General features: G+C 43.0%; 9 protein-coding genes and 1 long non-coding RNA gene across 13 annotated transcripts in view; 8 read left to right on the forward strand and 2 right to left on the reverse strand.

Annotated features, from left to right (window-relative positions):
• The window catches only part of rgs18 (regulator of G protein signaling 18), a gene marked incomplete at both ends in the record, with an annotated part of 3,486 nt that extends 3,415 nt beyond the window's left edge, over positions 1-71 (forward strand). Inside the window, one exon of the mRNA XM_084458266.1 lies at positions 1-71. This exon is cut by the window's left edge and continues 187 nt beyond it. Coding sequence (XP_084314392.1) covers positions 1-71 — 71 coding nt within the window.
• A 3,259-nt stretch (positions 72-3,330) lies between these two features.
• LOC311325115 (regulator of G-protein signaling 21-like) lies at positions 3,331-4,940 on the forward strand (the record flags this gene model as incomplete). The annotated part of the gene is made up of 4 exons (XM_084457773.1): positions 3,331-3,363; positions 3,674-3,758; positions 3,907-4,073; positions 4,764-4,940. 4 exons carry the CDS (start codon positions 3,331-3,333, stop codon positions 4,938-4,940), a joined length of 462 nt encoding a protein of 153 aa, XP_084313899.1.
• Positions 4,941-7,673: 2,733 nt separating this feature from the next.
• LOC311325550 (regulator of G-protein signaling 13-like) lies at positions 7,674-8,745 on the forward strand (the record flags this gene model as incomplete). Its single annotated transcript, XM_084458267.1, has 4 exons — positions 7,674-7,750; positions 8,070-8,131; positions 8,237-8,403; positions 8,560-8,745. The coding sequence occupies 4 exons, from the start codon at positions 7,674-7,676 to the stop codon at positions 8,743-8,745; spliced, it is 492 nt and encodes a 163-aa protein (XP_084314393.1).
• Positions 8,746-14,001: 5,256 nt separating this feature from the next.
• Positions 14,002-15,333, forward strand: LOC311325551 (regulator of G-protein signaling 2-like; the record flags this gene model as incomplete). Its single annotated transcript, XM_084458268.1, has 3 exons — positions 14,002-14,017; positions 14,540-14,706; positions 15,130-15,333. 3 exons carry the CDS (start codon positions 14,002-14,004, stop codon positions 15,331-15,333), a joined length of 387 nt encoding a protein of 128 aa, XP_084314394.1.
• Positions 15,334-17,833: 2,500 nt separating this feature from the next.
• Positions 17,834-21,619, forward strand: ro60 (Ro60, Y RNA binding protein). Its single transcript, XM_084457780.1, has 8 exons — positions 17,834-18,235; positions 18,502-18,722; positions 18,941-19,087; positions 19,210-19,341; positions 19,452-19,568; positions 19,886-20,002; positions 20,329-20,475; positions 20,580-21,619. The coding sequence occupies exons 1-8, from the start codon at positions 17,845-17,847 to the stop codon at positions 20,730-20,732; spliced, it is 1,425 nt and encodes a 474-aa protein (XP_084313906.1). The 5' UTR covers positions 17,834-17,844; the 3' UTR covers positions 20,733-21,619.
• An 885-nt stretch (positions 21,620-22,504) lies between these two features.
• cdc73 (cell division cycle 73, Paf1/RNA polymerase II complex component, homolog) lies at positions 22,505-51,017 on the forward strand (the record flags this gene model as incomplete). Its single annotated transcript, XM_084457802.1, has 17 exons — positions 22,505-22,635; positions 23,872-23,977; positions 24,120-24,189; positions 24,300-24,362; positions 24,496-24,548; positions 29,125-29,213; positions 29,401-29,614; positions 30,234-30,332; positions 33,210-33,288; positions 33,421-33,485; positions 44,454-44,511; positions 46,726-46,761; positions 46,950-47,037; positions 48,698-48,859; positions 49,580-49,680; positions 49,798-49,939; positions 50,053-51,017. The coding sequence occupies 17 exons, from the start codon at positions 22,505-22,507 to the stop codon at positions 50,087-50,089; spliced, it is 1,593 nt and encodes a 530-aa protein (XP_084313928.1). The 3' UTR covers positions 50,090-51,017.
• Positions 35,491-43,319, reverse strand: LOC311325120 (beta-1,3-galactosyltransferase 2). Its single transcript, XM_084457778.1, has 2 exons — positions 43,069-43,319; positions 35,491-37,410 (listed from the first exon to the last, which is right to left on the reverse strand). The coding sequence occupies exon 2, from the start codon at positions 37,144-37,146 to the stop codon at positions 35,899-35,901; it is 1,248 nt and encodes a 415-aa protein (XP_084313904.1). The 5' UTR covers positions 37,147-37,410; positions 43,069-43,319; the 3' UTR covers positions 35,491-35,898.
• A 1,440-nt stretch (positions 51,018-52,457) lies between the features above and the next one.
• LOC311325356 lies at positions 52,458-58,303 on the forward strand. Of its 2 annotated transcripts, none has more exons than XR_014631008.1 (9): positions 52,458-52,610; positions 52,857-53,048; positions 53,124-53,303; positions 53,673-53,852; positions 54,062-54,100; positions 57,003-57,164; positions 57,261-57,425; positions 57,827-57,858; positions 58,097-58,303. It is a non-coding gene; the product is annotated as an uncharacterized lncRNA (long non-coding RNA). The 2 variants fall into 2 exon arrangements; XR_014631009.1 differs by having other exon boundaries at positions 52,559-52,702.
• Positions 58,304-61,519: 3,216 nt separating this feature from the next.
• Positions 61,520-67,576, forward strand: LOC311325439 (complement factor H-related protein 1-like). 2 transcript variants are annotated; one of them, XM_084458142.1, is made up of 11 exons: positions 61,520-61,672; positions 61,918-62,109; positions 62,185-62,364; positions 62,723-62,902; positions 63,112-63,150; positions 65,438-65,518; positions 66,068-66,145; positions 66,376-66,537; positions 66,627-66,788; positions 67,071-67,124; positions 67,374-67,576. In XM_084458142.1, the coding sequence occupies exons 4-8, from the start codon at positions 62,804-62,806 to the stop codon at positions 66,403-66,405; spliced, it is 327 nt and encodes a 108-aa protein (XP_084314268.1). In that variant the 5' UTR covers positions 61,520-61,672; positions 61,918-62,109; positions 62,185-62,364; positions 62,723-62,803; the 3' UTR covers positions 66,406-66,537; positions 66,627-66,788; positions 67,071-67,124; positions 67,374-67,576. The 2 variants fall into 2 exon arrangements, with proteins under 2 accessions (XP_084314268.1, XP_084314267.1); XM_084458141.1 differs by having other exon boundaries at positions 66,627-67,124.
• Positions 67,577-67,620: 44 nt separating this feature from the next.
• zbtb41 (zinc finger and BTB domain containing 41) overlaps positions 67,621-70,484 on the reverse strand; it is a 10,451-nt gene continuing 7,587 nt past the window's right edge. The window contains exons 8-11 of one of the 2 annotated variants that reach the window (XM_084457838.1): positions 70,411-70,484; positions 70,211-70,316; positions 69,958-70,046; positions 67,621-69,860 (exon numbers count right to left, since the gene is read on the reverse strand). The exon at positions 70,411-70,484 is cut by the window's right edge and continues 33 nt beyond it. In XM_084457838.1, coding sequence (XP_084313964.1) covers positions 69,214-69,860; positions 69,958-70,046; positions 70,211-70,316; positions 70,411-70,484 — 916 coding nt within the window. In that variant the 3' untranslated portion in view covers positions 67,621-69,213. The remainder of the gene's footprint in view (positions 69,861-69,957; positions 70,047-70,210; positions 70,317-70,410) is intronic. The other variant, XM_084457839.1, reaches the window with a different exon arrangement.

The raw sequence follows: 70,484 nt of genomic DNA on the forward strand, positions 1-70,484 counted from the left end.
GGAGGAGGTCGCGATCCTGTGTGTTCAATGAGCATGTCGAGACCCCCACAGACTCCTCTGCCTGGCTGTAACCTCTCCCACCATAACCCCCACATCCACCTTCTACTTTACTGCAGTGCAATGCCTGTCGTTGGTGACTCTGCATGATAGCAGCCTCTTTAAATAGGCTTTCTGAGATTTGACTCAATTGAAATGTTCTTTAACCAAGCACAGAACAGATACTGTACCTTGCAGTCAAATACTAATATGAGATATTCATCTTTCACACTGTACAACATCTGATATTGCTTAATACAATGTTTAATATATGATCATGATTATTCTGTTTGCCTTTGAGTTGTAAATTGTATATATTTGTCTGTGGAATAATTATTCAAGTAAACAATGTCTCATAACAACGCAACAAGAACTTTGGTGTTTTCAATTATGATATACACTTTAACTGATAGGGCTCTAATGTTTGCTATAATGTAGGGCAAGGTGCCATGGGTGTTTTGAATCAATAAAATATTAATGGACCTTACAAACCAAACAGTCCTACTGTACCAGGATAGAATTATTCATGGCATGCAAAGGTATGCATAGGCTAGTATCTCTCACAAAGACAAATATTCCAACCTGTCAATGATCTCCATGAGTTTATACTACCTTTTCAAATGTGTATGTAGTGTGGAGGAAGCATTGCCACATTTCACAACACAAGCACATACACACACACACACACATACACGCATAATGTACACAAACACACACGCGTGTTCCCTTTTTCTCTCTCTCTCTCTCTCACACACACACTACTCTCTCTCTCTCTCTCTCTCTCTCTCTCATTTTTCTCTCTCACACACACACACACACACACACACACACACACACACACATACACACACACACACCCTAGGCTGACATAGATCATTAACAAACGTCATTGTCTCCAGTAGCCTGTGGAGCAATAGACCCTCCTACCCATCTCAGCCTGAGACGCCACCATTCTAGCAAACCTGCCTGGAATACCTCATAGTCAACATCAATTATGTATGCATGCATGAAGGTATTGGAATGCAAAATGCTAGATTTATGTTCATTAAAATGGACAGGGGGTGGGATGACACAATGATAGAATAGAAAAGGTACTGTCGGAATGTTATTAGGGTTCCAAAGTCATACAGTAACAGAGATTATCTTGTTCCGTCACGCAATGCATAGTACTCTAATTCTGCATGGCTTTTTCACTGAGGAGTTTGGTAATAGGTGCTGTATTCCATCATTTTTAACAAATGTAAAATAAATAAATGAATTAACAAATACATAAATGATAGGTAGCCTGCCCTGTATGTATTGCAGTGCCTTGAAGAAAGAGATTGTCTGAGGGAAACATATCTACACATTCCCCTCTGGCAAAAAAAAGAATGCTATGAGCTATAATGAAGTAGTTAGCAGCAGACATTTACAATGATCTGAAAGACAAATGAGGTTCGGAAAACATTTCCTCACTTCATTTCTTCCTGCTGATTTTCCCATACCTCAAGAATAAACCCACTCTGTGACCCACGGCAGGAAAACAGCCAAAGGAGAAGTTGACAATGAGATTCAAGTCCTTGCCTGAGAATGAAATATTAATTTCTTCCTGACATGGTGGGTATTGGGCAATGTAGCACTGTGGAAAATATATTTATTTTCTTTATTTGAAAGCTAAAGATGCTGTGGAAAGCTTGAAAGGACACAGAGCATCCCCTTGTGGTTGGTTGGGAAAAGGTCCATTTAGACATTGATTTACTAATATTATTGTTACAGTAATGTTAATGTTTTCAGTGTGTTTTCTGTTAAATGTCAAATTCATGAGTACGCATTTGAATATATCCATTTGAGGATTTGCGTTATACACAGAATTGTGTGCTTTGGAAGACCTAAACATACCTAAACATGATTCCAATTGTGCTTCAGAAAATTATAGTTTCCAAAACATTCAGAACATGAGAAGGCAGAGCATGCAGTACAGCTCTGAAAACTAACTAGCCCTACCCTCGAGACAGTGGACATGTGAGCCAGGCCGCTTTTTTGTCAAACAAATTCCCTGTCTTGGTTTGTCCACACATATGCAAACAGGGACAGACATCCTTCCATCACCTGGCCAAATTTCCATTCCAGACTTGTTTGGAAAGTCCATCACGTCCTGTGGAGGTCGGAGTAGGTCCGGTACCATGACCTGTTATCAACCTCACTGACATGGCTGCTGAGTACAGGTACATATGGTTATTAGCTGCCCCATACAGTATGCCTAGCTGACGCTTACAGTAAAATGTCAAATTTGATATTGTAAGGTTTTAGATTTACCATAACCAGACTGGAATGGGTGTCTCACCTGTCTGTGAAAACTATCACTGGCCTCACCAGCAGCATACTAAATATACTTAGCATCACTCAAAACATGCACACAGCCCAGCCCTGCAAAGTGCATTTATTATAAATGAATAAATGTACTGATTTGCACCGGAGTTCAACTAATGCATTAACACACGCGAATCTCCCTCAGGCTGAACAAAAACTGCTCTTCAGTGTAAGACCTAGAGAGTATTCCACATGGATGAAACTAAGGTTTTGACATGCACGCTGCTCGCAATTGTTTTTGTGTCAAATTGATAAATGTGCTTGATGTTGTAGTACAATGGATATGCAAATTACAGGATGCTGGGCATTTTCCCTTCATGCTCTATTTGGTTATGGTCAGGATCCCAGTCTGTGGTTTTATCACCAAACACTTTATCATGGTCTAATCTCATTTATTTCTCTATGTGTAGTTTGGGAGGCTGCTGCCCTCGTACTCTAATGTGTTTATTGATGCTTGGCCATTTGCTATTATACTGTCACTAATATAGCAATAAGTGCTGATCTGGCACTGTGGCTAAATTGAACAGGTGGTTTCTGCTGACCTGGTCAAGACACAAGTGTAACAGTGTTTTATCAGGATTGATTCTGGGATTTCATATTCTTTCAGCTCTTCCACTAAGAGGGAATCAGAAGCAGGCTAGAAGCATTCCTTCCGTCACAGGTAAGCACTCTCCCAGCCAGATATGGAAGGCTTAAGGATGCCCTAACCCAACAGGGTTTTGCATACTAATTTCCATGAGTTCCATTCATGGAGGAGGCTTGTGTAGATTTGTCCAGACACTTGACTGCCTCATCTCAAAACAATCCCAAACTGAGCTACACAGCGGCAGGAGACATCTCACTTTTCAGACAAAGGACGCAGAGATGGCGATAAAGTGAGTTACTTCCTATTCGATTCCAGGGCCTGTAACAATCGTTCTCTACAGCCTACTACTCGCAGCAGCAATGTGGAAAGTACCAGGGAAGTTTGCTCTCACTGTAAGTTTCACTTGAAAAATGTTGATCATCTATAGATTCTTTAAACTACATTGAATAAACACTGAAAAGTCTGGACAAAAATATAGAATAACCGACGAAACGAAATTCTATTGGGTGGAATTTAAAATATGTATGTTGAATAGCAACAAAGGAATTATGATTTTGTATGCAGCAATATATTAATCGGATCATCCTTTATTCAACAGGTGTACGTGAGGTGAGAATGGTAGCCTTGACACTGTAGTGAGTCAATGATAAGTGAGTGATAGATCTCAGTGACTAGTGATAGATCTCAACCCTCTTTTTCAAGGGTAGGTTGTGTTGCTTTCCCAAGGATCCACTCGAAGGGGCTGAGACTTGGGGAGAGTCTGTGGACAAACTCCTGGCATGTAAATGTGAGGAATGACACATCATTTCACCATTTAGCTTATCTGGGAACCAAGTTTTTCCATAGTTGCTCATTCGTAATGTAATATTAATTGTTAATCAAGTTGGTATTTACATTTGCAATCTTTTCATAGTTGTTTTCTCTCTCATCTCTAGCTGGCCAGATAGCCTTCCGTGAGTTCCTCAAGACCGAGTACAGTGAGGAGAACATCCTGTTTTGGCTGGCCTGTGAGGACCACAAAAAGATCAAGTCTGTTCCAGAGATGATCTCCTCTGCTAACAGGATTTACTCAGAGTTTGTTCAAGTGGAGGCGCCCAGACAGGTAGAGCTGACGGCAACAACTGGGGATGTATTCCCACAGATAGATAGATAGATAGATAGATAGATAGATAGATAGATAGATAGATAGATAGATAGATAGATAGATAGATAGATAGATAGATAGATAGATAGATAAATAGATAGATAGATAGATTGATTAACCGTAATTAACAAAAAGCTGTAATTAACAAAAAGATAGATTAACCGTAATTAACAAAAAGCTGTAATTAACAAAAAGCCGCTTCAACACTGACAGTCTCCACAGAAGGAACTACTTATTGTATTCTATGATTTGGTTGCCTTTCTATTTAAAGCGGCAGTGTGGTATTTTGGACATTTAGACCTATTTGTGGTCTGTCTACCATGAACCTGAAACATACAGACCATAATTTCACTGATCGTTCCAGTATTGAGCTAGCTGCAGTTTTTCTGGAGGCTCTCACTGGGCTACAATGGAAGTCAATGGGGCATATGGAAATGTGTTGGAAAAACTACTGTATGATAAATGTGCTTTTCCGAGATGGGAAGCACAGGGTGTAATCTTACCAGTCTCAGTATGCTCTCCTGTGAAATATATCGCAAACCAAATATTTTTAAATGCTTGGCAAAACTTACCCTACTAATATGAACTAGCCTACACAATCATTATTTGAGACAAATTACCAACCTATCATTATGTTTTCACCTGCAGATCAACATTGACTGTGGGACCAGAGAAAGCATAACCAAAAACATCTCCCAGCCCAGTCTCACCTCCTTCGACAATGCACAGAAGATGATCTACTGTCTGATGGCTCGGGATTGTTACCCGCGATTCCTAAAGTCTGACATCTACCAGGCACTGCTGAGGAGAGCAGACACAAGGTGACTCTCTCAAAACCACAGGCTCTTCAAAACGCATAGCCTACCCAGCTCCGGTTCTTCATCTTTTAATCAAAATACAGTAGTAGTAGAGATACAGTACTGTTGTAGCTGGTTCCTACAGTAGCCCACAGCAGTAACTCAAATGTCTGTTAAAGGATGTGTACACTGAATTTCATGTTTAGCCCTATTCCTGGCTCCCCTGGCATGTATCTGACTAGTACAGGTTAAAATATTTCTGTTTTGTGCAGTATAGAGTTCTGTGTCAATAACGTCGCCGTGTGCACCCTGGCTCGTTGCTAGCTATGGGCACATTAGAAAAACTCTAAAAAGTATGATATACGTGGATTTCAAGTTCAGGAATTACATGGTTTATGCTTACCAAGCTCTGAAGTCGTCCTGTAAACACCATAGTCCTTTCACCTCTGCATTTCAAAACAACAGTAACTTGTAAACAGTACTAATTTCACCGAACATACAACAGCCATCCCTTCACGCGTTAAACCTCCACGAAATTCATACGTATCCGAATTTCGCAGAGGTTTACAGCGGGAAGAGATGGTTATTGTATGTTCAGTGAAAGTAACTGTTTACAGGTTAGTTGTTGTTTCGAAATGCAGAGGCGAAAGGACCTATGGTGTTTACTTCAGAGCTTGGTAAGCATAAACAATGTTCCTGAACTTGAAATCCACATATATCATACTTTTTAGAGTTTTTCCGAGTGTGCCCATAGCTAGCAATGAGCTAGCTTGATACAATTAAATTCTTAATTGTATCAATAGTATTATACTTATTAATCTGGTGTCTCATTTGAAATAAAAAATAATGTCTGTATTTAAATTTTTTATTGGGGCTGTAATTAATTATTTTTTATTGTTCTTTTGTACCAAAAGGAAAAAAAAAACGAATCACAGATTTTCTTTGCCTGACTCATTTGGAAACACACCAATGCAGTAGACTCATGTTTAGTAGGCTATCTCAGTTTGGGTGTGGTCATTTTTTGTTTGATGCAAAACATCCCCTGGCCCTTAGATTTCAGAGCCTATATCCTAAATGAATTGTATTCATGGCTACTTTATATTTTTCAAACACCAGGTGGCAACAAAGCTCTTGAATGGACATGGGGCCAGGTTCTCATGGTGTAGAGTGTTTGACAACAACCCTCCCTGGTGCACCAGTTGACATGCAACTTCCTCTTATTGTGCTGTAGGCATACTGTACTGTGTGGCCTTGTGTACTGTATGTTTTACAGTATGTACTACTGTATGTGTAGGACTATTAAGGACAATGATAATCAATACAGCCACATCACATTGTCCTAACAGCTTGTGCAAACTCATTGTTGTGTAGATTTCCTTTATATCAAAGACTTCAACATTCATGCAAAATAGTACAAGTGTGAGGCTAAATATGGTGCATGGTGTATGATACATAGTACTGTAGAGATATGATTTTTCATGACTTACAATCAGGATAAAGCAATCCGAGTGAGAGGTACAGTATACAGTATGTGTTAGTTTGATTTCTTCTCATGCTCCTGTGTGGGTCATATGTACTAGGTTAGACAGCGAAAGTGGAAGTAGGGTTTGCTTGGACATTTTGTTGAGCTGTTTTTGACGTTGTTGAAAGTTCAGGTTTTCAGATCTGATGCGGGGGTGAAACTGTGTAAAACCACAACTTCCTCTGGTTTTGCCATGTCCTCTGCTCCAACACATCTCTCTGGGAGGAGGTTCATGTTCAGATGCTTGTAGCGTAACCTACTCTAAATCCTGATAGAAAACGCACATTTACATTATATTGCATTTCATGAGTACAACATCTATTTCAATGTACCATAATTATTTTGTTGTTGAACACTGTTTGTAGCTGTCCTTATATCAGCTATGCAAAAAGCATCTCACCTACAGTAATGTTGATTGGTGACTCATAATGTGAGCAGAACTAACATGGCGGCTCTGTTTACTTAGTTTTTACCTGACTCAGATCTATCACAACATTTACAGGAAACACATTTTGAAGAGGCTTATCAATAAATACATCTGGTTCTATGCATCTGGTTTTGGTTTCTCTGAAAGAAATGATTGTGCCTGATCAGTCCCTAAATGAAAAGGTGAGACTGGAGATCAGCAGTGGGACTTACATTTTAATGCTGAATGTACAATTAGGCCAGTTCACTTTATAAGTTTCTGTGTTAAGCCCTACATCAAAAAGTTGTAAGTTTCACTTACAAAGTTGAATGAGTTGTATTCAATTATTTCATCAGAATGGGAGTTTCACCATCACCAAATAAAACAAACCCTAATGAAAGTATTACTTTCACCTGTCAAATGTTTTTGAATTCTGAAACAAAGGCTCATTCTTGTTATAGACCACACCGCAGGTAAGCATTTGCTTATCTGCTGCTGAACTTTCCACAGTCAGATTTGCATCCCGTGGCCTTAATCTAAACAAGTGACGATGACCTGACAGGTTTCTGAACGCACTAACAAGCAGCCACACTGCGCTGGTTTGAGGCTGCTAGCGTCATCCTCTACTTCCTCTCTCTCTCTGCGGTGAGTGCAGACTGAGACTGTGACGTTACCCACAGACATCACAGCAGCCTATGCCTCGACAATATAAAGGCTGGTTCTGGAGGGGGGGGACCATCAAACTGACACACTGTGACAAGTCAGCAGAGACCAGACCACATACGGAGGGTATATAAACACACGCAGACCTCAAGACCACACTTAGGTTCAACATGCCTATCTTAGTAACATCAGTCCCCAGGGAGCTGCAACCATTCAACATGGAGGAAGAGAGAAGAAAGAAGACCAAGTGAGTTTTTATGTGACTTGCAGGCTATCATTGGCGGTATAGCATGAGAGGGAGAAAACTTTGGTAAACTTTGTTCTTATGTTGTGTGTTAGTGCATATGTTTCATTCACTCATGGCAGGCCTATACTTTGTGTTTTAAGGACTGGTATCTTAACTTCTCGACTGTGCAAGTCTTCCCAAGAGTCTTCCCAGGCCACAGTCTCTAAAGGGTAAGATGATTTGTCCATGTCCATTCTTTCTTGTCATGACACAAGCATAGTCAAGACTTCCATCCCAGTTTTCTGCCTGAAGCTACAGTAATTAACTTCTACTTCAACAGGCTTTGTCCAGAGGAAATTATCCTGTGGTCCCAGTCTTTGGAGAGACTTCTTGCTTCAAAATGTAAGATATCCATCCATTGTGCCAACATATAACTGATTGTTTTATTGAATGTGATAAGGTTTTCTTGAACCTGGTTAACTTATACTCCCCCCCTCTCCCCCCAAGATGGCACGGTAACGTTCCAGGCCTTTCTGAAGTCGGAATTCAGCAATGAGAACATTGAGTTCTGGCTAATATGTGAGGATTACAAGAAGATCAGGTCTTCTCTCAGAATGTCCTGCAGGGCCAAGAAGATCTACAAGCGGTACATTCAAGCAGAAGCTCCACAAGAGGTACTGTTTGTACTGTACAGCAGGCTGCTGAACAATGATCTGGGAAACATTTGTGTAGATATCATCAGATTTCAAGATTCTCAACATTACTGTATGCAGTACACACGCAACACCATCATTTTAAACGTGTCATCATTTCCTGTTTTTCTCCCCCAGATCAACATTGACCACAAGACCAGAGATCTGATCAGGCGGAATGTAAAGACTCCCACTACCGTCTGCTTCGATGCGGCCCAGGCAATCGTGTTCGGGCTCATGGAGAGAGACTCCTACCCCCGCTTCCTCAAGTCAGACGTCTACAGAGCTCTGCTGGACTCCACGTCCGACTACAACAGAATGTGAAAAAGGCACACGCCCAAAACTTCTAAAGTATGACTGTAGAAACTGGATTTCCAACCATGGACTGCTACATGATACAGCCAGGCAGCATTTGCAAACAGTTTCAGAGGAAGATGAATCTGGATGGACAGTCTACTGGGTTCTGCGGATATGACAGTGAGGAAAACCAATCAAGAAGTTGTACTTTGCTGACAGACCCTGTTGACAGGGAAACCTGTTGTAAATCTAGCCGACATACAATTTGGTCTTTTAGCTTTTATCCAAAGCGACTTACACCAAAGCTAGTGTTAAATATCTTGCTCAAGGGCACAACAGTAATGACTGTCAAGTGGACTGACCTGGTCTTGACCCAGCAACCTTTCGGCTGGTCAGATCCCCTAACTACTGGGCTAACTGGCTGGTTCCCACACAATGTAGCTGGGTGTGAAAGCCTGGGGGTTTATCAGGGCCACGTAGTGCGAGACTGCTAGGTACTTTCTCCCTCAATGTGGAGGGGAAGTACACCGGGGAAATGTTTATGCTAACCCAAAAGTAGCACCTCCAAAGTGAGTGCTGCAAATGCATGAGCTGGCGTCTACAGCTGTGTGATATCTGGTCAGGACAGTTTATTGTATTACATTATACATGAAAATGTGTGATGTTTCTGTGATGAAAGATAAAACCAACAAACTATGTTGGAGAATAGATTTGGAGGTCCAAACTGTAAATGGATTTAAATATCAGAAATGTGTTCCTTTGTAATGTCTTGTATTATAATAAGTATTTAACTAATAAAGACAAGTATTTGAAAAGTAGAGTGCTTAAATGTATTTATTTATTTTTTATTTAGTTATTTTTTATTTAGTTATTTTTTACAATGATCCATGGCACTAAACTGGGGACATGAATTCACTGGCCTTCTCATTCATTCAAAGCACTATAAGAATATAGTTCAATCTGTCTAACAGACAGGTGATGGGAGAGGATCTTGTGAGTGTTGGTTATGTGACACACCCTAATTATGGGGTTGTACGTGCATGTTTTCAGTTCACGGTTAACCACAGCATGGCAGTTGTCATTTCCTTGTTTGCATCAAGCTGTCTGTTATTAGCAACAAGAGGCTCGTTAGATACCGTAGCTCCTCCTCGTGACTGACGCCTGAGATGCCTGAGTGACAACGCTTCCGTCTCATCAAAGAAACAGGATGTGTGTGTGAGTCCTGACAGTGTGCAACATATCTATCAAATCAGTGATGCAGATAAAGTTCAGCCAAAAAGTAAGTAAAAAGTAAAGTAAGAGCATGGTTCAGATCACATCATTAAAAAACCTGTCAGGTACTACTGTCACATGCAGATTTTTTTAGGCAAGGCAAGGCAGGTTTATTTGTATAGCACATTTCAGCAACAAGGCAATTCAAAGTGCTTTACATGAGACATTAAAAGCATCAAGATAAAGTTCGACACATAAAAGGTCATATAAAACGAAAACGAAATGCAAAAAAGGACACTCTTTTCTTTATCACATACTGAAACCTTCTCTCTCTCTCCACTCACTTACGTACAATGTCCTTCTGTATAGTTGCTCGCTGGCTTTTCACCAGTGCCTCAAACATCCTTTCTGAGCAAGGGACCACATCAGCTGTCAGTGGCCTACTGTTGTGTCACTAGGCACACCTTTACATAGAAACACAAAGATATGGCTTGATTGACAGCACATTAATGAATCCAGCTCATTAATAAGACATCCTGAAATGGGATGTATCTATAGGTGTGTTTCATATCTATGGTTAAGTCTTTGTGTCATTTGACAAATGTCATCCTCCCCTAACCACATAGTACTGGACAATTACAGTGCAGTGTGCTTCTGAGGTTGGGCTCAGGACAAAGCAGCCTTGTTCAGAATGTTAACCCCAGAGGAAGTTGGACTTGGAAGTTGGCCATTGATGGAAAACAATGTGAGATTTTAACCAGATTAAAATCAGTTTCAATCAGCAGGTTTTCACGTCCTCTGTATCGAGCACAATTTGGTGATCAAAATAATTAGACTTTACTGTATACAGTATGCATGTATATATGCAGAGCATTTTGAACTATGCCTCTAAGGGCAACTGTAAAGTTAACATTTCACAGAAGGAATGAGACAGTATTCATTATTCAGTCATAGTGAGATTAATAAAATGTTGACCACTCAATAGACATTCGCAGTTGTTAAATTTCTCTTTTTTTTAAGTCCCTCAACAGAAGGGTAAGAGAAGCACCGAATACCTGAACAAAACAGGTGTGGTTTTAGAGTGGGCTTATAAAGGGGTCCATAGGGGCATCTACTGACTGCTGGCCAAGTGACTCAAAAATAGTCAAAAATACACCCACCGTGAACACAGACTAGATCTACCTGATCACAGAAGAAAGACCCACATTGACTAGCGGGAGCCAAAATGGAAATACTCTCTCTTCTCTTTTCCACAGTTTTCCCCACCCTCTTTTGACTTCCATGCTGTCTCTGTCACATATCCAATCAAGCTCACCATTGCTGTTGTGTATCGCCCACCAGGCCCCCTTGGTGAGTTTCTGGAGGACCTTGATACATTAGTTTCACACTTCCCTGATGATGGGTCCGCACTCATCCTTCTCTGCGACTTCAACATCCAGAGTGAGAAATTGGAACCTCTTCTTTCTTTCCTCTCCTCCTTTGATCTTCACCTCTCTTCTTCTGCTCCTACTCACAAGGCCGGCAACCAGCTGGATCTCATCTTCACTAGACACTTCCAATACTAACCTCTCTGTCACCCCACTCTATCTCTCTGACCATTATTTCATGTCCTACTCCCTCTCCCTCCCCTCTTCCTCCATAATTCCTCCTCCTATCCACATGGTTACTACCTGTATCCACCTCCGGTCACTCTCCCCTACTGATGGACATTTGAGACATGGCCGTTGGGAATAGGCCTATATACTGTAGCTAACGTTAGCTGAACATGGCTGAGAGAAGTTATAGTCCGGGAGCAAAGACAACACGGTCTTCGGCTAAAAAAGAGTCAGACAAAAGAAGATCACGTACACTAATCAATATTGGGCTGGCTTTTACTATCTGGAGAGAGGTTGGAGCTACTTTGGGCATCAGAAGCGACTTGGAGCTCGCCTTTCTTCTCCTCGACGCGTAAGTAGCTAAATTCAGGTTCATAAGCAACGTTAGCCAGCCTAGTCCCCCTAAAAGGTTAGCTACCATGTATTTCTGTATTATACATATATATATTCATATATGGAGTGAAAACGCCCACTTGTTTATATCTGATATGCCTCACCACTGCCCCATCTAGTGGCCGAAAAAAGAAAAGAGAAATCGAACTGAGCACCTTTAAGCATTATCATTATATTGTTGACACACATATAAGCACATTGTAGAACCCCCTCCCCCCAACACGCCCCGCCGCTCCCCGAGGGGAAGTTGCCATGGAGGATTGAGGAACAAAGTACAATATATGCAGGTATAAATATAAAATACAATACACAGAAATGTAAATATAGACTACAGATGAACTAACAAAAACAAACGAAGTAGCCTATTCCAGGAGAATTCCTTGCCGCATCACATCGTCGGTTTATGGGTAGGCTGTTTTTGGACAGTATCCGCATAGACCGAAAACCACAACTGCAAAGCAAATAGGCCCCTGGCTACTTGATCCCATGGCCGTCGCTATAGGCGGGCCTTAGGGGGCCTGGCCCTCCCGAAAAGTGCTTGTGCCCTTCCACTGGTGGCCATAGTTTAATTAAATGAATGTCAGGAGTCAAGTGATGGTTTCTTCAGGTGGTGGGAGATTTGATTCTGGCAGTCTTTAAAGCAGAGGGAAAGCATCCTGATGGAATAGATGTGTTGATGAGGTGGGTTAGGAAGGGAAGGAGGAGGAGATCAGAAATGTGGTTGCACATGTAACCGAGTTAAATTGGTAAACTCACTCCTCAGTATAAATACTGCCCACTCGCATCATCGAAGAGCTATGCTTTTCGGTGGTGTATGTTAGATGTTTATGAGAGGTGGTCATGTGCGTTTGCAAATCAGAGGACCTGGGTTCGATCCCAGTGTGGGCAAGTTGCGGACATAGGCTACAAACGTTTGGAGGTCTGCGGCTGTTGAATAGCTCAGTTAAATTTAATCTCTCCATACTTTTAATTTTTATTTTAGGCTACTTCCTGTTTCTGTAGGACATTCCAGCCATTTAATACCACACCTTCATTCACTAGGGGTTATTTATATATCTTCAAGCATTCTATTTAAAGAACATTCTTGGTGCAAAGATTGACAAAGATTGGAACATTCTTGGTGCACACTGAAGTGTCTAGATCTCATTTCTGCACTCTAGGAACCAGATTATCAGGCTACCTGTATGTCAAATAATCAATAATAAAACAGGAATTAAACTTTGATCCCTGGATCGACCTTTTTTTCGTGCAATAAACTCTGAAAACAGCAGCAGATGCATACAGATTAGGAACAATTTATCTGTCTGTGGAACCGTAGGCAGTAGTTACATCAGAAAACCTCACTAAAAACCCACTGCTGTGGTCTTAACACTACTAGACCATGAGGCTAAACCACAGGTGCTGTTGAAAACAATGGATGTAACTTCATTTTAAAGGTTGAAAATGACTGCCATATAACAATGGTCATATTTTTTATACTTTTTTGTTCATGTTTGTTTATGGTGACAGGTACATTAGTATATACTTAATCAGAGAAGTGGTAAAAGGACAAGCAGAGAAGTTGGAGCCTCAAAAACATGTTTCAGATAGATTCACGGCCCCAGAGAAAAACACAATGATGTTTGTTTTTCTGGTACCCTGTGTTGTGCACATGAAATAACATGATCCACTATTTATACAGTATGTAATGATTCTATGAGAAAAGGAGCACACACTTCACGTTCATGTGACTGTGTCTATTATTATCGCAAACAGGCTTGAATGAAAAGAAAGGTTAAAGATAGCGCATGGGTTAAAAATGCATGGAATTAGAGCTATGTCTAAGGGATACAAGCTCTCTGATGAGTAATCTCAAAGCCTCGTCATCATGGTGAACAAAGATTTGACCCTTTGGAGCCTGTAGGATACAGTTGCAGGTTGAGCCGGGTTACTTGGCAGGTTGAACAAAACATAGGCGAACAGATTTAGGTTGAGAAAAATAATACAGCATTTTAATTATTTCATGAACGGGTAGGCTATACCAGATTGACATCTTAAAGCATCCAAATGGATATGTACAGTGAGACTGATTCAGAAAACAACAATGAGACAAAGAGAATGTGAGTAGATTTGGTCTGTTTTTGTTAGTTATTCACATTATGTTACAACAGTATGTTTGAGAAACTAACATTTCTGAATATTCTTTGTGTTCTGATGATTTCTTTAGACGTAAACCCTGGAAATTAAAAATACACAACTTAAGACATAGTCCCTTGCCAAGGATGAAAGGCTACAGGTAGGCATCTTGCCTTTGCAATGTTATGCAATGCTATCCATGACATCAATGGATTTGTAGCGTGATTTCTTTCTCCTCTTGTAGACAATCTCCTGATGAATGCAAACAATTCACATCTTTGGACAAACTCCTTTCACTTAAATGTAAGAACCAAATATTATTAATTTCTATTTTATTAATTTATTACCGTAAGTTACATTTTTAAATGTTCTGTACAGCAGCTCTTCTGTATGTTCATTGTGGTCTCTATCCATGGCTCTGTGCCACATCACTATCAACATATACAGTATACAGTATAAATAAAGCTTTTAAGTGTGAACTATATGTGTTTCTTGCCCTTCTTTAGGCGGACAAGCAGCCTTTCATGTATTCCTGAAGTCAGAATTCAGTGAGGAGAACCTTGAGTTCTGGTTGGCCTGTGAGGAGTTCAAATCTGTCAGCAGCCCAGAGGAGTTGGCCTGTAGAGCCACAAGCATCTATGAAGAGTTTGTCAGAATTGACTCTCCAAAAGAGGTACAGTAACAGTTAGTATGGAAATCTTTTATATCTTATGGAGTCAAATTTGTTAGTTTAAATGGTAAATGGTAAATGGACTGCACTTATATAGCGCTTTTCCACCTTAGCGGCACTCAAAGTGCTTTACAATGGCCTCTCATTCACCCATTCACACACACACTCACACACCAATGGTGGTAGCTGCCATGCAAGGTGCTAACTTGCTCATTGGGAGCAATTTGTGGTTAGGTCTACCAACTGAGCTACAGCCGCCCCCCATTGCACCTGTGTACTTAAAACAAGTGAATGCTGACATTGTGATTGTTTTCTGGCACATCAGACTAAACAGAGCTGTAAATGAGAAATGTAAACCAGGTATAGGTAGCGAGCTTATCAAAAGCTGACAAGGTTTTTAAGGATGTTTTAATATTTTGGCTTCAGATCAACGTGGATTGCTACACAAGAGACAACATAGCTCACAATCTGCAGTTGCCAAGCCCATCTTGCTTTGTCAGGGCACAAAGCAAAATCTACAGTATGATGGAGAATGACGTCTACCCTCGCTTTATTCAGTCCGACTGTTACAGAGACCTGTGTAAGGCTGCTTCTGGAGGACAAGGCCTGGGGAAACTCGGGATGGCCTAGGACTCCCTCTGTTCATCTGAAACTTATTCTGGTTCTTAAAATGACTCTTGGCACTAGAGAGTTCTGGTCCCAATGATGCCATAACATCAAAGAGCCCACTGACACAGAAAGACTCTTGCTTTGATTTCAGCTATAGTTCAGAGACTTCCCATTATCACAGATCATCATCAGACAGACTGAATGGATAATGTCTTTGTCTTAGGGAAACTACTGTAAGTTTGTGGTGTCTGAGGAGTATAGGCCTAGAATAATAGTCTGGATATGAAGATGAGGGTGGATAATCTCTTCATAATCTCTATGTTGGAAGTTCCAAACACTGTAGTTGAAGTTAAAAATAACATCACATTAATAACAACGCTGTTTTAATATTTCTTATTGTAGCAGCTCTGTAACCTTTTCTCTATGTCCTCATTGATGGACAAAATTAAATAGTTGACAAAGATTATGAAGCAGTGATATTATGCCTATACCGTGCATTTATTAACTGTGATATGTATGCTATGTATGTATGCTATGTATTACTATGACCTCTAGTGGTATCGTGCGGAATGGTCACAAAATACTTTGTTCTACAGAAGAGCTTCAAATGTGAAAATCGTAAAGAATTTCCCTGAGTCATACAATAAACCAAATCTGTTGCATGTTTTACGTGCTTTGATATAAATACTTTGCGCAATGTGCTTTTAAAAAATAAAAAATATTCGGCCAATAGATATAGAAGGTTTCACCACCTGATGAACAAGTGTTAAATGGATCTGATGGCTTTGAGTCACTAGGTGCGTTTACATGACAAATATTTTTCAATCTGGTTGATTTCAATCTGGTTGAAGCTTTCAGCTTGAACATACATGGAATACAAAGTAAACTGGTTGGATGTTTACATGCGACAACGAAACAAATGTTTCGAACGCGCACGCAGCCGTGAGTGATTGCGTTACGATGGTTACAAACAGCTGACTACGGAACTGTCGAGCGTGCCTTGATTAGTCAAGTCTTGAGCATGCGCAAAAGGAACGCAGAACGCAGCATCAATCCGTTTCAAGGTAGTATACATGACGGACCAAACGGTTTCGAAAAGATTTAAACTACCTCCTTGAAAGCGATTGGAATTTCAATCGAGTTGGGCATTTCAGTCGGATTGAGGTGTTTATATTACATATTTTCAATCGGTTTGGTCTTCCAAACCGATTTGAAACCGATTCAAACTGTCCATGTAAACCATACATCCATGATGTAAACGCACCTCCTCTCTCTACTCAAGCCATGGTCGTGGATGCCTCCCTGAATGACGCTAAACAGTTGCTGACAATCCCCTCTCGGCTTCCGTTACACCTGAAACTATCTAGCTAGTAGCTTGATAACTGATCGTGTAACTGTTAGGTACGCATAGCTCTTTGGTACGCACGACTAAGGTAAGTTAAATAACATCCACATATTGTATTTGTATTCCCATATTTTGAAAACTTAAATTATATGCTTCACTTTATGTTGAGCAAGCAGTGGCTAGCAGCCCAACAACACAGTGGCTAGCTTAATGTTAGCTAGCTCAGCTATTTGCCTATCATTAACGTTAAAGCTGTCTTCTGTAAATTAGATTAGCTAGCGCTAGCACTAGCTAAACGCCTCCCTGTGAATATTGTCTAGCTAATAGCTTGCTAAGCTGATTATTATGAACGGCAGTAGCTATAGATAGGCGTTGTCATCATTGGCTTTACTGTTGGGAGTCGAATGGTCAAACTTGGCTCGGGAATGAGTCATCTTCAACAGTTATATAGTGTGTAAGGTTGTAATTAGGCAGTGACTATTTTTTACAAGCATTTTTTGCCATAAATACCTTATATTTGGTCCATGGTTAGGGTTAGAGTTGGCTAGGTTTTAAAAGCAGTACCAAAACAAGATCCAGCGCCGTAAGAATACGGTTTGTAGCCTAAGCTTTGCATTATTAGCTGACATCACCAAGTTCAGCATCTGCTGTGGCCAGCACATCGTTGTTATTGTCTTAGTGCCTTAGCTAATGTGAGGGTGTCATGGATAATCGGCTTGATGGCTACAGCTATCCAGACAACCAGACCACTCCGATCTACGCCCGATGAGGTTACCAACAAGGCAACAGACTTTCACTTGCTTGCCTGTGACATCAGACTCCAGCTATCTAGTCAACAGCTTTGATACAACTAGGTTGACAACGGTGTCTTCATTTGAAACCAAGTGGACTTTTAGTTTATTTAGTATCAATTGTTAAACAAGCAACAAGCTGAGCTAGATATTCACTGAAACATCTAACCTATCTTTCACCTGTCTTCTTAAGTCTGACAAGGAAGTATCATAATGGAGCCATCAGGATGCAGTGCAAAGACCTCACCCTTGAATGACCATGCCCAAAACGGGCACCCCTGGGAGGTGACTGACGCAGCCAGACTTCGCCGTTTCCTCTGCTACGGCTCGGAGAGTGCCATCTACAGCGCCAAGGAGCACAGCCTGGGAGTGGAGAATGCCCTATCCGTGCTCTCTATGGTCCAGGAGGGCAGGGGCTGCGAGGTGGTGGAGGAGATCAAGAGGTTCACTCAGGAGGGTCGGGCCGTCAGGCCTAACCCCTCCCTCTTCGCCTTGGCTGTGTGCTCCCAGCACTCCGACTTGAAAACCAAGCAGGCAGCCTACCGTGCACTGAAGGTAGTGTGCCGGCTTCCCGCACACCTCTTTGCGTTTGTCCAGTTCAAGAAGGAGCTGAAGGAGGGGATGAGGTGCGGCATTTGGGGGCGGGCCCTGCGGAAAGCTGTGTCAGACTGGTACAATGAGCAGGACGCTCTGAGCCTGGCTCAGGCCGTGACCAGATGTAAACAGAGGGGGGGCTGGTCTCACCAGGACCTGCTCAGGCTCTCCCACATGAAGCCTGCAAACGAAGGTGAGCTCCTGCAGACATTATATACTACACATTATGATTATACACTATGCAAAGTATATATACTGAGATTAGATGCATGAAATACGTGCTTTACAATTAATGTGTATTATGTATCCTGCTATAGCGACACCTATAGAACCTGATTGGTTCCATTGTGAGATTACACTCAATAATTACCAAAAAAGAGTGGTGGAACATTTTCCGGGGTTTGTTGACGGATGCTTTTGTCCAGTCAATCAATGCTGACGTCTCTGCTGTGTTCGCAGCAATTGCGCTGGTCAGTAAATATATAACGAAGGGATGGAAGGAGGTGCAGGGGGCGTACAGTCAAAAGGAGAACTCAGAGGAGGTGGCCCGGATTCTCTTGTATCTGGAGGTGGTGGAGAAGGTCAAACGCAGCTCAGACGAGTTGGAGGTTGTCCACCTGATCGAGGAGCACAGGCTTGACCAGGAACAGCTGCCGACCAGCCACCTGAGGTCCAAAGAGGTGTGTTGTACTGAATGACATTTAAAAGCAACAAAATCTGAATTTGACAATGGTGGGTTCGGTTTCAGACATGAAATAAATCTCACGAGGCCACATCCAGCAACGCTTTACACACATAATTAATGTAAAAGATAGGTACCATATGCTTTTGTGAAATTAAGTTGTATTTGGAAACTATTGTTTACAACTATATACTTCATTCCTTCCTTTCTCTGCAGGTATGGAGAGCTCTGCTGAAGGAGATGCCAATTGCTTCATTGCTTAGAGCCCTGGGTAAGATGACCGCAGACAAAGTTCTGGAACCAGGAGGCTCAGACGTGGCAGCTGTTTGTGAGAGGATCCAGAGTGAGTCAGCTCTCAAGAAGGTGAGACAGACTGCTGTTTAGCATTCAGTGTGCCAAGATTCGCTCACTGGGTTAGTATGTGCATCAGTATCAACTATTACACATGGTTAAATTGTTTTAATGTCTTTACTTTTAAACTGCAGGATAAAATTCATCCTTTCAGTGTTCTGGTGGCCTTGGAAAACTACAAAAGAGGCCTAGCGAACCGTGGGAAGTGGGAACCAGACAGTGAAATCCTCAAAGCACTGGAGAGTGCTTTTTACAAGTGTTTCACGGTAGGTGTACAACATCAACATCGTCATCGGTTACATGTCCTCATGCATACAGTAACACTGTTCTTGGCGAGTTCACAAACTCAAACCAGCTTTTGTCATTACACCTTTAGAATGTGGAGCCGGTGGGGAAGCGGTTTGCCGTGGCAGTGGATGTCAGCACGACTCTGAGCAGCACTGTACCGGGGACCTGGGTCAACACGGTGGTCGCAGCAGCAGCCATTACAATGGTATGACAACACTGCTACGCCAAGCTGCAGTCATACGCAGAGTAAAGCAGGGGATATTAGACGTACGTTATACTGTAGCAGTTGTGCCGTCAAGCTAGATCTATTAACACGGTGATGCTATCCTGTCCCTGGAGGAAGAAAGGGTCTATTGACACATTCCTTCCCCAGTGCCATCATCTCAAGAGTGCCCGGGCATGATGCATCATGCCACATGTTTCTTGTTTTTTTCCATTGACAATACCAGTTTTGTTACCTAGCAGCCGGTGCTTGGTAGAACATGGTTAAGACTGCTGCTAATGTACTGTTAATATCCATAGGTTCTTGCTCGGACCGAAGCAGAGACGCAGGTTCTGGCCTACTCTGAGGGAGCTGTGGGTCCTTGCACCATTACTGCTGACATGTCCCTTGCTCAAGTAACAGCTGAACTGATCAAGGTGTGTTTTAGCTTGGTAGACCAGCCTGATCCCACAAGCTCACCTTCCTTTTCATTTGAACATCCTGGCCTTTCCTTATGCCACTACTACACAAGTGGTTGCAATAGAAAAATAGAACTAAATGACAACTTGCTAAAAATTGCTAACCGTGTTAGGGCTGGGATTCAATTAGTTGTGTGTGTGTGTTTCTACTAATCTATTCTGAAGGAGTGTGTGTGTGCGTGCGTGCGTGCGTGCGTGTGTGCGTGCGTGCGTGCGCGTGTCTGCGTGCCTGCGTGCCTGCCTGCCTGCGTGATTATCCATCCAGTGTCAACCATCTGTTGCAGATCCCCAGTGGGAGCACGGACTGTGGTCTTCCCATTTTGTGGGCATCAGAGAACAGGAAGGCTGTTGATGTATTCATCATTTTTACCAACAATGAGACCTGGTTCGGACAGGCCAAGCCAGTAGAGACTCTGAGGATGTACAGACATGTAAGTGCATCATGGCTCATAAGGGAAATGTAGTTTGGACTTTAGAAAGCACTACTACTGTTTGTCAACCAATGGCTGTATTTTTTGTGTGCTTTTTTTTGCAGAAAATGGGAGTTTTCTCTAAATTGATGGTGTGCGGGCTGACCTCCGACGGGCTCTCAATCGCTGACCCTGAAGATAGAGGCATGCTGGACGTCTGTGGCTTTGACCTCGGGGCAGTGGACATCATTCGTAACCTTGCCCTTGATCTGATCTGAGAACAGTCTCTGGACAGTGCATAAAAAGACTGACAGAATGGAAGAGGAAAATTGCCGAATGGACTTGGCTTACATACTGTAGCACATAGGGTGCCCAAGATGGCACAAATTCAAAAAAGCTGACATTACAATTATTTTTTTATTTTTTTTATTTTGTTCCAATTATCAGACAGAAAAGTGTCCAGCAGGCTGGACCAAAATATGGAAATGTTTGTGCAGTGATATTACCTGAAATGTGTGTAGGGAGTGCTGCCATGCTATTATGATAAACTATTGTATGTCAGGATTTTTATGTAGGGTCTACTTCTTTTGAGTACAGTATAAAGATTGGATGACTAAGTGTAATGGGTGTGGTTTACTGGATATTAACAGTATGGAAAGTAGGGTATCACTGTAGTTGCTATTTTATATCCATGATATGTTGTTAGTATGTCAACGTTATTTAGTTGTAAAGTATGTAGCATTGTTACAATACAGTGCCGTACAAAATAACATGACTAAACCTGTGAAGCGATGTAAAGCACCAAGAGTCCAAAGCAAAACATGAGTTTGTCATGATATTCTGGGTTGAAATCCTCAAGTAGATATTCTGAGAAGTGTAGCAAATGGTAACAATTTAATAATCCAATCTATCAAATTCAAATGATGGGGAGCTTGAAGCTTTCAATCTTACTCATGTTCCAGATATTCATGTCAAACTCATGAAAGAAAAACTTTTGTGCACTTAAGTCTGAGGAAGGAGAATGTTTTATACGGTTTCCTCTGAAAACATTATTTAGGACCTATGCTTTTTATGTGGCAGTTTATTGTTCCATCAGAGATGGAACAGAGCAATCTAGCGATGTCTATGCATAATCCTTCGCCCGTTGCAGTATTAAAGTATGTTATCGAAACAAGGTACAGTTTTACAAAGACTGTTGCTAGAAGCACAATATTGGCATTTCTGTGTGATAAAAAATAAAACACTAACATAGGAATGTCGGTAAATGCAAAAGCTAACCTATACTAGTGTTCCTGTTGTGCTATCTTTCCACTGTAATAGATACTGAATGTACCTTCATATTACTGTGTAACACAACAGTTCTGCTTTATATTTCTTCCGATACTGGATGAATAAATGCAATGATAGTAAAATGCTTAATTTCCAGAGTCGGTTCAGTTAGAGAATTACAACTGTAGACATTACACTGAATGACATAAATCATCCTGACTGCCATTCCGCTCAGAAAACATTAACAAAATTATGTAGACCATTTAACTGTGATTCTTGAATGCCCATGTGGATGTACTAGTTCAAATATCAAGAGAATCAATAGATCTTTGCTATGATGAGTCACTTTTTTTGAAAATATGTTTTCAATACGTACTGCTTCACACTCCACAATGAGAGATCTAGGTCGGTATAATGCATTTGAGGTTTCAACCAATTAGAATTACAGACCTCATTTTCACTCATGAAGTTCTGTCGGGTTAGGATTAAATGTATGATTTAATTCCATACGTTTTAGTTCAAAATTGGCATGACCAGATATGTTATCAATTGACTTAATACAAAATGTCTTATACATTTCATACTCTGGTTCTAATTTCAGAAACAGACAAATGCAGGCCGAATACAGTAGGACAGAAATAAGCAAAGCGATTTACTTACTAGAATGTAAACATTTAGAGCAGGCGTTCTACGAGTCCGCACACTGTTGATAACTACAGGGGCCTTGAGTTGAGTTGCAACTGGAAGTAGCTAGCTAGCAGCTACATGAAGACAAGTGAAGATGGCGGACGTATTGAGTGTTCTTCGTCAGTACAACATCCAGAAAAAAGAAATCGTTGCTAAAGGTGACGAGGTCATATTTGGAGAGTTCTCTTGGCCCAAAAATGTCAAGACCAACTATGTCATTTGGGGGTAAGTTGATTTTTATTTGTACTGGAAAAATCAAATGTTAATCGCTTCAGTAGGCCTGTGCTCGCTAGTTAGTTAGTAGCTAGCTAGCTTGGCTAGACACTTGGTGTGGATGCCGTCGCTATCCCGCGGTGTCCTTGGTCCCGATGTGCGGTTGAATTGTTTCATGCAATGGTTTAGCCGATACAATTAGTGGTATATGTGTGATATCTCGCTGGCTAATGTGCCAGTGGAAGAAATTAAACATTTGAAAGCACTGTGCCCGACATCTAACATAACCAGACATTAACCCAGCTAACGTTAGTGCTACATGTCTCCCCGACATGACCCGAGTGCGTGACGGGTAAACAATCGGTTGAAGTCAAACAAATTGTCGTAATGTAGTAACGTTATAGCCAAAGCTGTAAGCTAGCTAACGTTAAGTGGCTGAACTAACTGGCTAGCCACCTAACTAGCTACCTAAGTAACGTTAGCCACCCAAGTCAGTGCTACGCTAGCTGCTGTGGCCCCAAAAAACTTTGTACCCTGCTTCAATGATGCTATTGCCAGGTTTTGAAAGAACTTAACTGCACTGATGCTACAAATTTACTTTAAGACCGACTCTTTTTACGGTCTATCTAGCTAGTTGCTTACTTGCAAACTAGCTAGATAGCGAAAGTTAGTGTAATGTTCGCTAGCAACAGCCTGTTCTCCCGAATAGCTAACGACATGCTTTCGTGTTGGCTAGTTACGAGGGAAGTTAATAATAATAATAATAGATCGGTTTTATATAGCGCTTTTCTAGGTACTCAAAGACGCTTTACATAACACACACAAAACAAACACTCAAACAAGAAAGGCCAATAGTTCGAAATCTGCAAACGCAAAAAGTGTTTATAAGTCTACTGTTACATCTCTGTCCTGTCATGCACACTGTCCTATGTCGTCTATAACAGCGTATGCCTTAACCCTAGTCAAATTCCTAGTATGTGTGAACCATATACACTGTACATAAGTATAAGTAATAAACCGATCTTGAGTCTTGAATGGCGCTGTCAGAGGCTACCTTGGCAAGAGGTTTGCCAACATGCTACTAACTGATCCTTGTCTGCTGTAAATGCGTTTATAGGAAGCTAGATATGCTCACACCAGTTTGTTAAAAGTGAGTGTGCTAACATCTTCAAGGAAGAGAGGCAGAAGGCAAGTGCAGGACAAACTGCAGTGGGGAGTAGCACTCATCGCTTTGCTTTTCCATTGCAGAACTGGAAAGGAGGGTCAACCCAAAGAGTACTATACTCTGGACTCCATCCTTTTCCTGCTTAACAATGTGCATCTTCCTCATCCTTCGTATGTGAGAAGAGCTGCAGTAAGTAGACTCATCCCCACTCTATTGTGTATTGATATTTTCTCCCACTGCACTTGAATGATAGACCTACATCTCTATCATTGCACCTGTTGTCCGGTCCTTAGAAATCGTATTGAAATGTATTTGAAATACTTCCCTCCAGACAGAGAACATTCCTGTTGTCAGAAGACCTGACCGAAAGGGCTTGCTGTCTTATCTCAATGGGGAATGTTGTAAGTATGGAATGTAACATTTCAGTTTTTAGCAGACATAAACATTTCCTGTAGAGTCAGTGTGTCAAATTCACCATGCTGGCTGTAATCAAGACTATCTCTCCTCTTAGCTACTTCGACAAGTATTGACAGAAGCGCCCCCATAGAGATTGGTTTGCAACGACCAACACAAGGTATGCTCTCAAAAGTGCACTCTTTTTACGTATATGATACATTTTAAAATGTTCTAAATTTGTTCGATAAGTTGTTGTTTTTTTACATGTCCAAAGGTTGCTCATTGTAATGGTGGTGTTTCTTCTTTCCCAGTTAAAAGAGCAGCTGATGAAGTTTCATCTGAAGCCAAAAAACCAAGGATAGAGGTATAGTGTGTGTATATATATATAAAAAACATCTATGACCTCTACTTCTCACTCCCCCACTCAGCAGGTGTTTAATCTACCACGCTGGCCATACTTGCATGTTAAAAACATATTTGCGTATCACTCCATTCAAGGACAGATTTTCTTCCCTCGAAGACCCTGGTGTCTCAGATATCGTTTCCACGCACTACTGGCCTGTGTTGGCCTTGATCCAGAACACTTCTCCACCACAGGCTAATGTTAATGAAAAAACAATTACCTGCCCCAGCTCAATAAGTTTATGTTGGGACTGTATTCAGTAAAAGCCAATTCCTAGTCCAGATGTAGCATACACAGACCGGACTCCGCTGGGGTCAGCGCGGACTAAGATGATGCAATAGCAAGGGCATCCCAGCCCGGTGGCTCATTGGGATACGCCGCATGGGCCAGTCAGCGGCCTGGGTTCGATTCCAGGCCGGACCATGTGCTGCATGTCCTCCCTTTTCTCGCTTATCTTTCCAAATGAAGCGGAAGTCCCCTAAAAAATATATAAAAACGGTTCACATCGACAAGCATTAGATGTGGCACCAGAAACATGCAGCTTGCTTGCAGAAGGAGGCGGGACACGAGGAAGCATGGTGTGGAGTCAACCATGGAGTCAACCATGGAGACAACCATGGAGTCAACCAGGGACCAGGGAGTCAACCATGGAGTCACCCAGGGAGTCAACCAGGGACCAGGGAGTCAACCATGGAGTCAACCATGGAGTCAACCAGGGACCAGGGAGTCAACCATGGAGTCACCCAGGGAGTCACCCAGGGAGTCACCCATGGAGTCAACCAGGGAGTCAACCAGGGAGTCAACCAGGGAGTCAACCAGGGAGTCACCCAGGGAGTCACCCAGGGAGTCACCCAGGGAGTCACCCAGGGACCAGGGAGTCAACCAGGGAGTCAGCATTTAACAAGAGAGAAGCTGAAGAGGTCAGAAGATACAGCCACTCTACAATCCATCCCAGCAACAGGATTATAAAGATTTACTGAAGAACAACAATTAATGGAGAGAAATAAGCACGCAGGGCAAGGCTATTTGTAGATGTAGTCAGTAATGCTGAGCTGAACATCGTGAAACCGACACAAATATTCCAAACAAGGTAACATATCAACCCAGGTAGCAATGGAAAAAATCATAACCTATAACCTATGACGGTTGTGGAATGTTTAGTTGTAAGCTTCCTTGTTACAGCTTCCTTGTTAAAGGATGATACACTGACTGAATTCCCTGCTTGCTACAGAGATAAATGAATGGGATTGTTGCAATTTACCCTAGATGCAATGAAATTATGTATTAAAATTAAAGTAGGCCAAGTTCTCAGTATTATTGGAAACCTATCAATATCTTAAGTCATCTTTAATGTGTTATAGATTTTAAGATTCTAGTGGTAATAAATAATAATAAATAGTAATTTATTTGTATTTATAAAGCCCCTTATGTCATCTTTAATGTGCTCTAGATTTTAAGATTCTAGTAGTAATAAATAATAGTCTTAGTAATAATAATAATAATAATTTATTAATTTGACTTAAAAATCACTTTTCATTGTCAGACAATCTCGAAGTGCTAAAACAGTCACAGTCATTAACAAAACAAGCTGGAGCTCAGTATCCGGGTACAGTGCTCCCACCACCTCCTTCAATCCTCTTCCAGTCTCCATCGGCCCTCCACCCTCCTCCATCAGGTCTCCAAAATCCAGTCCTCCTGCAGTCTTCTACCTCTGCACTCCAGAGACCACCGCCCCTTCATCCCAGCAGAAGAGGAAGGAAACATCCAAAGAAAATGATGCAGTGAAGCAGAGGCTGGAAGCCATTGACCGCCACGGATAGGAGAGAGCTCTGCAACAAGATGCTGAAGAAGTGCGATTCACTGCAACTGTCACGGACATGCTGAGGAGATTCTCTCTCTCACGGAGATCTGTTACCCAATTTAAGGTTCATGAGCTTCTTTTCAACCTGGAACAGGAATACTTGGGTTCCCAGTCCAAGATTTAATTTGATAGTTGAATGTTACAATTGTATTATTTCTTAAATGTTCTTGAATGCTGACTTGTTAGACACTAATTTAGATGTCAGTCATAGATTCAGTGAGCAACTAATTTAGTTCCCATATGAGCCATTCTTTGTTACCCATATGTTAGTCATGGATGCAGACTAACCTGTATTCACCTTTTTATTTTGTTGATGGCTTTACAGGCTCAGATATAGGCAGGCTCACGACTAATCTAATATGTGACAGTGTCCATTTGCTATGGTTGTGAGTAAACTCAGACTGAAAGGCAACACAATAAAAAACGCTTATTTTTCTTGCTTAACATCTGGCCCACATTGTCCATCTACAGTATTTCAGATGCCCCCTTGTTTTTAGGCAGTTTTTCCAGTACAATTGCACTATATGGTGGAACGCGTTACAAGTCATTCAATGTGGCGCTCTCTCCAATAACTAGTGCAGCAGTGATTATTGCTAAACTGACTTAAATCAACAAAATCTCACACCTATCAACAATGCATCAGCTCCAACTCACTAGCAATTTGTGGGAAATATGACGCAAGATTTGAATTTCAGCCTGACTTGTTTGAATTGTTGACATAATGACAAAGCAACGTGCAGGCCTAAATTAATAAACAAAACGGTTTCAAATAAATTCATGACATTGTCCGCTTTGAAATAGCCTAGGCCTACTGTTTCACGTCTTCAATGGGATAGGCTTGTTAGGCTCTACTGTAGGACTTTTTCTCTTTAAACACATAAGTGTAAATGAATAAATATACACAAATTAAACCCTTGCAATTTAAGAGGAGAAAGCAAACATTCAGTCTCTTTCCTGCACATTAAATGGCTACTTTAATAGCCTAGGTCTAAAACCAATGATTAGCCTGGCCTGGACGAGGGAAGGGCTAGTTTCAGACTTCTTGTATCCAAACCACGACCAAATGACAGAATGAGCGACAGAACGGATGACGTAAAACCGGATGATGCAGCTTTACATTTCTTATGTAGCTTGCTACAGTAACGGAACATATTTTCATTTTATCATCTCACTCCCAGTCAGAAAATGTCCGTTAGCCGCAATGCTAATTAATGCTAATTTTTTTAAAATTTAAAAAGGGTCTTTCTGGAGGGACGGGAGGTCCTGTTGGGGGGGCCGGCCGGCCCTTCAAGGCAATGGTTGGAGAAACACCATCTCCGATTTTTGAATAAAGACACATCTTGCGCATGTTCATCTGATTGTGACTGTTTAAGTATGTAGACTATGAATACAAATGTGGCTGATTCTGTTTTCACGTTAAATAAAAATGTTGGAATATTGATGGATGCAAATACACTACAGCTTATGGACCCTATTCACAGTGGACATGGTGGGTAAATGTTTTATGTGTAGGTGTTTGTGTGCTCGTTTGTGTCCTCCCATGATGTTAACTGTACAGGAGATGTCCGTGCCAGCACACAGTAACGCCAAAATGAAACACCCACAAATAATGTTATTACCTTCAGCTGTGTTCACCCACCAACATGTCTGCTGTAAAAAGGATCTAAAACAAAGTGGAATCTTACCAGGATAGGGTCGCATCAAGTTCTCATGGGAGTGGAAAGGCAGCATGCCCAACAAACACATGGGAACATCTGTGCCTGGTAGAATTTCAAATCCAGTGTGCCATCGATGAGATTGCGACCAAAACCACTCTCATGAAAGATGCCACTGTCACTCTCGACCGAATGTCCCAACGTCCACCATCATGAAGCGATGGTTGCGTCGCACACAGCCACGAGGACAAGGGAGTGTGTCCCTTTGTAGTAGTCACTCCCAGATCACAGTGGGGAAGCACCCAGGTGTTGGAAGAATGGGCCTAGGCACTGAATCAAGTCGTTGGATTTTTGCGAAGACATTCAAAAGTACTGAAACTGTTTTTCCTCATCCATACTTATCGTATCCCACCAACATGCTGAACTCCCATTCTCTTCATTTAGTGGACTCACCTGGCACCTCTGCCAGGTTGTGCTTTTCATCATAGCCTGGAGACCGAGAGGTTCTTCCTCATCAGTAGATGACGCCATGTTGTTTACAGTATGTAACTTCCAGCAAAAAAGGAAAACGACAAGTACAATGTGGGAAATGTAGGCCTTGGGTATGTGTTATGCTGTGTTCACACCGGGCACAAATTTTTCCGGCAACGAGTTTACATGGAAAGTCAATACAATTCGCGCAAACTGGGCGGCAGGCGGCGCGGTGGCCAGGATTCGCCGCGCGGTGACATGCGCAAAAGTTTGATTTTTTGAACTTTCTGCGGCGGATTCTCGCGGCAACCCATTGGATCCCGCGGTGAGATTGGGGCGAACTGGGCGGCGCAAATTTTCTCGCCGCGCCTGGTGTGAACGCAGCATTTGTACGACTGGAAAAGGCAAATGATTGTCCAGGCTGGACCGTCTGGGCAGTGTACTATATGTGCCCTGTACTTCTGGACTTTGAATTGGCCTTAAAATGCCAATTCAAAAACGATGCAAAAACTGAAATGACCCTACTCTGCCATGTTTCCCTGTTCTGCAGAATGAGGAATGTGTGCGTCTGGACAAGGAGCGCCTGGCTGCTCGCCTCGAAGGCCACAAAGAGGGCATTGTACAGACTGACCAGATCAGGTATGGGCCAATACACATCACACCATCAGTAGACCTCACGGCATCATCTTGTTTGCTACCACGTTATAATATCACACCACCACTTTCACCACAGGCCGTTCACTTGTTCGATCGGTGAGTTTGAAGAGTTAAATTTCACAGCTTGCTTACCCGGCCGCTTTTAACATGAACCCATTCCTGCCTTCAGGTCGCTGTCCGAGGCCATGTCTGTGGAGAAGATTGCTGCCATTAAGGCCAAGATCATGGCCAAGAAGCGCTCCACCATCAAGACAGACCTGGACGATGACATCACCCTGAAGCAGAGGAGCTTTGTGGACGCAGAAGTGGATGTCACCAGAGATATTGTCAGCAGGGAAAGGGTGTGGAGGACCAGGACTACCATCCTCCAGAGCTCCGGAAAGGTCAGAGATCACCCCAGCCCCAGGCTGATTAACCATCCCATCCAACCAGGCTAGGCTCACTCACCGTGTGCCCTACAGCCCAAATTGAATGTAGGATGATCATAGCCAACAGGCCCACACAGCGTAGTTTGCCAGTCTCTCTCTCTCTCTCTCTCTCTCTCTCTCTCTCTCTCTCTCTCTCTCTCTCTCACACACTCACTCACTCACTCACTCTCCTCCTCCTTCCCTACTCTCTCCCTGCTGTCTTCATATCTTTATTTCTCTCTCTCTCCTCCCTCCCTACTCTCCCTGCTGTCTGCATATATCTCTCTTCTCTCTCTCTCCTCCCTCCCTACTCTCTCCCTGCCATCTTCATGCCTTGAGCAAATGGATAATATGATGCCTGCTACAGTAACTTACCCAACTCCACACATTGCAGTGTTCTGTTATGCCTGTAGATGGCAGCATGACCTCAAGGAAATGTATCGCTATTGGCCGTTGTGTTGGTCTCTTCAAAGTCTATGTTTTTGCACAGAGCCTAATTATGTAGTCGTATTATTATTCAGTGTACAGCAATGTCTGACTCAAGTCAATTTGTGTCCATGACACCCACTGACGATCAAGTCTTGTGATTTTGCAGAACTTCTCCAAAAACATCTTTGCCATCCTCCAATCAGTGAAGGCCAGAGAGGAGGGCCGTGCCCCTGAGCAGAGACCAGCACAGAACACCACTCAAGTGGTAAGAAGAGCCCCATCAATCACACACACACACACACACACTTTACTACTGCTATACTGGGGACTAGGAATGTGCACAGACTATTTTCACTGCCGATTAGATGGTGGTTTTAGTACTATATGACTAGTCTAACTCATATTGTATTGTTTTTTTATATGGAGCTGTGAGTCTGCAAAGTTTCTATCCATCCATCCATCCATCCAACCAACCAACCAACCACTCGGCGCCATCCCATTTGTACTCGTTGGTCAACTTAAGAAGCATTTATGCCTCTGTCTCTCCTCCGCTCCGGTGCTGCCACACACACACACACACACACACACACACACACACACACACACACACACACACGTGGCAGCACCGGAGCGGAGGAGAGACAGGTGTTAGAATGCTTCTTAAATTGACGGCCCTAACCTAGCTACTAGCTTGCTATTTATAATAGCAATGCAATTATAATTACATATATAATTGTTCCTTTGTAAGCACGACCCAAGCACAATGGTGGGGCGAGAGTAATAATAATAATAATAATAATGATTTGTATACCACCTTTCATACTAATAAATCCAGCTTAAGTGCTTTACAGCAGAGAATGTACATGCATGTTTAAGAACTTACGTTTAAGTTCTTCACATAAAAATAGACCAAAAATAAACCAAAAGCAGGAAAATTACATGGAAGAAAGAAGATAAGAATCAAGTAATATACAGTGTAAAAATGTCAATTTAATAAAATATTATACTGGCGAGATATGCATTAAAAAATAAAAAGAAGGAGATACATTTTTAGCTGTCTTTTAAAACTATTTAGCAAGCTGGCTTCCCTGATATCTATAGGTATTGTGTTCCATACAGTAGCTTACGGCCATAATTGCACTCCCGATTTGAGGCGAGCAAAGCCCGGACTACGATGACGTAGCCTACGTTTGTCGTTTTTTAAGCCATTTCGAGTTTTGATTGATTTTTGTAGGCTACTATCAGCCTCTAGTTTATTGTGGTGCAAAATAGATTTTTATAAAGCCGAAAATGAAACCTACGTGAGATAGAATGTTACCTAAGGTTGGGCAAACTGACAGTCACAAGCCATGGTAAAATAAACCCACACATAATTAAATCATGAACAAATATTCAGCGAGCAACTTAAACAACCTAGCAAGCTTACAGTCGCAGGAGGCAAAAGTTGCACAACAAGGAAATGACTGGCGCATTGCTCAGCTTTCACTGGTAGATATAGAATATGCAATGCTGCCACCTAGGGGTTGAGAACAAATAGTATTTGGTATTCGTTCATTCACACCAATGAGTATTCGAAGCCTGTAAAAATGGTATTTGGGACTGCTCTAGACAATAGCTTGGTGTGGCTCTGGAATGGCGCGGCCTAGTCCAACGCGGGAATGACTTGGTCATGGCAATAGCCTGGTGGGGCTCCAGAATGGCGTGGCATTGGAGGGAGACCATCATAGAGTGAACCAGGTCAGAGGTGCCATCGTTTGCCACGAAAGTGTGCTCACATTAACAATTTTGCAAATATAGCCATCGGTTTATGAAAGACTGCAACAGAGGGAACATGCTTACCCTAAACTTAACCCTAAACCTATCCCTAAACATAACCTTTGACCCCTAAACCTAACCAGAACCATAACTAACCCAAGTCCTAAACCCTAACCGTTGACCCTAAAATTAGCTTTAAAGTTAAGGACCTTCCAAATGGGGACATTTGGTCCCAACAAGTATGGCTAAACATGTACACACACTCACATGAACTCGGATTACACATTGTCATGCGCTTGCGTTGTAGTGTGCATTACAAAGAGTTAGTTCCTTCGTCTTGTGTGCTCTCTATACAAACGATTGTGTCAGTTCTCAACCTGATCAGTTTGTAGTGAAGTTTTCAGATGACACCATTGTCCTCAGTCTGCTCACAAGCAACTCTAACATCAGTAGCCATGTAACTGGAGTGGACAGGTTCGTAGGGTGGTGCGATGAGCATCACCTACAAATTAAGGGTTCCTTTATGTAGGCTGAACAAACTATAAGAACAAAATATACGTTTTCATTCATTCCCGTTTCGATTGATCTACTGAACAAGCGCTCATCTGAGGATGGACAGAATAGGAGGCGCTGAACTAATGTGACTAAATTAATGTGATGAGCTATGCACTTGGGTCACTTTATAGGGTAACAGGGAACTATGCATTGTACTCGTGTCACATTTCATGTCTTGTGTGCAATTCTTGTTTTTTGTAATGCAGCACTTCCTCTATTCAGAATTTCTCTGTAGGGAGACAAATAAACTTGAACCTTGAACCCAAATCCAGAAAATCCTCTGTATCTGTACCATTATATCTATTTGTACCTCTCCACGCTGTCATCATTCTCAAAGAAAAAGGGTTTAAAAAGGAACACTGGGTTCTCTAGAAAAGGTCATTGATTATTGCGTCTGATTTATTTTGGCCAGGTAGGTTTTCACATATATGAGAAATTTGCTTTGGACTGTTGGTGCATAACAATAAATAGACAACAAAAAAACTAGGTGCGAGGACAAGACAGGACAGTGCAAATACAATAGCGAGGAGGCAAATACAGATTAGTTAATCATTTGAAGTTGAGTGCAGTGCAGGCTCATACAATTTCCTCTCCAGTGTTATCTGATTAGGTTATACAGCGGCTAAAGCCTAATTTATACTTCATCAAACGGCTCATGTCTCATGGCTCTTGGTTGCCATGGAATGGAATGCCTGGGCATTGTCTTTAGCTTCCATTCCATGGCAACCAAGAGCCATGAGCCATGAGCCATTTTATGAAGTATAAATTAGGCTTAATGACTATGGCTTGTTTTACTGGTTGTGTTGAAGTGAAACCTCTGTTCTCTCTCAAGGATCCGTCCACAAGGAACAAACAGCCCATCCCGGCCGCCTATAACCGATACGACCAGGAGAGATTCAAAGGGAAAGAGGGTGAGTGGAACCATATTTATTGGTTATTGTTTTGTATGCGTGTCCGTCCAAGTATTGGCATATCGATTTTTAACATGTGCGTTTGATTTTGAACGTGCCACATGTGATTGACACAATTTCTCCTCGTCCCAGAAACGGAGGGTTTCAAGATCGACACGATGGGGACCTACCACGGCATGACGCTGAAGTCGGTGACGGTAAGACTCGTTCTCCCTCCTCCTCAGCATAGGGGATCTGTGTTTCAACGTCGCCACGTCTCGGCATTAAACAGCTGCCATTTTCTGTCAGCCTATAGGTGCTCATCTATCTAAAAACAAACCAGTTGCATATGTAATTACGCTGAATTGGTTAAACTCACTCCTCAGTATAAACTCCCGGCTACATGCGCCATTTCACTGCCATCTTTCCAGTGGCGTTGCTAGCTGATGGTGCAAACAACTGGCCCAGCTCAGAAGCAAATCGTAGCACGCACCCGTCAGTGTGGATCTTGTAGTGTGAGCTGCTCGTGACGCGATCTGAGAGAGTCCCCCGATGCGACCAGACTCATCGGGGATTCTTCCTTGTGAATCATCTTGTAATGTGTGACCCTCTGTGGCCATGTAGTATGAGACCTACCATGACTTCCAAGATACCTAATTTCAAGACAGAGAAGTTGTGTAGTGTGTGCAGTACTGCGATCTGATGGCGTTGAAAGTCTATAGTCTTTAGCACAAAGCAGTGTTGATAAAAAGTGTTTTTTGTGTGTTTGTGAGTTAGAGGACCCAGTGAGGGCGGAAGCGATACTGACGAGCAATGCAGTGACACCTGTTAGACATAGCACTTACTGACTGTGAAAGTCAAAACCAGAACAAATGACCAAATGTCAATAGGTGGATATCATTGGATTATCATTGGATTCGTCTCAGCCTACATAATCTAGCTCACATTATTTTAAGGAGTTTGGAGTTGGAATAAGAGGACAACAATTTTCATTCAACAGCTGTGCATGACGACATGACAGCAGGTAGGCTAACGTTACTTCGTTAACTAGCCAGCTGGCTAGCTTTGGCTGGCTAGCTAGCAACAGCAGCACAAGCTTTAGCTAAGAGGTGTATTCATTCATTTTTGTAATATTAGCTAATGGCAAGAACACTGCTAAAGTCATACTAACCTCATTAGCTCGTCTGTATTCCGGTGCAAGGTCTGGATGACGAGATTCTAGATGCTTTATTAAGATGTTGCCTTCTTTTGCCTATACGGCATTGCCGCATCGCCTGCACAACGGACGGCCATCATCTATAGCGTTTCCTTGTTTATCTGGTTTAAAACCCAAATAGTTCCATATTAAACTTTTAGAGTTATGTTTCAATAATGTTACATTTGATGGTGTGGACTCGGAGCTAGGGAACGCTTCTGACATTACGATAGCCTACTGAGAACAAGACTGGCTCGCGCCCAGACATACACAGAAAACGTCAATATATTGTGACTGCGGAGTTGCATGTGTGCGCAAGCCAACACATTGGGAGCTGCCACAAAGGTGTCGCGAGCCAGTGACTGGGGAGATGTGTGCGCGAGTCAACAAATTGGGAGCTGCACAACGGTGTCGCGAGCCAGTCTTCTCATTAGCAGAAACCAGTGAATTTGGGAACAGAGGTAACATTGTCCCCCTGCTGTGTTCACCGGTAGTACCGTATTCAGCGGTAGTACCGTTGTATAGAGCTTATAGTATAGTTGGCACCGTCACGTTTTGGCACCGCGGTAGACCGTTGGTACCGGTATATCGTGCAACACTAGTATCCTCCCCTGTACATAATAAATGCAGTGACAATAACAGTCATTTTGATTGGGTTACACTCATAAAATCACCAATGTTGTAGGCCTGTATTTTCATGTGAGTTGATTGGTGGGGAAAATATCAGCAGATTATGGTGTGCCTGGCTACTTGAATTGTCTCCAAGTTAAATTTCAGGTTGCATAACCTTCTAATGGACATCACATGAGTTTCTTATCCCAGTTCTCTCATCCTTCTGCATTTTGGTTGCACAACCTTTCACTGCCACTTCTACTTTTAGCGTAGGTTACACTGTGAGGCTGTTATGAAACTGTTATTACCCAAATATGTTATGAAATTGCTGTTTTTATTGCTCCCACATTGTGGTTTACCCCAAAAGGCCATTTGAAATCCTAAATTATTTATTAACTATTTCAACCATTGCAACAGAATGTCTTCAGACATGTAATGCACAGTACATAGTCAAATAGTCAAGACCCAGATTCACATACATACACATACACATACTTATGGAAGTAAATGTTCCCAATTGAATCTGTTCTCTGGAGTTTCTGGAGTTGTGACTCCAGAGTTTCTTGGATCTGAATTGGGCCCATAAGGTATCAGATTTAGAGCGATGAATTTGGCGATGTAGTAAGAAAAATTATTAATAGAACTGTCTGGTCATGTCTTGGTTGTTTTGAACCAAGTGGAAGTGTAGCAGAAGGACTGAAAATTCATATTTGCATAGACAGACTAAATGTTTTTTTGTTTTTTTTTACTTAATTCAAATGTAGTCTATTGTATAGGACAGATTTTATGACTTTTGCCTATAGTGTCTGGTTATTCCCTCTCCATCACTGAGCAGGCTTCACTCCCTGCAGTCCACTCTGGCGAAATCTGCCTAGCTTGTCCTTGGACGAGTTCGTACAGGCGTTGTGTTTGTTGCTCTGCAAGTGTTGCCAGTACCTCAGCAGTTCGTTGGGACGGAACTGATGCGAGGTGATCAGTTGGCTGTACTTGCAGCTTGTGTAGGACACCCGCCAGTGGTTGAACAGGAACTCGTTGGGCGGAGGCGTGGGCTCGACTCGGAGCTTGGCCAGGCAGAGGCCCACGTAGACGTCCTCCAGGTGCAGCAGCCTGATGCCGAGCGATGCCCTGTAGATCTTCCCCGCCAGGTCTCCTGACAGTACGTACCCCGTGCCGGAGCAGAAGGTGGGGTACTTCTCGGCGGGGTAGAGTTCCGGGGACATGTACCACTTGCTCCTCTTATTGCGGTTCGGCTTGTAGCCTCTCATCAGGTAACCTGTGAAGTAGCCCCTCCTGGGCGTCAGCTCGGGCCGCAGCAGCTTGTGGACGAGGTACTCCGTGTTGACGAACATGTCGCTGTCCGTCTTCATGACGTAGCTGGCGCGCGGGCAGTGCATTGCCACCCAGCGCATTCCCATCAGGGTCTTGACCGTCAGGTTGTAGTAGGTGTCCAGGTAGTCCTGCTGGATGATGTCGCGGTGCTGCCGGCTCTCGGCCACCAGGCTGCTCTGCTGCGGACCGCCCGGCTCCCCCTCCCTGACCCCCAGCAGGAAGAGGCGTACGAAGCCCAGGCCCGGGGCCACGCTCTGGTTCCCCCAGGTCTGTCGGATAGCGTCCCTGGCCTCCGCCTGCCGGGCCTCCGTGGCGATCAGCAGCACCAGGAAGGGTGCAGGCTCTTCCTCTGGGCACTTGTCAGGCTCGTTGATGATGTAAGGGTAGGGTTCTGAGGTCAGCAGGTCACCTAGCCCGGCCTCTTTGCTCAGGCTAGCGTTAGCCGCCGGGGAGTTCACTAGTCCTGTCACCCCCCTGGGAGAGGGGGTGTCCTCTCGAGGGGAGCCGGCAGCAGTCTTTGGGGACACAGGGGGCTCCGGCACGCCCCTCCACAGAGTCAGCTTGGAGCTGTGGTTCCCTTTGGTCCCAGAGTGCAGCAGGCCCCCTATGGAAGAGTCGGTGGGGTGGTCCCTCCACCACTGCGAACCGGTCAGCCAATCCTGATGACTCAAAATGACCAGGACCCCCAGGAGAGACAGGAGGCCGACGATGTTTGATCGGCAGTGGCGCCGTTTCCACCGCATGGCTGCAACGCAGTTACCGACCACCCCCTGTCCCGTCCCCTGTCCTGTCTCAGGTCAGGCCAACGGAGGCGGTGCTACGCGGGGCCCAACCCTGGTCTCAGGTGACAGAAGAGTGGTGTGTTAAAGGGGAACCTGAGGGACCTACATCGGGAGGTGTCGCCTGCTGGGCTTTATGAGAGTCTTCAGTCATGGCCCAGGAGTCTTAACCAGCTTTCACTCTCAGGGGATGGAGTAGAATCTTCGGCAGCGGGAGGCGGCGTTTATCTTGAGGGAGGAGAAAACACATTATTCTTCATTAAACTGAAAGTCAACACTGAAACACTCCCCTGGGGTGTGAGTGAGAGAGAATTTTCTGTCATTAGTTGTGTGACTTCCTTGAGAGATGTAGTCAGTGGCGTGCGTGGGTGGATAGGAGGGAGGGGGTGCTGCCACATTAATGGAGGCACAGACTCATCCATCACGTGTCAACCAGAATAGTTGACAGCTGTAAAAGGGGACAGGCCACACGTGCCTTAGTAGACCAATGTGGTTAGGAAGGAAGTGTGAGTGAAACAACCTCATCAGCCAACTCGTGATTCAGGGCTCTAAGGTGCGACCATTTTACTTGCATTTGCGACTAAAAATAGTTTTGTGCGATCAGAAAAAATGATTTAGGAGCACACTGTGCGAGTACGGTTTCCAACTATTACACTCGCATTTTGCGCCTAAAATAAATCCATGCAAATTGGATCAAACTAGAATCAAAGTTTCGCGCAACTGTATACAAAACTACAAGTCCCACAACTATTTTATTTTTTTATTACAAGTCCCATGACTGCAACCTGCACGCAGAACTCTCGTAATGACGCGCGATAACAGCTCAGCTGCCCTCACTCAAAAACGACTGTGCAGACGCCGAATGCCCCTGCCAGTAACGTTAACAAAATGAAGAAAATGAAGCCCATTCAACCGGCAAAGTGGATGTACATGTGCTCATGTGTACATCTATGCACATGTGCTCCTAATGAAAAATGTTAGCTTAGAGCCCTGAATGATACTGGTAGAATAAGCTAGCCAGCTAGTTAATGGCAACAGCCACTAGGTTAGGTTAGTTGAACAGCCAACATTTGGCTAGCTGAACATTAGCTAGGCTAGCTAGCCATGAGAGGCTATTAGCCATAACCTCCCCCTCCCCTCTCCCTACTCTTCACGTGAATTGAAACTGAAATCTGATTCCTCACTCCGCTGTGTGATAGTGTAGTGTGTGTGATAGATGTTATATGTATGCAGTGTGTGTAATGTGTCGTTGAGGTATGTGGAACAATCAGAGGTCGTGTGCAAGTGGTGCAAGGGGTATAGAGTGAATGGGGAGGAGGGCGACTGCATGTAGGTCCTGTAGGAATGGCAGTCTACACAGTCTACAGCCGATCACCCTCACCCAGTGATGAGGAGCGGATGATGTGCTGCAGTCTGTCCTTAAAGCCTGGCCATCCTGTTAGCGTCAGCTGGTTTGATACTGCTGCCCCACCAGCACACAACCGCAAAGAAGGTGGCTCATTATGAAACTTTGGCGGGAGATCCATAAACTGTGGCCGGCCACCACTGCTAGATCTATGTATGGGAAACACTGGTCTGAATTGGGTATCAAATCAAGAGGGATGACTTTGGCGAGTAAGAAAAATAGTACAATAGTAGGGAGAGTAGCCTGTGGCAGTGCAGGGCGAGGGGTAGGGATGGATGGGTATCGTTAGGATTTTATTGATATCGGTATTGAAACCAATATTTCTTATTGATACCGATACTTTTATCGATACTCTACTACTTTGGGACTCATACACTGCCTGGGTCAATAGGACTTTCTGTGCAGGCAAAGCAGGTATGAGGGTGTCTGATATGAATGTGAAACTTGTTATTCGTGAGTTTGCATATTATTATTTATTTTTTTCCCATTTAGCACTGTCGGTTGATTTGGTGAAGTACCATTTTACCCTGTCCGCCACTATGCCTACATCCTCGAGAGACAAACAATAACAATGCGACATCATCGCCTGACACCGGCAGCTTTGCCGTCATTAGGGGACGAATGCCAGCTGCGTTGGCTGATTTATGATATTAACGCGTTAATTACTGATGGCAGCACTGTTTGTCTATGTGCTTATCAATATTTCAGTACTGACCCAATGATGTACCGGTACCAAAATATACTGGTTCCCGATACCCATCCCTAGCGAGGGGTAATGTTTTCGAGGGCGTGTGTTTGCGATGGAGAGTATAACAAGACACTAGTTTGCTCTAACATTTTCACTGTCAAGTGTGGGACCTTATATAGGCAGGTGTTGGCAATCTTCAATCATGTCCAATCAATTGAATTTACCACAGATGGACTCCAATTAAGTTGTAGAAACATCACAAGCAGTAGAAATCAGTAGAAACAAAATGCACCTCAGATCACTTTTGAGTGCCATATCAAAGGGTGTGCGCACTCGTGTACATATGTTATTTTACATTTAGATTTTTAATAAATTAGCACAAATGTCTTAACCTGTTTTCATTTTGTATCGAATTCTGAGATAAAAATGATCTATTGTAGAATAAGTCTGTAACGTAATAAAACATGGAGAAGGTGAAAAGGGTGCGCAGACTTTCCGGCTTGACTGTAGCCTATAATATAGCCTATTGATTGTACAACTGTTTGCCTAGTTTATGGTCATGCACCATCCATCACTGAATAGGCTTCTCTCCCTGCAATCAGTTGATGTGGGTATTGCTTGCTGCTCTGCAAGTGGTGCCAGTGCACAGGTGTGGCTGATTCTCTTATCACTAGTGACTCATTACACACACTCCCTTATCACTAGTGACTCATTAAACACACTCCCATTTCCACTGTGCCAACAGGCTGCATCTTCAAACAAAGTCCCTCTGTCCGAAATATAGGTAATTTGAGTGTTATACAGAGAGAGACTCCTAGCTAAACAGCAAGATGTTTTCAATAGTGTTATAGGCAGTTTTGAGCCTTTATCTTTTTCATACAAATGTACGAAACAACCTTTAAAGTCCCAGTTAACCAAAATCAGAGATTTGCTTGAAAACACATTCTATGTGTTAGTGATGCATTGCTGATAACATGTAAAAATGGGATGAACCATGTGTAGTACTGAATTGTGAAGTTAGACCAGTTTTGTGTTTTTAACCAGTTTTGATTTCTGGATTTTCTGGGCGGGCTTAAAATGGTACTTGATGACGTAGAGCAGTGTTCTTAGCATATCCCCGCCCTAACACTATATAAAGCTAGAACGGATTTGAATCTTCGGTTCTCCTGCTCAATCTTGAGTCTAGAATTAGCTAGTTTTAACCAGCAGTCTAGAATTAGCTAGTTCTTTTTAGTTAGCAATGCCTATGCATAAAACTAAACGAAAATGCATCCTTCCTGGATGCCAGCAGGAATGGGATGATAAGGTCTCCTTCTTTCAACTCCCGAGTAAAGCTGAAATGAGAAGCAAATGGTTAGCATTTTTGAAGAGCCATGGTGTTACAGAGGAGTCTGTTACCGCTAGCGCCCGCCTCTGCAGCAAACATTTCACTCCCGAAAGCTTCTGCAATTATAATATGAGGCTTTTGGGTTTCACGGACTCACGACTGGTCCTGGTGAATTCGGCGGAGCCAACCATCTCCCTCCCCGGCCTCCATTCTCCTCCTGTCGCATCAACCTTTGTTGCCGACACCGCTGCCTTGTGTGCTTATAGCTAATTAACGTTATAACGTTAGCTAGGTAACGTAAGCAATAGGAAAATACACTGCTACGTTAATATACAAAATATGTGTCTTGACATTTATGTGGTAATATCAGCTATGATGAATTATATGTAATCTTAGGAGGAATTATAGCTAACATTAGCTATGTAGTTTGTTGCAGATGGGAGTGTGTATATAACCTTAGTCTAGCTAACATAGCTAGCAGCACCGACCAGGCGACCACCCACCAAATAACGTTACGGATGATATATTATGACTATAAGCGTTAACTATACAGAAACTGCCTGCCATATTTGTGGCACCTGATGTGCGTATGGGTTCACCGGTAATGGTTACAGTATATTTCTCCAGCGGGAGACCGGGAGGCAGGAGCGAGGGGGATGGTTAGGTAGACCAGCTGCAGCTGGAGAAAGACGCACCCTCTCCCAGTGAAGCGGTGCTCGGCGGCTACTGGCTGAACATTCCAGTTCTGTTGGATATGTTGCGGGAAAGTTGAAGCCGAGTGCTCGTTATTCTCACACATAACATTGCCAACGAGAGTGGATAAGTCTGTCCCGATTATCAACTCCGGTAGTGTACGCTTCTTCGCGCTATCAGCGCTGTTCAAGCCAGTGACTAAAAGGTACATTTTAAACAACTTTTTTCATTGATCCCAAGGGACGACAGGATCGCCTGGGAGGGATAGGAATGGGTCCGGAGGTGGCAGGGAGAAAATAGGGACAGACTCATACATTCCCCGTTGCCTGTTTTTGTATTTTGCATCTAAGGGCAGTAACACTGGCGCGTTGGTATAGAGTAGCTACAGTTTTACCTGTGTTGTTTGTCAGGAGGTAGGTTAGGAGGAAGCATCTGTGCGTTTGACTCATTAGACAAGTGTAATTTCAACTCCTCTCTGTTTTCACAAAGCTGTGCCTTCCTACCACAAAAGAGACGGCGTGCCAGTGTGACAATCTGCAGACCAGAGAACGGTACTATTTGACAGGTTCTTCCCTCCACACCCCCTCCCCACGCAATTGGGTGTGGCTTCGGTGCCTTCAGCAGACACGCCCCCACAGTCTCAGACCAGAGAATGCTGCTGATTTTCAACCGATTTTGAAGCCGTATTTTATATACTTAGCGACATTTTTAATCACTCAGATTTGGCTGGGTGGTTAATGACATGTTTTCCTGTGGTGTGTGAAGCTCATAACAAAAATTTGAACTGGGTTAACCTGGACTTTAATATAACCTTTCACGTGATAAAGATTATTTTTGTGAAAAATAACCAAAAGCATTTTTAGCCTGCTTTAGAATTACTGAAGTAGTTTCTGTAGGATTCATCACTTTAGCTGACGTATTTAGGCCACAGAGTGTATACTGAAATAACCACAGAAATCACGGCCATGTAGGATTGACCTACACCCGCTTTTCCTTGAATGCTCGCTTCCGGTATTAATCTGTACTACGCAAAGTACAGTATGTTCTGTATGTCTTGTGCCTAAGCCTAAAGCGAAGCAGCTGTAAACTTAGTATGCTTTATTAATAAACACCAACGTCCATGGCGTCTATTGGAAGCATCTCTCTGTCTGGAAGTGAACTAATTATTAGGGTTATCTCATCAGTCGCATCAGTAAGACAATTATACATCATTACCTACTCAATGAGAAGGATTTTTAAGTACTTACATGCCCAACAAAAAATATTTGGGTGAAACATCGGCCACTGCCATCGGTGAATGTCATCTTATTTGCCAATTGTCTGGTATCCAGTATCATGAGTTGGCTCAAAGTGAGATTTTTATGTCACACACACCTCGTTCCTAACCACACTTTTATAAAGGCACATCAGACTGCTATTATGGGTCATGCACAGTTCCTTCCTAACCACACTGTTCTACAAAGGCACATCCAAATGCTAATTTAAGTGAACAATATGCTCCTCAATAGTGTGTGTGTGTGTGTGTGCGTGCATGCGCATGTACGTTCGTACGTACATATGCGCACACTATGTGACTGGACTGTGTCCCCCCCCACCCCCTCCGCCTCTCTCTCCTGGGGGACCTTTTAGCCGTAGGTGGCTAAGTCTCTGCTGTCGTCCAACCTGCCTCCTCTGCCATGTCTGTCCCGGTGCTCTGCTCACCCTCATCTGCTGCTCACTGAAACGCCTCCCCGGGTCTCAAGTGAACGGCTCTCCGTTTTGGCCTGTACTCACCCATGGAGGGGTAGCTCATATTTGCGCTCCTTTTTTCCGATGAACGTGTGTTGTAGAGGGGGCCGTCGCTGCTGCGCTCTCTCCTTCCGTGGCTGCGAGCCGCGCTGCTCGGTGCGAGCCATACGCTGCTGCCGAAAGGCTGCGGTTGAAGCTTGAGGTGCACGCACGCACACACACACGCACACACCGTCTCTCTCTCTCTCTCTCTCTGCACGCTCCAGTCGCTACCTCGCGTTGCTTGGCAGGACGGATTCAGATGAACGTTGTTCTGTTCCGCGTCTCTCACTGTCTGTCCCCCCCCCTCTCTCTCTCCCCCCACACACATTCTTTACTCTGTGTGCCTCCCTCCCTCCCTCTCTCTGCGTTGACGTATGGCTGCGTTGCCTCTTGTCCAGTATGAGCGGCCAGGGGGAAGGGGCTCTGAGGAGACGAGCGGGAGGAGCAGGGTGTTGAGCTGTGTGTAATGTCTGATAAGACTGTTCCAGGCTTGGTGACAGCACACTACGCACCAACCCCCCCCCCCCCCATCACTGCTGCTGCCGGGGGAGGGGTGTACTGTGCGTAGTGTGCCGTCACCAAGCCTGGAACAGTCTTATCAGACCTTACACACAGCTCAACAAAACCCTGCACCCTCCCGCTGACCTATTTGCATTCACTCCCGCCCCTCAGATAGACGAACAAAAGCATGTGGCGAAATGGGTTGATCTTGTCTTCCAGACTGTGGATACCTCAGCCGTTATCCAGTCAACCACAGCCCAGTGGCAGTTGTCACTAGTTGTCACGTTCAGACACTCTGTGTGTGTGTGTGTGTGTGTGTGTGTGTGTGTGTGTGTGTGTGTGTGTGTGTGTGTGTGTGTGTGTGGGGTGTGTGCATATTTAGTGTGTGTGTATGTGTGTGTGTATTTGTGCGTTGGCTGTAAGCCAGCGCACCTAGAAGAGTGAATGTCGGGTTGTCCCTCCCCTCCGTTGTTGACCTGCAGTCCGTTGTTGACCTGCAGTTCTATGTTGCTACCACAAGAGGCAGTGGTCCCAGAACATCAAAACAAAAAGACTCCACAGATTTCCCAGGTCAGTGGTGGCCGAGTGGATAGTGCTCTGCCTAGCACCGCGAAGATTGTGAGAAAGACTAGTGTTATATACCATCAAGATGTCTGGCTGTTGCATCTACGGGTGTACAAACCAGCGCTCTAGTGGCAAACTTTATTTGTTTCCAGAGGAAACCAGCCTTTTGAGAAGAGTCAAATATGGAGTCGCCTGTGTGTGTGTGATTCGACTCGTCGACTTTCAGGGGACAGCCCTTTTATTGAAGCTAGTTACCAACTTGTACTACCAACTTGTTCTTTATATCTCAACCGGTGTTTCTCTTCTGTTCTCTCTCTTTCCAGGAGGGTGCGTCTGCCAGGAAGGCACAGACCCCAGCCCTGCAGCCCGTCCCCAGACCAGGTCAGAACATCCCGACTTCTCACCCGTCTTTCCACGGGATACGGCAGTTTGAAACTTAAAAAAAAAACATATAATCATACTATCACAGAACGCCTCTTCTCATGTCGTAAAAACATGCTTAAAGGACCATACCGGTCTAAATAGGATTTGATCTCATAAAACTAATCACCCAACGTATATCACATTACCACAGTATCCTAGCTCACTCCATTTCAGGGCTTAAAAACGAAATAATTTTTAAATCGGTTCGCTCCGAGCAGAACCAGCATATTTAACGTTTCCGTTCTCGTGTTCCGCCATCAACATAGCATTCCTGAACCGGTTAAGAACGAAAAATAACGTTTCATTCACCGTTCCAGGGGTGTTAGCCTATTAAGACTCAAGACTATAGGCCTTCAGTATTTCTTGTAAGGTATAATCAACAAGTCTAGGGTTGTGGTGGCCTTATTGCCAACAATATTAGCCTTGGTGATGTGTGCTGTAGTGAAGCCTTGTTGATTATCTTACAAAAAATACGCAACATTAGTCCTATTCCCGTATGCCCTTAATCCACACCGTAAACTATGCGCAGGTCTATCATAAGTCATCATCATAGCTCATCATCCTATTTTAAAATATTTTCTTGTACTGTTGCTGCAAGCTATTTTATTCCGCGCCTGTAGGCCTATTGTTTTTTATTTCATTTTATAATGTTTTATGTTATTTATTTATTATGTATTAACTTATGTCTTGCCACCTACCTGTACAGCACTTTTGCTCGACCACAGTCGTTTTTAAATGTGCTCTATAAATAAAATTTTAGTTGAGATAGCAAACAAAAATATTCTCTTGTGGCGATACACATTTCAGAGACATCCACCAGACTGCTGCGGCTTGTATGCCTATACGACAGCAAATATAATTTAGTGCAAAACATTTAATAGGCCTATCTCTTGATCACTAGGCCGATAAAAAGCCCTTACCTGACTGGAAGTTAGAGCCATTCAACGGAGTGCTTCGTTAGGCCTACTTGTGGCCTATTCAGAAGGCACTAGGCCTATATGGTATAGGCTACGACTGTATCCACACGCTAATAATCTCTAACCATACCATAAACGTCTGAACTAGGCTATGGTGTGTTGTTGTAATATCTAAATCTCCTAATTTCGCTAAGCAAGCATTTAAGATCCCGACTGTGAAATAACAGATTTAGGGGCCTAGGCTACATTACAAAAACAGGACAAGATGTAGGCTACAAATGTAATTAATTTAATTTAGCCTATTCGGCCATAAAAGGCTCAGCTTCTCTTTTTTTTTTTTTTTCTTTTTTTAAATTATTTTAAGTTATATAGGCCTATTACAAAGAACGAAAAAATAACGTTATTAACCGGTTTTAAAGATTTCAAATTAACATTTCTGTTCTGGAACAATTAAAGACAATTAAAGAGAAAATTAAAGAGTTTTCGTTCCTGTTTCTGTTCTTCGTAAAATACCGTTCGTTTTTGTTTTCCGTTTCCGTTCCTTGAACCGGTTCGGAGCCTTGCTCCATATACAGTAGCCTTGTGTCTCACACTCTGACCTAAGTCTTTTTATATTCATATTTTTATTTTTTATTTTTTTATTTTTAAGGGCGTTTCTCCTTTATTGGGATAGGACAGTGTAAGGACAGACAGTAAAGGTGGAAGAGAGAGAGAGGGGAAGGAAAATATTATTAGGATGGTCTGTACATCTGTTCAAACGCTCCCCTAAAAGTCTAAATGCACATATATGGTTATTGGTCTATAGGCCTCAATTGTAGTCATTAGTTTGGTTTTCTGGATTTCTAGCTACTTCTCATACTGAGTTTATTATATTCATATTCAGGAGGAATATATCACCTCCTGCATTACCACAAAGCACCATGCATCATGGGTGGGGGACAACATGTTTACTCTTGTTGGCACTTTTTTTTTTTCCTGGCACCAGCTAGCACACATCATCACACGTTCTGGGTCAGTGACATCTTGTGGCTTTGGTTAAAAGAAAAAACAACTTCAAAAAGGGATGGGAGCAATGAAGAAACACAGCAGCTTATCTATTTTTGTGTCTGGCGAGGCAGATACCACAAATGTCTTAGTTTTGTGATGTCTAACCATTTCAGTCAACCTGCTGCCAATTGTTAGTACAGTAGGCTACGTCTCACTTGTTTGTGTCTGCTCATCTTTGACCCCCCCCTCCCTTTTCTATTCCCTCTAGTCTCACAAGCCAGGCCGCCGCCGAATCAGAAGAAAGGTATGGACTAACGTTACAGGAACACTACTGAGCCTAGTGGTATCTGTGGGTGTGTCTCTGCCATCATAGACCTGTGCTGCCGAGTGTGTGCCCTAGAATGTATTTTTGGTGCATTCCATTTCTGTCACGCGGTCTTGATAGAAAGAGTTCTCACCCGAGGGAGGCGTGTCGCTCCTATGTGCTCGCAGGCTCTCGGACTCCCATCGTCATCATTCCGGCGGCCACGACGTCCCTCATCACCATGCTGAACGCCAAGGACCTCCTGCAGGACCTCAAGTGAGTGCGTGGCCACCCTTTGGTCCAGGTTGGCGTGGAGTTCTAGTCTGGTCAGACCCCGAAACTCCAGCAGTTCTGGGGCCATGCTAGTCCTAGTCTCACGCAGTTGGGAAAACAGGCTATTTTAATGTGTCGGACTTCTAAAAGTTGCAACAAAACTCCAATGGCAAAAACCGTGACAGGGAAACTGTCAGCCTTGGTTATAAGTGCAAGTGGCACAGCACTTGAAGGGTGTTTGCAAGGCCATTGTCTAACAAACTAGTAGTCGCGACCAGCTGTGAAATAGGGCTGTTCAATATCGTTTACACATTGTCATTGCGATGCGCGCTTGCGAAATAGTCACATCGCTGGGCCTGCAATTTCTTTTTCCTGCTATGCCTACTGAGATATAGCTTCTGAACAGTAGGAGGCGCTAATGCACCAATGAACATCCAGCCTGGCGACAGCACAGGAAGCAATTAGCAAGATTAGAGAAGATGACGAGAACTAATCGGGGACTCCCATGCCTTGTTTTACATATCGCAATATATATCACAAAAAAGTATATTGCTGCAGTGTACGTTTTTGTCAATATCGTGCAGCCCTACTGTGAAATAAATACTTGAACTTTGACCAGTCGTCGACTTTGGGGAGAAAATACATAATCGATCATCAAAACGTAGATTCAATTAGTAAGCTACCGGAAAGCAGCGCGCGTCACACAGCCTCCCGAGTCCCACCCATCTTCTAATCATGCCAAAGCACATTATGTTAGTGTTCAATCTTTTCAACATAGCCAACAATCAGCAAAACCATTGAACACTGACTGCCATGAAAGTTCCATTGGTGCCTGTTAATGACTATAGGCGGAGAGTGCCCTCTTGTGGTTAGAAGGGGTTCCACTTTATCCACCATTTTCTATGCATAATTATAATACCAATAAATGAATATATGAATGAATATTTTCAGAAAATATTAAAGAGAAAGTTGAATATCATTTCTGTGCTCAGTTGACAGCCCTACGACCAGTTCAACCCTAACGACAGCCACTTTATCCATGCTTCAGTTTGTCCAAGGTGGTTGAAGTGTGGCTAGAGATACTTGACCTCCACTGCAGCCTTAGCACAGCTAATAAATGAAATGCTCAGCCTGTCACCACCTTGGCCTCAAAGGGGAATAACACACACACACAGGTACACACATCAGTGGTATAATTGCTGTTTAATCAAACACAAACAAATCCCCAATTTATAACAAATCCATCATAAGTTGGGGAAGGCAGCTGCTATGATGTATTGTGTGTGTGTGTGTGTGTGTGTTCTGGGGGGGCTTTGTCCATATATTGTGATTTAATGTGTATTAGCGTCTTTAATGTGCAGTTAGCATTGTGTGCAAGAGGCTAAGGTGTGATGGACAGAATGTCCGAGCCAGGCTAGAGGAGGAAACCGTCCCAGATAGCAGATAGAGGAGGAAACTCCTAACCCTTCCCTCGTCCGGGGGCGTTGGTTTTCTTGATCTGACAGTCAGCAAACACCCAGCTACTCTAGGGACCGCCAGGCTCTCCTGGCCTAGCACGTTTGGCTTCGTACACCACGGTTCTTAACCGCTATCAGTCCTCGCGGATTGTAACGGACCGCAGGATTCTAATGCGACTCTCTCCCCTCCCTCACGCCCCTGCCAGGTTTGTGACGTCGGACGAGAAGAAGAAGCAGGGGATCCAGCGGGATAACGAAGTCCTGCTCCAGAGACGCAAGGACCAGGTCCAGCCCGGGGGCGCCGTCGTGAGCGTCACCGTGCCCTACAGGGTCATCGACCAGCCTCTCAAACTGGCCCCGCAGGACTGGTGAGCGAGGACAAGAAGACCCTGCGTAGCACGCTACTGCCCAGATTGAAATCGAGCGAGAATTAAGTGACGCCTGGTCTCAATGTGCGCTTAAGTAACAGTCGTGAAGGACTACACAGAACAAAACTGTGCTAGACGAGTCCCCTGAGACGAAACCAGGACTTAACGGCTTCCTTAATAAGCTGGAACGATCTAACGACCGCAGCCGATTAGCCGATTCACTCAGGTGTGGCCGACGTAGGAACGGTGAGGCCGTCCCCTCCCTTCATCTGGTGGCGAGGGATTCACACCAAACTGAGATGGCCTGCTGGTCGGATCGCGCCCACTGGGTTCGGCCAACTGTCAAGTTGGTGTGAATTGGGCTCGAGGCTAATTTATGCTTCACAAGCATGAGTTTAATCAATCAGACCCTCTTCTCTTTTTTTTTGTCGTATTGGGTCTTGCGCCTCCCTGAATTTTGTACGGTCACAGATGCCGTCTTAGATCGTCATGCAGTCTGATCGGCTGGCTGTGTAAAAGCTTCGGAAGAGGCCGTCGTACATTGTGCAATTGGCTATGCTCGCGCACAGTAACCGTGGGGAGGAGAAATGTCAGCTAGGTTTGAGTGTTTCCAGCCCAGAGTGTCGGGCGAACCGTGAACGCAGAAAGTGTCCGATTGTCATTTTTGTCTCGGACCATAAATTGACCAAAACGTTGAGATGACCGTGTTGTGTTCCTTAGGGACCGCGTGGTGGCCGTGTTTGTGCAGGGTCCTGCCTGGCAGTTCAAGGGCTGGCCTTGGCTGCTCCCGGACGGATCTCCTGTGGACATATTTGCAAAAAGTAAGTCAGACATTTCTCTCGCTTCGACAGTTATTGAGATGGCAGTGAACTAAAGTAGACATCAACCACATTGCAAGAGTTGAACCGTGTGTGTGTGCGCGCGTGTCTGTGTGTCAGTCCGAGCCTTCCACCTAAAGTACGACGAGGCAAAGACAGACCCCAACGTGCAGAAGTGGGATGTGACCGTGCTGGAGCTGAGCCACCACAAGCGCCACCTGGACCGGCCCGTCTTCCTGCGCTTCTGGGAGACTCTTGACAGGTGCGTGCGCTGCGACAAACCACCCTATGCCTCAAACAGATGTGGAATGATAATTGACCACAGAGATTTTAACTTCTCATACGCCTCTTCCTCTCTTGTCTTCCTCTCATTAGATACATGGTTAAACACAAGTCACACCTGAGATTCTGAGCTACAATGAAAGCCCCCCCCCGCCCAGACCCCTTTATCCCACTAAGACCACCATTTCAAACAGAAAGGCCATGTGTAGAGACAGTCTGCCGGCCCCAACCCAACCGGGCCCCCAAGCCCCTACCCCCCCAACCAGCACTTTGGAGGTCCAGTTGGAAAAAGCGTGTCCAGATGCAGCCATTCAGTTGGCACCCTACTGTGCTAACAGAGAAAAACACGCTACCTGCTCCCCCTGCAGGGTTCCTGGAGAAGTGCAGCGGGTGTGGACCTCTTGGCATGGGAGGGGGAGGTTGGGCCTTTCTGTGTTTTCTCCAGGTTGTCATTGAGTCAAACAAGTATACCAAAACTATATTTGTGGGACAGCTGTTGCACAACAGAGGAGGATGTTCTATTATGTTCTATGTTCTAGATTATGTTCTATTATGTTCTATGAGATAGATTTCTTGTTAGTTCCATGTGAAATATGAGCTTAATGAAAACTTTGGGGAACTGCTGGTACATATAAAACGACAGGGATATGAGATCATATCAGCAGATGTCAATCTTTCTTTTTGCCTTAGTTGAACAGCGCATAGGTGTGCACTCTTCGGACCAGATGTGGTGTAAATGCTTCATGGAATTAAAATGTAAATATGGTGAAACTTCTGAGAGCCAAACGTTTTTTTGAGCAGAGCTTGAAGAGGATCAGAGTTGTCTCTCTTTCACTTCTCCTTATTCAGACTTCACAGTTCCAGGAAGTGAATTCCCCCGTCTTCAGTTGGCACCATGTTATATTTTCGGTGACGGCAGCAAAATTGGTCATGCAATGGACCCTGTCTCTATACTTTTTTTTATGTGGGGGGGGTTGTTTGTTGCTGTTGTGCAGAAGAGCAGAATGATGTTGAGCGTTGCTTTATTTTAACTGTTAAGTGAAAAGGGATAATTAAACACCTGGTAGCAGAACATGCTTGTCTTCTCTCTTCATTTGAACCTGGACTGTGAGGCCCATCAGGAGGCTGCAAGAGTATGGGGGGGGGTCCACTCACAAACAGACACGAGTAAAACATGAGGGGAGTGTGTGTGTGTGTGTGTGTGTGTGTGTGTGAGTGAGAGAGAGAGAGTGACCAACCGACCAGTGTTCGTGTGTAGTGGTTAACTTACCTCAGAAATAAGAGAACAGATCTTGGGTCTAATATCAAGGTTTCCCAAGGGCAAAGAATAGGTGATCATATTTTTATCAAACATCTCGATACCTTGGTGGTGTCCTGTTCTTTATTGCCCTTGAAAGGAATGTTACACTGACTTATTGCAATTGTTATATCGGTAAAGATTGAAGTCCTTTTATAACACGTCTGAGGATTCTGTTATGCAATGGCAGTTGCATACAAGCATACAATAGTTTTATGCCTGGGAGGAGGGTAATAAATATACACCCCCCTATATATATATATATATATATATATATACACACACAGACAAGGACCTCCAGGACATCATTGATTTTTGGTGAACGATTACACAGAGAAATTGAGTAATTTCTGTTGACCGTGTTGGACATAAGCCAGAATAGGCATGTGTTTACTGGAATTTTATGCACATCCCGATTATTTCTCTAAAATTTACAGTAGATGTATTCCCCAAAATAATGATTAATTTCTGTTGGATGCAGACGAATGTGACTACAGCCAGTGATCATCAATGCTACACCTCACTTTTCCTGTACAAGTGTAGAAAATGAAATGTACTGTAACCTGAAACAAGGGTTTCCATTTGTAAGGGTTGCTTGATACATACAGAAAAGCCGTGTCACTTCATTCATACGTACATGATTGTGTTTATTCATAGAAATAAAGTTTTCCTGAATTCTGAATGGAACCTAAGCCCGTCTACCACACATCAATCCCTTTAACTCTTGTGATATTTGGTCTCATATTAATCTCTCTTGGTCTGTCAGACACTCGTCCATGTTGAGTGAAAGCCCTGGGTTCGATTCCAACACATCTCTACCTTGGGGGGGGGGGATCAAATGGAGGTGAAAGTAGCAGAGGGGGTTTGGAACCATAATCCTGTGATTAGCCCTGTCTGAGACTAGTAAGCACATGAGGTTGACTTGAGTTCATCAGTTACGGTACATGAACTCAATCCACACACTTAATCTGCACATGAAGGATCAGTACCCTATGCACACATTCAAATCCATATACAGTAGAAGACCATGGCATAGTCCTATGGTTGAGGGCTGTACTGTCACTATACAGTATTATAGATACAGGCATGGATGTGTCCATATTCCATCTGCACTGGGATTTCAAAATCTTTGTCCTCAAAAGGTTCTGAAGGCTTTTTACCGTATTACATGTTTTGAAACCCCTTATATGGACTGGCCTGGAGTATCATTAACCGAACAAGTTATATTGACACTCACTTCTCAAACAGTAGCATTTGATATCAGGCACAATGGGTCGTCTTCTAAAGTCTGAGAAAATGGGTGGGCTGAGATGTCTTCTCTTGGTTCTGCTTAGTTGTCTTGAGGCAGTGGGTGGTAAGAGCTAAGACTTTTTTTTTACTTACTATTCATTTTACTTGTGTCTTCTTTGCAAACTATGTAGGCTTCCGGACCAGGAGTGAAGTCTGGTGGGCAGCAACTATTTCCACACACTTTCACAATTGCAAGATCACTGGTTTACCTGGTTTATATTTCAGAGGAGACTGTCATCTAAGATTTGGTTCAGTGTTGGAAATCCATTGTTACCGTGCACTAACTAATGATTTTCTAAACAATCATTAGGGGAAGGTTCTGGAAGTGAATGTTCCCAACCCACTTTGCCAAATGGATATTTGGTCCCTGAAAAGCAAAGTTACTCTCATCACGAAAACATCTCTTATTCCTGTGAGAAGGACTATAAACCTGCTGTGGAGGGTTGGTGGGCCATTATCAACTGTGAGAACGGGACTTGGTCACCCAAACCTGAATGTATAGGTAGGTCTTTCCTAATCATCCTGAGTTGAATTATGCATATTGAATGTATATTTACCTTCAGTTATTGTTTTTCAGATTTGAATGCCTGCACTGCCCCAGATGTCCCAGCCAATGCTCAACTCAGACAAAATCCCACGAAATGGTACCCAAATGGTAACTCGGCAAGATTTGATTGTGTGAAAGAATATGAACTGGATGGCCATACAACAATTAAGTGTGAGAATGGAGAATGGACATCAACAGTAATGTGTAAAAGTAAGTTATTGTTCCTATAACTTGAAGTACTGTAGTGTACACCAGCTAGAGACATTTGCTGCATGGACTACATGTGTGTGGAATATAGGGGTCCCATCACATCCCTGCCTGTTTGGGATGATTCTGTAGATATAAATCTTAGAAAGGCTTGTTTTCAAACTAGGGCGAGAAAAATAATAGTTTGATAAAATATATTTCTACTGACAAACACTTATCTTTCTAGTTAGTCTACATTACACAGGCAAGTTTTTTTTTTTTTTTTTGCTCCTCACCATCAAAACAGTCTGTTGGTCTGCCTGATGGTCTGGTCAAGTTCTGTTCACTCATTAACGTCACACATCATCCACTCATCATGTATTGTCTTTACAGAGAGGTCGGATACATGTGGTGAACCCCCTTTTGTGAATCATGCTGTAATCACCCAAAAGTACCAGGATGTGTTTGCTGTGAATGAGAAAGTACAGTATAAGTGTGAGGATTTCTTTACATTGGAAGGAAGTGATGAATGTTTCTGTCAGTCGGGAGGATGGAGCACACCACCCACTTGCAGTAAGTCAAGGACTGAATTGGAACTACTGATACCGTTTGTCATCTAACTTTTATTTCGCTTGTTGTTTTGTCTTATGAACTTAGCAACTAATGCTAGTAAATGCTTTTCTGCATGCTGACTCTATGCATGATGGAGTCATTATGCAGAAAACCATGCATTAGAGACTACTATGAACTAGGGAGAAAACTGTTGCAAATATTCTCCTCAGAGCTCCCCACTCCAGCACCAAGTGAAGAGAACAGACCAGGTAATATCTATATTGAAACTTATGCTGACATTTTTTGGATTATTTGTTATTAATGAATGTGGGTTGAACTAACCTATTATGGACAGTGACATATTCTGTCTGAAAAAAGTCCAGTGTTTAAAGTACCTATTAATTTTTAACAGTGTAATATACTCACACTCTTCCTTTTTATAGTACTCTGTTACAATCTCAAATGGGTGCTATGTGCATCCGGAAAGTATTCATATCCCTTCACTTTTGCCACATTTTAAGTTACACCCTTATTCCAAAATTGATTAAATTCTTTTTTTTCCTCAAAATTCTACACATAAATCACTGAATGGCATAGCACCTGAATATCTTTCAGACATGCTAGTGTCATATAATCCCCCTAGACCCCTCAGATCCTCTGGCACTGGCCTCCTGGTTGTCCCTCAGGTGATGACAAAGAAGTACGGGGAGGCGGCATTTAGTGTCTATGGCCCTCGCCTCTGGAACAGCCTGCCAGAGGATCTGAGGTCACCACAGACTGTAAGGACTTTTAAAAGTAAACTGAAGACGTACTTTTTAGCCTTGCATTCCAGTAAACCCTGTACCCTTCATATTTTATTCATTACTCTTTTCTTTTTTTGTAGTATTATTGTGTTCATTTTTAGATTGTACCTTGTTTGTTTATTTTTTTCTATTGTCAAAGCACTTTGAATTGCTTGATTTGATAATACCCCATAATGAGAAAATGAAAAAAAAAAAATATATATATATATAAATAAAATATTCACACCCTTTACACAATACTTTGTTGAAGCACCTTTGGCAGCAATTAGAGCCTCAAGTCTTCTTGAGTATGATACTACAAGCTTGGCACACCTGTTTTTGGGCATTTGATATTTTCAGATCTTTCCAGAAATCGGGTTCAAGTCTGGGCTCTGATTGGGCCACTCAAGGACATTCACATACTTGTCCTGAAGCCACTTCTTTGTTATATTGGCTGTGTGCTTAGGGTCATTGTCCTGTCGGAAGGTGAACCTTCGTCCCAGTCTGAGGTCCAGAGTGCGCTGAAGCAGGTCTTCATCAATGATCTCTCCGTACGTTGCTGCATTCATCTTTCCCTCGATCCTGACTCGTCTCCCAGTTCCTGCCACTGAAAAACATCCCCACAGCATGATGCTGCCACCACCATGCTTCACTGTAGGGATGGTATCGGCCAGGTGATGAGCGGTGCCTGGTTTCCTGTAGGGATGGTATCGGCCAGGTGATGAGCGCTGCCTGGTTTCCTCCAGACATGATGCTTGGCATTCAGGCCAAAGAGTTCAATCTTGGTTTCCTTAGACCAGAGAATTTTGTTTCTCATGGTCAGAGAGTCCTTTAGATGCCTTTTGCCAAACTCCAAGCAGGTTGTCATGTGCCTTTTAGTGAGGAGTGGCTTCCATCGCCACTCTACCATAAAGGCCTGATTGGTGGAGTGCTGCAGAGATGGTTGTCCTTCTGGAAGGTTCTCCCACCTCCACAGAGGAATGCTTGAGTTCTGTCAGAGTGACCATCGAGTTCTTGGTAACCTCCCCTGACCAAGGCCCTTCTCCAATTGCTCCATTTGGCCAGACGGCCAGCTCTAGGAAGAGTCCTGGTGGTTACAAACTTCTTCCATTCAGAAATGGAGACCACTGTGCTTGTTGGGACCTTCAATGCTGCTGAATTTTTTAAAACTTTCCCCAGATCTGTGCCTTGATACAATCCTGTCTCTGAGGTCTACTGACAATTCCTTTGACTTCATGGCTTGGTTTGTGCACTGACATGCACTGTCAACTGTGGGACCTTATATAGAAGAGGTATGTGTCTTTCCAAATCATGTCCAATCAATTGAATTTACCACAGGTGAATTCAAATCAAGCTGCAGAAACGTCTCAAGGATGATCAGTGGAAACAGGAAGCACCTGGGCTCAGTTTTGAGTGTCATAGCAAAGGGAGTTAATAGGGCTTTTGGGAAAATGTAGTCCCAGACACGACCATCTTGTTTCTACACAGGTGTATCTATTCGTCTGATTGCATAGGATTCTATGCAGTAGAGCCAATCAGACAAATAGATACACCTGTGTAGAAACAAGATGGTCGTGTCTGGGACTACATTTTCCCAAGCCCTATACTTATGTACATGTGAGATTATATATATATATATATATATATATATATATATATATATATATATATATATATATATATATCATTTTATTTATATATTTGCAAAAATTCCTAAAGAACGTTTTTCACTTTGTCATTAAGGGGTATTGTGTGTAGAATTTTGAGGGAAAATGAATTTAATCCATTTTGGAATAAGGCTGTAACATAACAATGTGAAAAAGTGAAGGGATATGAATACTTTCCAGATGCACTGTAGAACCGTACAGTTCCAAATAGAACCCTTAAGGGCTCATTTTGAACTGAAAAGGGTTCAGAACCTCATCAACCTGACAAAGAGGTCATTCAAAAAAGAGGGGATTGCTGGTTCATCAGGAATGTGGTTCCCATGATTCTACTCTCTACACTATTAAGCTTCCAATGAGACATTATTCATGTCATCTCATACTATCACCTGAGTAGCATCTATTTTAATTCAAATCACTCACTCTCATTGAGTATGAACTTGAATTAATGCACTTTGCCAGGCAAAGTTGTATGAAGCACTATTATTCATTTATCCATAGTGTTATATTTTAATCTGTAAAATGTAATGTTTATTGTCTAATATATAATATGTATAATATTGTATTATTTATAATATATGTATTCTGTGTATCATGTGTTATATTATGTCTTCCACAAGAAGTTCCTAGCTAAAAAAGAAAGTACTTTGAATTGAATTTGAATTGAATTGAATGTGGTCTGCCTGTTAAGGAGAAACGAGACTAACTACATTATATATTTTCAGTTATGGAGTGTGGAACTCACCCAGATTTAGATAACGGGGATATCGACTTCCAGGATGACTGGTCATTAACATACAAATGCCGTTCCCTTCACAAACTTCAGGGGCCGAAAAAAGTTGTGTGTAACAGTAAAGGAGAGTGGACACCCATACCCACTTGTTTAGGTAAACATCAGCTTCAGTTTAATTATTGTTGTTACATTAAAAAGTTGCACCATGCAATTGATTAACCTACAGAATATCACTATTTTTTTTCATCAGATCCCTGTACAATATCTAAGGGACTTAGGCCTAGAGATGATATAAAAGCGTTTCCAAAAACGAAATACCTCCCTAGAGGGGAAAGTGATTGGTTCAAATGTGATAAACTGGGATGGTGGTATACATGTGGTACTTGTATCCATGGAGAAATGGCATATAGAGCATGTGAGTATAATACAATGTCAGAGAAAACCTTACATTTTTAGATAGATTCATCAGTATTTCACAACATACATCAGTATTTCAAAACATAATAATGGTATTAAGAATATCAAAGGTGATAAAACTTCCATACAATTTCAATGTCACCTTTTCAAATGACCATAAGCACTAGAAAAGGCAAAAACAAGAAGAGTACAAACAAGAAAAAGATGAATGTCTAGTCTTGGTTTCAACACTGTACTGTAGCCTACACCATCACTAAGTCCAGTTGCTCTGAACCATAAGGACAAGTCTCAGGATTGCAAAGTGCCTCCAGTTATAGTGAATTGTCTGTATACCTGTTGGTGCTGATGAAAACCCAATGATCTCTTTTGTCCTTATTCCCCTCATGCTGGTTTCATTAGGTCAATGGGTTACGACATTCAGTCAGGCATGCGTATGTGTTCCTTTTACATTCAATGTCATTTTCATGATCCTTTAGACACTCCTATCGCTATAAATGGTGACATGTATCTTTCTGGTTATGCATGTTAATTATTAAGTAGGAAAATGAAATATTAACGTTGGGAAAGGTGGAGGGCATGTCTTTAGATTGTAATGTATGAATGTTCTGTATGTATGTGTACAGTGTGAATGGGATTTGAATGTAAATGGAATTTATTTCTTAATTTCAGGGTGCCTGACTCATCCCACACAGCAAAACCTCCTGCAAGTGATGATAGATGATGTCCTCCAGGGGAGACTGCCCTCTGCTGTCACTTTTACATTCTCATTGATGGCATTGTTAGATAGAAGTTAAATTGCTTAAAAGATGTGTCCATATCATATACTTACAATGTGAATGTGTGAATATTGTCAATAAAGTAGCTTTGACAACAAAACCTCATGATCCACGTTTTAATGCATGGTTTGCTTTATTTACAAGTTCAATCATCAATCAGAGTTGTCATTGATCACATAGGCCATCACACATCCATCCATCCATCCATCATATATCTATCTATCCATCCATCCATCCATCCATCCATCCATCCATCCATCCATCCATCCATCCATCCATCCATCCATCCATCCATCCATCCATCCATCCATCCATCCATCCATCCATCCATCCATCCATCCATCCATCCATCCATCCATCCATCCATCCATCCATCCATCCATCCATCCATCCATCCATCCATCCATCCATCCATCCATCCATCCATCCATCCATCCATCCATCCATCCATCCATCCATCCATCCATCCATCCATCCATCCATCCATCCATCCATCCATCCATCCATCCATCCATCCATCCATCCATCCATCCATCCATCCATCCATCCATCCATCCATCCATCCATCCATCCATCCATCCATCCATCCATCCATCCATCCATCCATCCATCCATCCATCCATCCATCCATCCATCCATCCATCCATCCATCCATCCATCCATCCATCCATCCATCCATCCATCCATCCATCCATCCATCCATCCATCCATCCATCCATCCATCCATCCATCCATCCATCCATCCATCCATCCATCCATCCATCCATCCATCCATCCATCCATCCATCCATCCATCCATCCATCCATCCATCCATCCATCCATCCATCCATCCATCCATCCATCCATCCATCCATCCATCCATCCATCCATCCATCCATCCATCCATCCATCCATCCATCCATCCATCCATCCATCCATCCATCCATCCATCCATCCATCCATCCATCCATCCATCCATCCATCCATCCATCCATCCATCCATCCATCCATCCATCCATCCATCCATCCATCCATCCATCCATCCATCCATCCATCCATCCATCCATCCATCCATCCATCCATCCATCCATCCATCCATCCATCCATCCATCCATCCATCCATCCATCCATCCATCCATCCATCCATCCATCCATCCATCCATCCATCCATCCATCCATCCATCCATCCATCCATCCATCCATCCATCCATCCATCCATCCATCCATCCATCCATCCATCCATCCATCCATCCATCCATCCATCCATCCATCCATCCATCCATCCATCCATCCATCCATCCATCCATCCATCCATCCATCCATCCATCCATCCATCCATCCATCCATCCATCCATCCATCCATCCATCCATCCATCCATCCATCCATCCATCCATCCATCCATCCATCCATCCATCCATCCATCCATCCATCCATCCATCCATCCATCCATCCATCCATCCATCCATCCATCCATCCATCCATCCATCCATCCATCCATCCATCCATCCATCCATCCATCCATCCATCCATCCATCCATCCATCCATCCATCCATCCATCCATCCATCCATCCATCCATCCATCCATCCATCCATCCATCCATCCATCCATCCATCCATCCATCCATCCATCCATCCATCCATCCATCCATCCATCCATCCATCCATCCATCCATCCATCCATCCATCCATCCATCCATCCATCCATCCATCCATCCATCCATCCATCCATCCATCCATCCATCCATCCATCCATCCATCCATCCATCCATCCATCCATCCAAAAATGACATTTTGGCTCCTGAGCTGAAGTCCAAGTGAACGGAGGTGAAAGGTCGGCTGTGTTCGGGAGGCTGTGTGGTGGCTTGGTGCACTCTGGGCTGTACCCCCACACCCCCCAGTCCAAACCCTGTGTCTCTAGCGCCCCCCACACCCCCCAGTCCAAACCCTGTGTCTCTAGCGCCCCCCACACCCCCCAGTCCAAACCCTGTGTCTCTAGCGCCCCCCACACCCCCCAGTCCAAACCCTGTGTCTCTAGCGCCCCCCACACCCCCCAGTCCAAACCCTGTGTCTCTAGCGCCCCCCACACCCCCCAGTCCAAACCCTGTGTCTGTAGCGCCCCCCACACCCCCCCAAACCCTGTGTCTCTAGCGCCCCCCACACGGGGAGCTGGCTTCACTCAAAGTTTTATTTTGGCCGTGTGCACCCGTACGTGCATGCGACTGGGATATGTCTGGTATTGTGCGTTCGTTACTTTGAGACCTTTCTGGCGGTCCATTCTCTGTGAACTTCCCACACAGAGATATGGCCGTTTTAACCCCGTGGCAGCGCCTTCTAGTGGCTAGGCGGTGAAGTGTATGGTCAGTCCACCCACCTGCCCATCCGTTTCCACACTTAGTAATAGATGTCCATCCGTATGAATGTCTGCCTGTATCTGTCTGTCATTTATATGTTAGATAAACTGTATGTTGAAAAAATGTCTTGTTCTATGTTTTTTGTGGTAAACAGAGGATATACAGTAGTGTTTCTGTTGACATTTTAGGTATGAATTTTAGGGTTGGTGATTTATTTACTTTGTCAGTTAGCTTCAATTTTGATCCCAACAGGCCAAAGCCTCCAATTCTTCTGTGGACATAATGGATTGCACAGAGCAATGGAATAGTTCCCGTAAAGTACTGAAAATAAGCCAAGGTAAATATGTGAATTCATGGGAAGTTCCTCCCTACAAAATATAAGATGTTACAACATTTACAACATTACAAGTTACCATGTCATACAATCTGGGGAAGTATATTCCCCCAACATGTGGATGCGTTTCTATAATGTCTATAATCATTGAAATATAATTGTGTTTTTCTTCATTCTGAATGGAACCAGCAGGAACCAACCCCTGGTCTCCCAAGCCCCAATGTTGACCATCAGAGCAAATTAACTCTTGTGATATTTGTTCTCATGATTGGACTCTCTTAGTCTAATGTCAGACACTCGGCCATGTTATGTGAAAGACCTGGGTTTGATTCCAACACATTTAGTGTGTAGCAGAGGGGGTTTGGAACCATACTCCTGTGATTAGCCCTGTCTGAGACTAGCAAGTCCATGAGGTTGAAGAACCAGTACCATTCAAATCAATATACAGTACAGTAGAAGACCACGGTAGATGGTTATAGATGTTACTATCACTATACAGTATAATAGACTGATTTTTGCCCATTGTATTCAGGCATGGATGTGTCCATATTCCATCTGCACTGGGATTTCAAAATCTTTGTCCTCAAAAGGTTCTGAAGGCTTTTTACCGTATTACATGTTTTGAAACCCCTTATATGGACTGGCCTGGAGTATCATTAACCGAACAAGTTATATTGACACTCACTTCTCAAACAGTAGCATTTGATATCAGGCACAATGGGTCGTCTTCTAAAGTCTGAGAAAATGGGTGGGCTGAGATGTCTTCTCTTGGTTCTGCTTAGTTGTCTTGAGGCAGTGGGTGGTAAGAACTAAGACTTTTTTTTACTTACTATTCATTTTACTTGTGTCTTCTTTGCAAACTATGTAGGCTTCCGGACCAGGAGTGAAGTCTGGTGGGCAGCAACTATTTCCACACACTTTCACAATTGCAAGATCACTGGTTTACCTGGTTTATATTTCAGAGGAGACTGTCATCTAAGATTTGGTTCAGTGTTGGAAATCCATTGTTACCGTGCACTAACTAATGATTTTCTAAACAATCATTAGGGGAAGGTTCTGGAAGTGAATGTTCCCAACCCACTTTGCCAAATGGATATTTGGTCCCTGAAAAGCAAAGTTACTCTCATCACGAAAACATCTCTTATTCCTGTGAGAAGGACTATAAACCTGCTGTGGAGGGTTGGTGGGCCATTATCAACTGTGAGAACGGGACTTGGTCACCCAAACCTGAATGTATAGGTAGGTTTTTCATAATCATCCTGAGTTGAATTATGCATATTGAATGTATATTTACCTTCAGTTATTGTTTTTCAGATTTGAATGCCTGCACTGCCCCAGATGTCCCAGACAATGCTAAACTCAGACAAAATCCCACAAACTGGTACCCAAATGGTAACTCGGCAAGATTTGATTGCGTGAAAGGATATGAACTGGATGGCCCTAGAACAATTAAGTGTGAGAATGGAGAATGGACATCAACAGTAATGTGTAAAAGTAAGTTATTGTTCCTATAACTTGAAGTACTGTAGTGTACACCAGCTAGAGACATTTGCTACCTGGACTACATGTGTGTGGAATATAGGGGTCCCATCACATCCCTGCCTGTTTGGGATGATTCTGTAGATATAAATCCTAGACAGGCTTGTTTTCAAACTAGGGCGATAAAAATAGTAAAATAGTTTAATAAAAGATATTTCTAGTGACAAACACATCTTTCTAGTTCCATTACACAGGCAAGTTTTTTTTGCTCCTCACCATCAAAACAGTCTGTTGGTCTGCCTGATGGTCTGGTCAAGTTCTGTTCACTCATTAACGTCACACATCATCCACTCATCATGTATTGTCTTTACAGAGAGGTCGGATACATGTGGTGAACCCCCTTTTGTGAATCATGCTGTAATCACCCAAAAGTACCAGGATGTGTTTGCTGTGAATGAGAAAGTACAGTATAAGTGTGAGGATTTCTTTACATTGGAAGGAAGTGATGAATGTTTCTGTCAGTCGGGAGGATGGAGCACACCACCCACTTGCAGTAAGTCAAGGACTGAATTGGAACTACTGATACTGTTTGTCATCTAACTTTTGTTTCGCTTGTTGTTTTGTATTATGAACTTAGTAACCAATGCTAGTAAATGCTTTTCTGCATGCTGACTCTATGCATGATGGAGTCATTATGCAGAAAACCATGCATTAGAGACTACTATGAACTAGGGAGAAAACTGTTGCAAATATTCTCCTCAGAGCTCCCCACTCCAGCACCAAGTGAAGAGAGCAGACCAGGTAATATCTATATTGAAACTTATGCTGACATTTTTAGCATTATTTGTTATTAATGAATGTGGGTTGAACAAACCTAGTATGGACAGTGACATATTCTGTCTGAAAAAAATCCAGTGTTTAAAGTAGGCTACCTATCAATATTTAACAGTGTAATTCATTTTTATAGTACTCTGTTACAATTTAAGATGGGTGCTATGTGCATCCGGAAAGTATTCATATCCCTTCACTTTTTCCACATTTTGTGATGTTACAGCCTTATTCCAAAATTGATAAAATTATTTTTTCCCATCAAAATTCTACACTTGTTTTTTTTGTTTTTTTTACATTTTTGAAAATGAATTACAAATAAAATACTCAAATATCACACATGCACATGTATTCAAACCCTTTACACAGCAATTACAGCCTCAAGTCTTCTTGAGTATGATGCTACAAGTTTTTCACTTCGTCATTATGAGGTATTGTGTGTAGAATTTTGAGTGGAAAAAATTAATTTAATCCATTTTGGAATAAGGCTGTAACATAACAATGTAGAAAAAGTGAAGGGATATGAATACTTTCCAGATGCACTGTAGAACCGTACAGTTCCAAATAGAACCCTTAAGGGCTCATTTTGAACTGAAAAGGGTTCAGAACCTCATCAACCAGACAAAGAGGTCATTCAAAAAAGAGGGGATTGCTGGTTCATCAGGAATGTGGTTCCCATGATTCTACTCTCTACACTATTAAGCTTCCAATGAGACATTATTCATGTCATCTCATACTATCACCTGAGTAGCATCTATTTTAATTCAAATCACTCACTCATTGAGTATGAACTTGAATGAATGCACTTTGCCAGGCAAAGTTGCATAAAGCACTATTATTCATTCATCCATAGTGTCATATTTTATTCGGATACATGTGGTGAACCCCCTTTTGTGAATCATGCTGTAATCACCCAAAAGTACCAGGATGTGTTTGCTGTGAATGAGAAAGTACAGTATAAGTGTGAGGATTTCTTTACATTGGAAGGAAATGATGAATGTTTCTGTCAGTCGGGAGGATGGAGCACACCACCCACCTGTAGTTGCTGGCATTGGGAACTTAGCTCCCAATGCCAGCAAATCAGACTAATCCACACTGCTAGCAACTAGAACCAACTGACAAAAGCATCCATGCACTTAGCAGCACAATTTGTTTCAGTTGCTTTAGTCTCTTTAGTCACAGCATTATTGTAGAAAGGCAATATAGTGCAATGTAGTTAGGGTAGCTAGCTATCTATCAATATCCAGTGTGATCGGATCATATCTAGCTATGCTAGCTAGCTAACTAGCAAGCACGTAGTTTAGGGCTGTCAACTTACACAGGTATTAAAAACAGAAGGGTGGATTCAGTTAAGAACTCAATAAGTCACCTATCTACAGTTGAACGATGCTGTCAGTAACGTAACATTAGTTAACATTAGCTAGCTAATTAAAGCTGTGCCTGTGGTCTGTGGCTAGCTAGCCATCACGTTCACCGGCACAAAAAGACTTTCTCTGCTCTGGAAATTATTTTGTTGAAAAAGAAGAATAGTTGGGCAATGGCTAGATAGCTAAGGCATTTTGATTTATTAGCTATCAATATAGTCAATTTAGTCAATAGTCAACATACTGTAGCAGCAGTCCTTGCAGCTGGCAAAGCCACTAGCAGGCTACAATTGTATACTACCAGTATAGTTTGTAGCCTCAATTGAATTTGTTTCAGAATATCAAGAAAAGAAGGAATATACTGTAAAAGACAGGAGACCACTGATGCTTTTAAAGCAACCTCGATATTTAGATGGTAACAGGGGCACAAAAGCCATAGCGGCCACAGGGGGTACGATTATTTTCAGGGCATCATGGCCAGAGTGAGGGGCATCGACGGCCATGGCCACCATGACTGTTGTCAAATTCCCACCCTGGTCATGACTACACCCCTGGGTGCAAGTGAGCGATATTTGTGAGTTTAACCATTTCAACTTGGTTACACCAACAAAATGCATTCATGGACGGAGGCCTGTGCTCTCTGGGCACCCTTTCTAGTTTTTAATACACACACACACATTCTGTCTGAAAAAAAAGTCCAGTGTTTAAAGTACTTTAAAAGATTTAACAATGTAATGCACTTCTATTCATCCTTTTTACACTACTCTGTTACAATCTAAAATGGGTTCTACAGTACATGTAGAATCCTACAGTTCCAAATAGAACACTAGGGGTTTCTGGACTGAAAAGGGTTCTATATAGAACCTTATCAACCTGAAAATGCTGTTCATTTACAGTGGGCCATGGAGATGGGGGAAGAGCACGGCCGGTGGGCCAGGATAGACAACCTGATAGAACCCATTCTCTACCTAAAAGAGGTAACTCCAGAGTTTCATGTGGTTCCCATTCTACTCTCTACACTATTGCGTTTTCAATGACGCCATCATTCATGTAATCTCATACCATCACCCTACTTAAGTAGCAGCTTCAAATCACACACTTTCATTTGTGTATGATCTTGAATGAATACACAAAATTAGGTGAATGTGAATTGAACAAACCTACTGTAGAACAAGGAGTGATATTTTCTGTCTGGGGAAAAAAAGTCTGAACCATAGTTAAAGTCCCTAAAAATGCTTAACAGTGCGGTGCACTTCTACTCATCCTTTTTGCAGTACTTTGTAATTACACTCTAAAAAAAGCGCTGAACCATTTGTAAAAATAGAAGAGCCCTACAGTTCCAAATAGAACCCTTTCAGCCCCATAAGGTGCTGTTTGGAACCCTAAAGGGTTCTTGCTGACCTGACAAGGGTTCTGCATAGAACCTTATCAATCTGAAAAGTGTTCTATACATTATTCCAGAGGGCACTTCTACTTTACAAAGGGAACTTTATATAGCAGCTCCTATAACTGCTGCTCATTTACAGTGGGCCATGGAGCTGGGGGATCAGGTCCTGTGGAACAAGACAGACAACCTGATAGGACATATTCTCCACCTCAAAGAGGTGATTCCTGCATAGTTGTTCCCATATTCTCCACAGTTGTCCAAGTATGTCCAATGAGACATCATTCATGTAATCTCATAACGTCACCCGAGTAGCATCTATTTTATTTCAAATCACACACTTGAGTACGAACATACACGTTGCCAGGCAAAGTTGCATATCGTGTGGTCTGCCTGATGAGGTGAAATGAGATTAACTGCACTTTGTCCTGTTCTGTATTTGTTTTTCAGTTACGGAATGTGGAGTTCGTCCAGTTTTAGATAACGGGGTTATCGTCTACCTTGATGATCTTTCATTAACATACAAATGCCGTTTATATTACAAACTTCAGGGACCAGAAAAAGTTGTGTGTAATAGTGAAGGAGAGTGGTCACCAATGCCAACTTGTTTAGGTAATTTCAACATACCCTTCAGTTTAACTATTGTTGTTATATGAAAAAGTTCCATTCATTAACCTACAGTGTACCACTTTTTTCATCAGAGCCCTGTATCATACCTAAGGGATCTCAGCCAAACGCTCATCTATTAATGCTGTCAGAAACTATATATATCACCAGAGGGGGAAATGTTTGGTTCAGATGTATCTGGGACTATTACTTTGCAACTGGTACTTGTATCGATGGACAAATGACATATGGATCATGTGAGTATAGTATCAGAGGCAACATTTTGAGATAGATTTATCAGTATTTCATAACATATTAAATGCCACCTTTTTGGGTATCACTATGCATTATGTTTAAAATGAAGGACTGCTGACTTGAGACTGAGAACTCCAGTCAGTCTAAACCATGTAGTAACAATAAGGACAATTCGAGTCTCAGGATTAGTGTCTACAATTATTGAATTGTCTGTATACCTGTTGGTGCTGATGAAAACCCTATGATCTCTTTTGTCCTTTTTTCCCTCATGCTGTTTTCATTAGGTGAATTTCATCAACCTTATTATCATTATCCTACGTCAAGTGGATGAAACATGGGTATGTGTCTACATTCCATTCCATGTCATTTTCCTTATCCTTTAGATCCTTTATCCTTTAGATAATGAAAATCATATGACAATAAATGGTGATATTTATCTTTCTGGCTATCCATGTTAATTATTAAGTAGGAAAATGAAATATTAGCATTGAGAAAGGTGGAGGGCATGTCTTTAGATTGACATGTATGAATGCATTTAGGTCTATAAATGGGATTTGAATGTGATGGACAAAATTTCTTAATTTCAGCCTGCCTGACTCATCCCACACAGCAAAACCTCCTGCAAGTGATGATAGATGATGTCCTCCAGGGGAGACTGCCCTCTGCTGTGTCACTTTTACATTCTCGTTGATGGCATTGTTAGATAGAAGTTAAATTGCTTAAAAGATGTGACCAAATCATATACTTACAATGTGAATGTGTGAATATTATCAATAAAGTAGCTTTGACAACAAAACCTCATGATCCATGTTTTAATGCATGGTTTGCTTTATTTACAAGTTCTATTGTACAGACAGACAGGGAGGAAAAGGGAGATCCAGACCAGATCAGAGAGTGGTCACTGCTCACATACTGTAACACACTGTACATTACATGATAACACTGGTAGGAACACTCAATAGATGTGGAAGGACTACTGATCAGAGCACCACATGACTGTTCAAAGGCCCTAGTTCATTTACCTCCTGTTAGAAAAAAACAGAAACACATCCCAATAAGGCCACAGTCAGTTAGATTTACAATGATTTCAAGTAACAGATACGGTATATCCATCCATTCATCCGATTTTGGAGAATATGACAAGATTGTGCTCATAGTTGAAGAACCCTAGCCTGGTCAGCCAAACTAACCTCAGCTCACATGTGCATCGCCTCAAAGAGTGGGAAGAAAATAGAAAACCTAAAGACGGTTTCACAAGCAAATGGCACTGAGCTCCCATCATGGTTCTTCGGTGTTCCAGATAATACTACAGGTCCTTAGTACGGTTCTGGTTACGACACAGTAAGATACAGGGATGCAAACAAATGCATGGTGAAAAATGAGAGCTACCTGAAGTCGGAAAAGTTGGGGGGGCAGGGGCACCTAAGCGGGGGGGGGGTCCGGGGCTCCTCCAGGGACATTTGGCCGTCACACACTTAATTTCCTGCATTTTGGTTAAATTTTATGCACCAACTATGACCCAACTAAAATGCTTCAAAATTCACAAAACCCATCTTCAATAATGTATTTTAACTTTTATAAGAAAAAAACACTCCAGTCTGGGAGTCTCTGTTAACACATAAATGTTGAAACAAAGTTTTCACGAATCCCATTCCTTTCTCCCATAGGGATTTATAACTAAGGACCAAATGGCAGCGATGCTGACTTCTCAGCCTACAGAATGATAGCCACTCGGAAACGCTCCCTATTCACTATATAGTGCACTATATAGGGCGTCAAGCATTTTGTTTGTAGTGTCCGAATTCTCCACGGAATTTTCGTTCCCTATATAGTCCACTATTTATTACCCACAATTCACCTTAATTTCCAGGGAACAGTACATTTTCTCCGTTCCCTAGGGAGTTCACTACATGGTGAACCCTACAGTATATAGGGAATAGGGAGTGAGGGAACGAGGGAGCGATTCCGAACACAGCTACTGTTTGTCCGTGACCGCCATCCTCCTCGCAGCTTAGTGCTGCGGCAGCAGTATCAGACGCTAATAGGCTGGACAAGCTGATCAGGGCGGCGGGCTCGGTACTGGGGTTCAGCCTGGACTCACAGAGTAGTTACAGAGGTAAGGATGCTGGCCAAACTGAGGGCCGTCATGGACAATGTCTCCCACCCTCTCCGTATCCATCCATGCATCCATCCCTCCCTCCCGGACCAAACACTGCAAAACACGTCACCAACTGTGCTCAGCTTGGGATTTTTTGCCAGGAATGTCACTACAGACACCAGGTTCTCAAAACTGCACATGGAATGGCTTTCGTGAATAGGGGATAGGCTGAATCATTATTTAACTGGGATCTATTCACATGAAAATGTTTGAGATTTAAACTGATATGTTGTTTACAAACGATGCCTAATGGAAGTCTAGAGAGGGTATCAGTGGGGGTGGTTTGAGCTGGAGATGTTCTGTACAGAGGTGGCAGACTCCAGGCCGAGCAGTGTGCCCAAGTAAGACTGCTCCCTGGGGTCCAGCATCTGGTCTGGACGCACCGGGTGAACAATGTTGGCCGGCTGCGGAGTGAGGGTGTACTTCTCCAGGAAGGCCAGGTCCGTGGCTGCCTGGTACCTGGCTATCTGCTGCTGACCCTGGGCCTCGGTGGAGGTTAGCACACCATGGGGCTGGGAGGAGGAGAGGGACGCCCCGTGTCTGCCCAGGTCCCCCTGTCCTCGGACCCCTGGCATTTGGATGGGCACCAGAGTGACGGGAACACACAAGTCTGCCGGAGCACTCTGGAGGCCGGCCTTGGCTTCGGCTTGGGCTTCGGCCTGGTACACCTTGGGGGATTGGTCATACTCCACAGTGACCATCTTGACCTCGTCCAGCACAGCGAGAGGCTGCTCGCTGAACTTGGTGCTATGCACGTGGTCCATGTGGTACTTGAGTTTGTCTTTCCTCTTAAAGGTGGCACTGCAGTGGGGGCAGTTAAAGGGGCGGGCGTCCGAGTGAATTACCATGTGCTTAGTCAGCGTCTTCTTGATACGGAATGTCTGAAAGCAGACGGGACATCTGTGTGGTTTCTCACCTTTCGGAGACAAAAAAATGTAAGAAAAAATTACAAAGTTAGAGCTGTACTGTGCACCAGGTGCCCCAGATTACAGACAAGACTGAAGTCATCATACCTGAGTGTGTCCGGAAGTGCATCTCCAAACTGGACTTCCCCTTGAACTCTTTCTTGCAGACCTCACACTGATGCACAGCCATTTTATACCTGTGGAACCCATGCATCTTTATACAGGGCGGTGTCACGCCAGTGGCCAAGAGAACACTTCACAGACTGAACCAACAGCATGTTTCAGTTTCCTACAGTGTATTAACTCACTAGAAGAGGACACCACGGTCTGGTTAAACAGAATCGCCCAGACAAACACTTACTTCTGCCACACCTTCTCTCCCAAGTGGACACTCTTGTAATGGACAGTCAGGTGGTCATGCCGTCTGAAGCATTTCCCGCACTCCTCACACTGGTGCGCCTTCTCTCCTGCATGCCACCAAGGAAGACCTGAATCTCATCGGCTTTCAATACCCCAACTTAAGCAGGACCATGAAACAAAATCCTAATGGGGGCACAGTACCTGAGTGTATTTTCTGGTGTTTGGTCAGATGGTCATGGCGAATAAACGTTTTTCCACACTCGCCACACTCGTAG

This window comes from Borostomias antarcticus, assembly GCF_949987555.1.
Source record: "Borostomias antarcticus genome assembly, chromosome: 24".
Taxonomy (NCBI): Eukaryota; Metazoa; Chordata; class Actinopteri; order Stomiiformes; family Stomiidae; genus Borostomias; species Borostomias antarcticus.

Excerpts from the sequence above, each read along its gene's own strand:
- LOC311325439 (XM_084458141.1), top strand. The coding sequence starts at position 61,588 with ATGGGTCGTCTTCTAAAGTCTGAGAAAATGGGTGGGCTGAGATGTCTT. Across the intron at positions 61,673-61,917 it reads TTGTCTTGAGGCAGTGGGTG|GGGAAGGTTCTGGAAGTGAA; the intron begins GTAAGAACTAAG and ends AACAATCATTAG. Across the intron at positions 62,110-62,184 it reads ACCCAAACCTGAATGTATAG|ATTTGAATGCCTGCACTGCC; the intron begins GTAGGTTTTTCA and ends ATTGTTTTTCAG.
- LOC311325120 (XM_084457778.1), bottom strand. The coding sequence starts at position 37,146 with ATGCGGTGGAAACGGCGCCACTGCCGATCAAACATCGTCGGCCTCCTG.
- ro60 (XM_084457780.1), top strand. The coding sequence starts at position 17,845 with ATGGTCCAGGAGGGCAGGGGCTGCGAGGTGGTGGAGGAGATCAAGAGG. Across the intron at positions 19,342-19,451 it reads CTTTTTACAAGTGTTTCACG|AATGTGGAGCCGGTGGGGAA; the intron begins GTAGGTGTACAA and ends TTACACCTTTAG. Across the intron at positions 20,003-20,328 it reads TAACAGCTGAACTGATCAAG|ATCCCCAGTGGGAGCACGGA; the intron begins GTGTGTTTTAGC and ends CATCTGTTGCAG.